Source organism: Amblyomma maculatum, chromosome 6 (genome assembly GCF_055883805.1).
Source record: "Amblyomma maculatum isolate TAMU_Amacu chromosome 6, ASM5588380v1, whole genome shotgun sequence".
Lineage (NCBI taxonomy): Eukaryota > Metazoa > Arthropoda > Arachnida > Ixodida > Ixodidae > Amblyomma > Amblyomma maculatum.
Genome location: NC_139349.1, coordinates 182,479,481 through 182,541,487, shown reverse-complemented (window position 1 = coordinate 182,541,487; position 62,007 = coordinate 182,479,481). Strand labels below are relative to the sequence as shown.

The 62,007-nt window shown below is 44.7% G+C and overlaps 2 protein-coding genes, 1 long non-coding RNA gene, 1 other non-coding gene and 1 pseudogene across 16 annotated transcripts; 2 read left to right on the top strand and 3 right to left on the bottom strand.

Annotated features, from left to right (window-relative positions):
• The first annotated feature begins 2,855 nt into the window (after nt 1-2,855).
• Nucleotides 2,856-41,569, top strand: LOC146187520 (uncharacterized). Of its 13 annotated transcripts, XM_084607729.1 has the most exons (6): nt 2,856-3,178; nt 8,639-8,770; nt 9,330-9,349; nt 37,872-37,976; nt 40,227-40,297; nt 40,758-41,566. In XM_084607729.1, coding segments are annotated over exons 1-6 (366 nt in total). In that variant the 5' UTR covers nt 2,856-3,142; the 3' UTR covers nt 40,760-41,566. The 13 variants fall into 13 exon arrangements, 3 of the variants coding, with proteins under 3 accessions (XP_084463855.1, XP_084463856.1, XP_084463857.1); XM_084607730.1 differs by lacking the exon at nt 40,227-40,297 and having other exon boundaries at nt 2,868-3,178; nt 40,758-41,563; XR_014708249.1 differs by lacking the exons at nt 37,872-37,976; nt 40,227-40,297 and having other exon boundaries at nt 2,867-3,178; nt 9,330-9,489; nt 40,758-41,569.
• Nucleotides 8,639-14,071, bottom strand: LOC146187522 (uncharacterized). Its single transcript, XM_084607728.1, has 2 exons — nt 10,526-14,071; nt 8,639-8,740 (listed from the first exon to the last, which is right to left on the bottom strand). Exon 1 carries the CDS (start codon nt 14,069-14,071, stop codon nt 10,817-10,819), a length of 3,255 nt encoding a protein of 1,084 aa, XP_084463854.1. The 3' UTR covers nt 8,639-8,740; nt 10,526-10,816.
• LOC146187521 (uncharacterized) lies at nt 14,302-15,900 on the bottom strand (annotated as a pseudogene).
• A 16,981-nt stretch (nt 41,570-58,550) lies between the features above and the next one.
• On the bottom strand, nt 58,551-60,263 carry LOC146187519 (uncharacterized). Its single transcript, XR_014708248.1, has 2 exons — nt 59,905-60,263; nt 58,551-58,685 (listed from the first exon to the last, which is right to left on the bottom strand). It is a non-coding gene; the product is annotated as an uncharacterized LOC146187519 (long non-coding RNA).
• Nucleotides 60,264-61,915: 1,652 nt separating this feature from the next.
• TRNAM-CAU (transfer RNA methionine (anticodon CAU)) lies at nt 61,916-61,987 on the top strand. Its single transcript has one exon. It is a non-coding gene; the product is annotated as a tRNA-Met (tRNA).
• The last annotated feature ends 20 nt before the right edge of the window (nt 61,988-62,007 follow it).

Genomic DNA, 62,007 nt, shown 5'->3' with positions numbered 1-62,007 from the left:
CACTCTTTACTATCTTTCCAATCCCTGTCATATGACAGTCACACATAAAGTTTTGTGTTCAATATGTTTCTAGAGTGACCTGTTTTTCTATTTTATTGTGCAATATGATACCTAATTCATTCAACCTAAAAATGGGACTTTTTTGTGCATTTTTCTATATTATTGTACATATAGTAATGTTGCATATTGTCAGTACTTTGGTTCATTTTTCATTTATATGCATGCAAAGCTGAATGTCTTTGCTAGAAACTTCTTTGAACAATTCTGTTGCTTCCTTGACCTCGTCCTTAAGCTGTCTCTACAGCTTTCTGTCAGAGAGTCTGTAAATGAAATGTTGAGAATAAACATGAATTGCTTTCAATTGATTTGAATTGCCTAGTGAAAAAATAATAAAAAAGAGCCCCATTTACAGCTGGACTGTTGAACTGAAGATCACTTCTTTCCAGCTGGAAACCATATATATTTCTTCCAGAATGACATATTTTTCGAGCTGAATTATATATTGCACTGGAAAACCTGTTGATCAGGAATGTTTTTACTTCCTGATGGAAAATTGACATTTCCAGTCAAACAGCTAGAAAATTTGCAGCTAGAGTGCAACAACAGTCATAGTGACATATGAACTGCACAACACTAAACAACATGCAACTCGATGCATCGTCCATATGGATACCATATGCATAGAGCCAAGCATACAACATACCATGCCATCATTAAGAGCCTTTACTTGTGATGTTAAACGTATGTCATCAGACCAGGTGGTTCATATAAGATTTGGTGAAAATGAGTACAGAAGCCTTCTCCTTGATTGTTCATGTAAACAGAAAAAAGAGGGGTGGTATAGTAAGCAAACCTTTATAACAAAATTATATATATATTTGTGCATGCGCTCTGTTTCAGGCAGAATTTAAGAGATTTAGGTGCAAATTATACTTTTATTTAAAAATGTATTTGCGGTAATAAAGAAAGCGGCAAAATTCTGCAACCTGTACTGCTTGAAGTATATTTTTATTATGTTGTTTTATAGTTATTATTGAAACCGTATAATGTGGAGTACACTATATATCAAAGCAATTTTTCTTTGTAATGTTAAATTCATGTTTATAATACAGCATAACAATATTATTTGTCAACTTATAACAGCATATTATAACATTGAAAAGATCAGCTATTACTTATGTAACACAAGCATTAATACAACTGACATACCAGTTTTGTTATTCTAATGTTGCTACCTATAGTTGAAGAATTCTTTGACAATTTTAGCAGATTGATGCGCTCCACTGCTGATTTGCTTCTTGTTCATTGTTTGACATAGATGAAGCATGTGTGTATGAGCGGAGGTCTTGTCATCACCTTTGCATGCGGTTCACTAATCGGGCAAGCACTTTACATTAAAATAACCAATATGTGCAGCAATCTCGTCCTTTGCACTAAATTGCAGAATATAGTCACAAAATTTCCAGTTAGGAATTTTCACTGTTGATCGTTTTTATCATATATCACATTAACCGATCACTACCGCTGCTTTGCCGGATTTTGCACACGTAATATACATGCAGCACGACAGCCAGTGAAGAGGATATATCAAGCACATAAAAAAAAAAATCATAAGGGGTGGGCTTTACAGTAACATAAGTCGACATGCAGAGAAGCCCCCTGTTTGTCCGTTTGCATACTGAAAACATCCCTACATCATTCTGCAGTTTTTTTTTTCTTAAAAAAAAAAGTGTATCTGGGAAATCAAATTGGAACGAGGCAGTACGTAAATATTTTCCAGTGCTGAATGGGGCAGATGTGCCGGGTGTGGTTCAACCAGCATGAATTAACGAAAGATTTTAGCTCTTTATTATTATTTTGCATAATAACCACGGCTCATTTCGTGATATATTCCACCCGCTATTATGCCCAAGCATCCTGTTCTTCCTGTAGTATATGTGTCACTGTGTGTATGTGCTCTAATGATTCGGCGCGCACGTATACGTACACCGCGCGCACTGCCGCGACCCTCCGTAGTAATACAGCGCGTTGCACAATTAGAGGCGCGATGTAGAATGCTTCTCCCAGCTAAACTGTGGAATCCTCGCAGTTAAAATTTTGCACAAAAAGGGCATTTTGTCGCTAGTATTTTTTAATATGAAATTTGTTTGGGGTGCTTGCCTGATTCGATTAAAAGAAGTCAGTTGTTCCCATCTTATGCGGCGGCAATGACCGCTGCCCCAGCAATGGTACTGGTGGCGCCACCTCATGCTGCTACAACAACTCTGTAGCAGGAAAAGAGGGGGCGAACGTTTCTGGCAGAAGGTTTGAGTTGTTGTAAGCAGCATGAGGTAGCGCCACCAGTGCCATCGCTGGGGTAGCGGCTCGTCTGCCGTCGTCGCCGCCGCTTAAGATGAGAACATCTGACTTCTTTTGATCGAATCAGGCATGTACCCCAAACAGATTTGGTATTAAAATATACTAGCAACAAAATACCATTTCTGTGCAAAATTTGAACTGCAAGGATGCCGCGGTTTGGCTGGGAGAGGTACATCGCGCCTCTAATTGTGCAACACGCTAAACTTGCGAGCGGGCTAGTTCTATAGGACTCCGACGACCTCTGGCGCTGCATGGTTATACACAAACACAACACTTGTTTAATTCTCTTGTGTGTGTGTTGTGTTTGTGTATAACCATACAGCGCCAGAGGTCGTCGGGGACGCGACCCTCCAGTCTTACTCGCATTTCATATAACCCAGAGCTGCTTACACTAAAGCTTTACGGATAATATATAGCTACGCTTCGGCGTCGTTTGGTCGGATGTTCTGCTCACTGCAATTCCCTGAGACATCGAAATTGTATACTATCTCGTGTCTCCTGAGGCCGCGTCGTCTGCCATCTCAGTGTCATAGCTGCCATGCCATGAACAGTGGATGGCGCAACCGACGAAAACTAAAACAGACTATATATGCACACCTTTAAAGCCTTCAATTTAATTTTTAAAGTACAATATTAACATTTGCAGTTGCCCTCTTTTTATTTTTTTAGTTAACAAAATGCTGCACTGCTGCAAGCTACGTTCACTGCGGGATGCATTACAAATGGCGGCGGAGATGTTTGCATTTGCTGTCATCTTGCGGGGCCATACACCATATTACTACTGATGACATCGAAAACGCTTCCCGCATTGAATGTATTGGTAAGATTCTCTTAGTATTACTGAAGGTTATAAAAAAAATATTCACAATGGCTTTATTGCATCAGTCATTCATCGCAAAATTTGCGCATAGCTGTAAACTTTCCTTGTGCCCCTCGAAACTAGGAGGTATGGTTTGTTCACGTCGTTTGTATACAAGCGGGGCAGTGTGTGTACTTGTGAGGTTTGTGTGCTTGCGAGTTTCTTATATCAGCCCCTTCGGTCAAGTCTTCTCAGGTGTGCAGTTCTGTACTTGCAGTAGTATGTATGTACAGTTTGGCTCAGTATGCATATGGCTGCAAATCAAAGCCGTTCAGTTTTTTCAGAAACTTGGTGCTTTAAAATTTCGTCATTATCCGGGGTTTGAAACCGGGATCACCACCTGTCCCCGGCAGTCGGTCTACCAACTGAAATGTGCAGCAGATTAGATGCTAGGCGAGAGCGAATTGATGAACAGCTCGAAATGGGAATAGCTGCTGCAGTATACCGCGAATGGCTGCACCCTTTTGCGACTTGACTTGAAAAATTACGCAGGAATCTGCCTTCAAAGTAGATGACTCAACATTTTACGGGAGCTCCGCTGAGTGTTTCGGGCTGTTTACAAACATGAACACTCCATGATGCCTGAAATTTATGTTTATAACTGGTTATAAGTGAGAGAAACCAAGTACAGTTTTAAAAAGCTGTTGATGCAATGTTGGATCGCAGTATGTAGTCCATGAAACGACGTGACATGATTTGGGTAATCAACAGGGAAGATGGGATTTTGTTATTTGCAACCTTGCCTTTTTCGTTGCTGTAATCTGCAACTTTCATCTTCTCTCTCTTTTTAGTAGTTTGTGACTTTCTAGACTATGGTTTCTTTCAATTGGCCGATTTGGGCTACTTGTTAAAACTGGCTGTTTTCAACTGGGCTATTTGTTAAAATGTGGATAAGATAGAGTAGGTGTGTTCAAGCCCACCTGTGTGCACACAGCACACATAGACTGCACTGCAGGTGAGTCCCCATACTTTTGTATGGTCATCAACACACCTTTCTAGAGCGCTGAAACGCCACCATGTCGCGTAAATAAAGGGAAATATGAGGTGTGACAAAATAAACGAGACAAGTGTGTAGCTTGAAAAAAGAGTTGAGTTGGCAACAACTGCTTTGCTGACATCATCCCACACACCTCCCCTATTCATGCACTAAAAATACTTAAATTAGCAAAGAAAAGTCACAGTTTTGGAGTGATGGATGGCTGTTGCAATAGGACAATGCACCCGCTCACATGACCATATCTGTCAAGCAGTTTCTGACCAGCAAAAACATTGCTGTGATGGAGCATCCTACTTATTTACCAGATTTGGCTCCATGTGACTTTTTTTATTTCCTAAAGTTAAATCTTGCTTAAAGGGAACCAATTTTGTCTTATTTGTAGAGGTTCAGGCAAAAACAGAGAATCTCCTGAAGGGCCTTCCAAAAACCTCGTTCCAGAACTGTTACCAGCAATGGCAGAAGTGCAGAAGTGTGTGAATGCTGAGGTGACTACTTTGAAGGTGATAATGTCACAGAGAACTGATTCTAAAAGTGCAGTAATTTATTGGACCAGTCTCGTTTTTTTTGTGTCACACCTCGTATTTTTATCAGGTGCTCGGGTCAGGTGGGGTATGGGGTGAGACCTAAGGTGCATAGGCGTACTCTTTGCCTTGGCAACTGCGTTGTGCCAGTTCCAGAGTATCTGAGCCAAGATAACACTTTCTTAGCACCACTGCATACTGCTGCAGCACTCTAGCCTGGCGTGCTGATTACAGTACTATAATTAGTTAAATGTCAAGAATGCTGTGCCAAATACCCCTGTAAGAAGGCCCTCCTGCCAGTAGAATCAATTTTTTCAGTGTCACCATAGGCTGGGCAAGTTCTTCCTTTCATTTGTTCAAGGCACTGAACACTATCGTCAAAACAACACCCCTTGTCACCTGCTGGCATGAGAAGAGAAAAAACTCGGTTACTGGAAGGTTCCTCTCAGTTGATGTCATTGGTCGAAGGGCTTCCTTTGAAGAATTTTGCCGCTGCATTCTTGACCCGTAACCGACTGTTGTTCACATTGAAAGCCCCTTTTGTGTGCCCCTGCCGATTCCCATGGTGGGATCTTTTTATCACTGTAGCTCGGGGTGGAAAAATTAGGTGCGCTATTGCAGTATTTCCTGCACAAACCTGAGACAAAGAGATGGCGCTCTTCATACCACACTCTCTGTAGATCACAGTAAATCCACTTGCAGTAATGCTCACAGCATCCAGCATTTGCATGTAAAAAATCGAGATCATCTAGTTTCTGTCAATTCCATGTCTAAAAAAAAAATGCTCTCCACAATGCACATTGCAAATGCTGTTTATTCCATCACAGCAACTGGGTTCACTACTGTGATGTGTGTGCCAAATCTGGTCACATCAGATGGTTATGAGAATAGGAGGTGCCAATTTTACCAAACATATTGCGTGTGCATATAACAATAGCACACAGATTACAAAAACGTTTCCTGCATACTTGAACAAAGCTGCTTCCAAGAAGTAAATTTCCATTGCATGCAGAGGTGAATCTTTGCTGTAGCACTGTAATATTTGTGAATGTAAAAGTCCTCCCTTGCCATCCAAGCCAACTCGTTTGTTCTGCGCATTGCATACTTTCTCTAGTCAGGCTTCATATCCTCATTTTAATGTGCATAGCTAAATGTGCCGGTGCTTTTGTTTTTTTCTTAATAATAAAGGATTGGTTGTGAGGAAAAGGGAGGGATTGTTAAATGAATGAAAAAAGATTGGCCAATCTATTGAAGTCGAGGAGGGAGTGCTGATATGGTTCCTGTTTCCAAGCAGGATACGAAGACATCATTGCACAATGATGGATCTGACCAAAAGGAGATTTCAGTGCATTATGTGGAGGCTATATGGAAAAAATACTTCAGCGGAACACTTCATAAAGGGCATGTCATGCTTATTTTGGCAGCCACTTTTACTATCATTGCAACAGTACAGCTAGCAGTGCTGACAAAAGGTTTTTCACTCTTGCCAATTTCTGGGAATTGCAAGTTTTTTTGCAAGGGATCACCTTATGCCACACTATTTGCACTGAACTTGCAGAATAGCCTCTCGGGCAGAATGTCAGGCCTTCTGAAGTTTCGTTGATCACTGTAATGCCCCACACTCTTTCATCCTTTGTGTCGCAGTTCTCAGAAAACTAAGTGCTGGAGCGTAACCATGTTTCTTTAAGGACAGCTACTTCTATGTCCTTTGTAAGAAGTGTAAACTCAAGCCGGAGTTTTCTTCATGACGGCCCTGCTGTTAATGTTTATAACTATCGCCATCTCTGTGTTTAATTTTTGCTGCTATTATTTCTAAGAGTCTTCATAGTGTTCTACCCATGCATGTGCAATTTTCTGGGTTTTACTTTTTGTGTATCTAGCTTGGTGTTAATGTCGTCATTTCTTCCATACGTGGAGCTGTGCTAATGCTTTTATTCCTTTTCAGCAAAACAAATCTTTGCTTCGTTTGCTTTCATGCATCAGTTTCCTTCTTGTAGTCTTGCAGTTTAATGAATACCTTTTTGCAAGCTTTCTTCCTTTGGCAGTTACCGGTTTAAAGCAATAGATGACCAGGCTGAAGACCGCCAAGGCAGGGAATGCAGGGAATGGCACAGAGGCATGTTGAAAAGGAAAAACACAAAATTGCATTTATTGACCTGCAGTCAAAAGGAATTTGGAGAACAGTGGGAAAATGCAGCGAATGACGCAGAGGCATGTGAAACAGTAAAACACAAACATGGCATTTATTGGCTAGCAAGTAAAAAGGAATTTAGGGGACATCAACACTGCCTGTAAAAATGTGACTCAACGTCACTAATCGTTCCTCTCTATGGCTCGGTTTGCAGTTTGCGCACAGGCACTTTGCTACTTGCTTAATTTCACTTAATTTTGTGCCTCTGCTATCTCACACATACTCATTAATTAGCATGCAGCCGTAAGCATCATGTGAAAGGTCACTCGGCACAGATATAAAGCCCGCTTCGACCAAAACATACAAACATCGTTGTAAGGCCTAGGGGTAGCACATCTGACTTGGCATCCAACAGTTCCAGGTTTGATTCCTGTCCTTCCCTTCGTAAAGCTACTACCAACCTGGCTATGTCATGTGGTCTCAAGACATCATACAACCCACAGGCTGATCAATGCTTGGCTATGCCATCTCCCATTTAACATGTACCAGATGCATGTCTATGATTTTTTGTCTACAGTACTGACAGATTTTCTGCAGAGCGGGACCATTAACACTGTCACATTGATACACAAGTACTTACAGGAGTAGAATGACCATAACACAAGATATTTGGTACTCATAGCAAAGAACCCAACAATTACACACTCATTTAAGTTTTTGGGAATAGGCAGGAAGTTGGGATGGAGCAGATTAAAATTTTTAAGGGTATGGGGAGCCTCAGTCTGCTAGCCAGCGTTTCGACAAGAAGGATTGTCATCATCTAGGCAATGCATTCATCACTGGCAAAAAAAAATTAAAAAAAAAGAATCGAAGAATGGGAAAGGCACAGTAACTGTCTCACGTTTCTGTGGACACCTGAACTATGCTCTGAGGGAAGGGATGGAGGAGGGAATGAAAGACTGAAGACAAAAGAACAATGAGGCATCCACTTAAATTTTGCCTAGAAGGGTACAATAATGACAGCATTAACAGGTCCCGTTTGCAGCTTCTCTTGCGAACTTACATTCCTACTTATGCACTTTACAACACCCTTAATCAGTAATTTCTTAATTTCCTCTTCTGCTATCTCATACATACTCTTTGTATAGTAATAAGCTACTATATTATGTGAAAGACTACCTAGCATAGATATAAAGCCTCGCTTAACAAAAACATACAGACATGTTTGCGTGGCCTTGAGTCGGGATGTCCCACTCTGAATGCAAAGTTCCTCAGAAGGAAATAGGCTTGGGTAGGTTGGTAAATCATCTTAACTCAGGAAGCATAGCGCAGGAAGACTGGAAAACGAGGACAACACAGGACTAGCGCTAGCCCTGTGTTGTCCTCGTTCTCCGTTCTTCCCGCGCTGTGCTTCCCGAGCAAAGTTCCTGGAGGGTTGGATTGCCTTCGTCCTGCTATATGAAATGACAAGCCTGAAGCTTCTGTCAAATCGGCCATATCACATGGTCGCATGATGTCGCAGAACCCTGCAATTGATCAGTGTCCGACCATGTCCGCTGCCAGCCATGCCCGTGATTTTTAGCTCAATTCAGATGCTGGAGTTTTCTAGAAAATGGGACTTTTAGCCTTATTGCATTGAAAGGTGCGGTAGCAGAGGGCTCCGAATTATTTTAAGGTACTGTGGTAAGTGACAACCTTGTGCTGTACAGCCTTTTACATGTCATGTGCATTACAGTATCATTGACAGCAGTTAAATGGGCCTCCACTTTCAGGAGGAAGACTGCCGAGGAAGTGGACAGGGCAGTAAGATGGCAAACTTGAACTTGAAAGAAGTGCTGTCCAGGCATGAGGCATGTGTGTCCAAGCATGAGGAACTGCGACAAATGACGCAAAGAGGAAATCAGGTTGAAGTTGAGCCCTACAGTACTCAACTTTAGGGCCTTTGCATGAATGCTTTGTATATATTTTTTAATATACTTACAAACTTTCAAGACAACAGCACAATGTCAATGTAAACATTGCTGGAGAGAGTGGGAGCTAGTTGCACCATCAAGTTCAACAGAAAGTCGAGCTAGTTATTACTATGTGATACTTTAGCATAAGCAGTGCAAATACAAAGGACAGGAACTCAAAGACAGAGCAGTGCCAGTCCTCCTCTAGTTCAGTCTTTTGTTATTAAAAGACAGTCTTGAGATACTTACCAGCATGAGCAATTTGTCTGCAACAGGTGCTTTAAGAGTTGAAAAGGTTATGTGCATGCTTTTAGAAGTACTCATACCCATCAGCCGTTAACAACACCATAAAGATAACTCATAAAGGTCTTCTTGAGTATCTTCCCAATCTAGTGCACTGGGGTGAGCTTGAGGCTTTTCTCTCCTTGATGCAGAGTGATAATGTGCCAGTTGCTTATGTGCTTTTCCTGACCTTAGTTAACATCTCACTGTCCCTTTAATCTGCCTGCAGGAGGAGCATTCAGAGGACAGGTACAAAATCTTTCGCTGTTGCAAATTTGAGGTGGTCTAAGGAACTATAATACATACCTACATAGAGCTTAGTAGAACATTAAGAATATGCTCACTGCATCATGCCTGTGCTAATTGTGAGCCTACGTAAAGCCTACAAGGTATATAAGTTTTTTGTCCTAATATATACATATATATATTTTTTGTCTTGCAACATGCACCATATTTTATTCACTGTTTCAGCTACAACTGTCAGTGAATGTCAAAAATACATTCTTTAGTTAGAAGAGCAATTTCTTCAGCATAGCATTGTCAGCTGTGGTCTGCATTAGACTACTGCTAAGCTGTGTTAACTAGCTAACTGGCAGTGGCACAGGTAGAAATATTTTTTTGGGGATGTTGTGTGCCACCGGGAAAAAAAAAAAAAATGGGCTAAGCAAAAAAAGGAGAAAGAAGGAGGATAGCTGCGCTCTGGCTGGCTGGTTGACAAATATTAATTAGCTAGCCTTTTAACTATTACTGCTAAACTCTCTGTTGTGGCCCAGTGCAAATAATATACATACAAATTTTTTAATTTGTGAAAATGCCATTCCTGTGTTGCAGTGCGAGGACTTTCGGGCCACACTCGACAGAAGTGAAACTGAGTGGATGCAGACAGTTCTAGCCACACAAACAAATGTGTGTTGCACAATGGCACAGCTATCCCGTGGTCTCTTTTTTAAGGCACCCGGTAGGGAGCAGTGAGGGACTGAGCTTGTGACAGGTGTGCAACAAGTACTTGCAGGCTTGGCATGCACCCGAGTTTGGCTCGTAATTCCTGTTGGTGTTGTGATGAAGAGAATGGCATTTGCGAAAAACTAAAACTGATATGAATATTATTTCCAGTACACTATAAATCTCTCAAGAAATAAAGACCTGACCAGTAATGGGTAAAAGGATAACTGTTTAATATTAGTTCCTGGCAGCTAACCTGTCTCAGCTGTATTTAACTGTTGCCCATCACAGCTGACAATGTTATGCTGAATGAAGTGATCTTCCAGTTTGAAAATCCTATTTTGAATTATTGCCAACAGTGCAACACCTCTTATACTGCTTATTGCTGTCAAGGCTGATAGCCAGCATACATCAGTACAAAGCGCACTGTTGCAGATACCAAAGGTGTGATAATTAGCGGGACATTGCCAAGTGTGAGATTACCGTGGTAGGATGGGAAGGTGGTGTACTTGACCTTGAAAACTTCCACTTCAGGTAAAAAGGCAGCAAGCTTTGCGGAAGGAGTGCCATGTTAACCTGGAAAGAAATAACAGAAACAAGCAGCAAAACCAAAAAAGCAACGAAGAGATAGCAGAGCAAGCATAAACTCGGCAGCAAATTTTCTTTTTTTATTTGGAAGTGGGGAGGGGGGGGGGGGGGGTAATTTGCTTAGCTGTGAACTTAAACAAAGGAGAAAGAGAGAAACATTTGGGCTAAAAAGAGTAATCCAGCAATTCATGAGTTCATAATTTGGAGTTTTTCCTTAGCGCTAGCTGAACATGACTGTGAGCAGAAGAATACCTTGCCATCTAAATTTCCTTTTAATTTTTGAATGCAGTCCCTGTGAAAAGATTTAAGGCATAGACCACATTTAATATTTCCAATCGTTGGGCCATTCAGTGGCTGCCTGCAGACACAGTGTAAGTTATACACAAATATTCTTGGCCGCACATGAACAGTTAAAGAAATAGTTTCTGGGAAGTCATCTATGGTGCCTTTCTTTATACACTCTAGTAAATGGCTCCGTAGCATACCCTGATTAAGATTCATTACTGATGGATCTCTGTCAGATGCTATGTAATACATATTAGCAATTGCAAACAAGCCACAGTCCAAAGTGGTACCCTGATTTTGAGCGGGTTTGATGCTGATCGTTAATGTTGAAAATGGCATTTTTAATATGTGACATATCTGTTTAACGGCATCAGGGGGTATATCTTCATCAATGGAATCATACACATATACTGTATTTGGGGGCGCACATGCATTAGTGACAGTAAGCCAGTGATCTGGGTTGCGAGTATGCAAGATCTGAACAAATGGGCCCTTCACTTGAGAAAAACGTAGCCTTTGTCCCAATAGAACATCTTGAAACCCTCCCATATAAGAAAATTTTTGACGAATCAAGTACTGGGCAACATTAATGACACTGTCTGACAGTGAACTATGTCTAGCAATAGCCTCTAGATCTCTGTCACATAATGAATAGAGCTTATAAATTTGCAACGTCTCGGCTTTAACAGAAGCAAGGTCTATTGTATTTTGCTTTGTCGAGCTCACCTCAGTGCCATTCACTTTAATGGGACGCACTGTGCTGGCCTTAACTGCAGGTACTACAGGCTTATTAGTGCTTCCATAACTATTTCCTGTATTTATGGGACTTGGTTGGTGAACTAGTGGGCTTGTCCTGTTTTGCTGTACTGAAAACAATCGCTTAGTAGCTTTCACTTTTTTTGGACGACCTCTTCTGGCCTTAACTACAGGTATTACAAGCTTAATATTCCCAAAGCTACTTCCTGTATTTAAGGTGCTCGTTTGTTGAACTGCTGGGCTTGTTTGAATTGTTAAACCTTGTAAATTTTGCCCAGCCTGACTTTGCTGTGCATATGCTGCTGTGAGCTGTCTTCCAAATGCCTTAATAGCCAAAACATTTTCTCGCGCCTCTTTTTCACTTCCCATGGATGCAATATTTGCGACACTCTTGGCCATAATCTCAAGCTCCTTGTACACCCAGCAGAATATCTTTTGCGGTGTGTTTAGCTTAAGAGGTGAAGATACCTGAATGCTACTTGTTACTACTGGCTTTGTGGGCGTAGCTGTAGGGCTTTCACTTAAAAAATGCTCCTTTTGCCATCTGCTAGGAATGCATGCTGTATCGAGTACTCTTTCCTGTGCAAATGAGCGGACTGCCATTATATGCGAACAAGGCAAGCCGTACTGGTTGAAAAAAGTACATGTACAGCTGTCCAGATTTTGACTGACACAATAGTCTTTACTTCCTAAAGCCACATTAAATGAGTTGAGAAGTGAACTGACTTGATAATTAGCAGTCTTAAATTTTTCATATTGTTCGAGCAGTTTATCTTTAGCTTCTGATGTGCAGCAACGGGACAGTTCTAATTGAAATTCATCTATACAATTTACATTTACATTAATCTTCATTTCCTTCAGCTTTGCAAACTGTAGAGAGGCGGCGTCATTGTCAACATACTCTATCAATCCTCCTACAGCCTCCACTAAATGCATACCAGGACGAAGGAAACTTTTAAGCTTTTGATTGTGGCTTTCAATTCGGTTATTTGTATTATTTCCTAGGGTTACAAGGCTTTTCCTGTAAGCATGCACCCACATCTCTCTACACGAGTCCCACTGCTGCATATAATAGGAAAAGAATCCAGCAGGAGCTACATTACGCAATTGATCTAACATGTCAGAGTACTCTTGATGAGTTTGAGAATAGACTAATGCTTTTACAAGTGGAAGGAGTAATTTTCGTTGCCCTCTTGCTTTATCATTAATATTTCTATGGAGGCAATTCAGCACGTGCCATGTGCACAGTAAAATTGTGCTGTTCGGAAGAAGAGAACTGAGGATACGCATTTCGTTCATGTCTTTATCTATCATTACCACCTTACATCCTGATACAACAAATGGATTAAATTGTATAAATTTTTCAAACATGGCCCTTATAATTTCAGCGGTTTCATTTTGTACGAATGCGTAGCAGACGCACCGCCCACGCCCACGGCCATCTTCGATGAGAACAGAGTACAAAACATAACCTTCAATATTAACTTTATATGTCCCATCTACAAATATAACATCAGGATATTTTTCCAGCATCTCACGCATCTCACTTGTTTGGAACAAGATAAACTGCAACTCATGTTGATTGTCTTTTTCGTAATGAATGACCCAGTTTGGATTTCTTTCAATTAAAGTTTCTACCTGCTGAACTAGCATTTGCCCGTGAGTCTCCTTATTTCGAACTGGTACAGAGTAAATTTGTTTTAAATTGTTTACATCTTTCGTAGTTAAAGTTTTACCCGTCTTTTGTTGAACAAGTTTCTTGAACTCTTTCGAAGCAACGTTACATTTCACCAGATCACATAGTTGATTTTTTTCATTACTGTTCAGAAGTCTTTGGTTTGTGTATAAATTGTAATGACTAAGGTCGTGATTGTGCACAGTTTTCAGCTGAATTATTTTGTAGTGCAGAGATGGAGACTTGTGAAGAGCCAGTGAAACAAGCATTTCACAACCAATGCTGTTGTAAGACTGGTTTGGACGTTTTCCAGTACTGCGTATCCTAGCATTACCGCTATGAATACAGCGATAAGTAATTCTCAAAAATTCATAATCTTTAGATCCTGACTCTAAGGGGTTTTTGTTTGACCTAGCGACATGAACGACATGCTTCCCCTCCTTACACCACTCATCAAAACATTCCTTAAAAGAAACAAAACTATCAAATGTGCCATTCAGGCAAATTTTGCTCCCTCCCCCTCCAGATATTGTGTTAGAAGCCTTAGTTGCATGAACATGGGCAAGGGTTACATCTTCACAAAGCTCACTATGGCAGCCTGGTGCTAAAGGCAGGAGATGCTCAGATGGGGTATCAATTAGCCAAGTGTCACCAAGGCCACCAGTTGCTCTCTCCCTTTCCTGTTTAAGAGATTCTATTTTTTGGATAGCTTGACTGTCTGGCATATCACATAAGTTAGATTTTCTGCACAAAGCAGATGCTACCAGACAGCGTCTGCGTCGCTTGGCAGCACTGGGCTGTGCACTGCTCACTGTGCCACCCTCATGCGCAGACTTTTGCACCTTAGAGTGAGCCTGGTCATTGAAATTGCCAACTTCTCCATAAGGTACTGAAGCAGCCAAACGACGCCGTCGCCGCTTAGCAGCACCGGACTTTGCTTTGATTAGGCTAGTATTCACGACACATTTGCATGCACTCTGGCCTTCTTTAGATGGTGATCGTGCACGGCTTTTGCAGCCAGTAACCTCTACGACAACACCGCACAAAACAGCTGCAAAGTCTGCCAGCTCACAATTTTTTTGGTGGTGGCTGGCCACACAGCTGTCACAGGCAATGCTACGCAGGTCACTAGCTTGCCCTTCACCGTCCACACAGCATGCTGCAGTAGAAGGAGGCGCACAGGCATTTCTGTAAAAGTGTGCCTGCACTGTCCTCACTACTGCAGAATAAGGTGTGGCACGCTGCAAGGGCTTGGCACCTGTTTTGGCAAGTACTCTGGTGTCTCTGCCTGTGGCAGAGCTTGAACCTTTTCCTTGCCGAAACAGTGCCGCAGCCTTCCGCTTCTTCTTTGATACAAGTACCCACTCACTGTTGCCATGGTTGCAGACAGCCTTTGGTACAGTTGCTTTAGGAGCACTGACTGTACCTTCCTCTATGGAAGAGCACACAGCAGGGCTGCTTTTGTGCGACACCTGTGAGGCTCCACCATTCACCTTGGCACAGGTGGTGCTTGCACCTTGGCTGAGAGTCATAGGCTTGGTAAAAGGCACACAGCCTTCAAGCCTCTTCTCAGCCTTTCCCCATCCGGGTACACCTGAGCCATGGGACACAGAGGAAGGCAGGCTGTCCCAGGTAGTCCAAACTTTACAACCTTTTTGCCGGACACGAACACCTCCAACAAGCACAAAGCCAGCTCCCCAAAGGGTAGCTGGAAGCTGGTCAGTGCCGCCCCGTTGCAAAGGAGTATTGTTTGTTCCCTGGACAGGAGCAGGAGTTGCAGGTTGCTTGCTTACTACTCCTAAAGTACAAATAGATGAATATAGAGGAGGAAAGTCTGCCTCACAAATCATGGCCTCCCTGGCTGGCTTGGCCCAGCCAGTCCAACTTGTGGATACCCGACTCTCCTGGTACCTCTGTTGAATGGACCGCCTCTCAGCAACAGCAGCCAGGCTGCCTCCTGGTAGAGATACTCCGCCAGCACCTGGTTTCCTTGCCGGCTCGGGTGCACACCATCGCGGCTCAGGTAGCTGCTCCAGCATCCAACCAAGCCGCCCAGGAAGCGGAAACCCCGGCATAGCTCCTGTAATGCAGCGTTTACCTGCCTGTACTGCTCGTTCGTGCGGTGCAGCTGAGTTTCGCTTTCAGCAACCCTATACTCGTTCTGCCCTCGTGGGAGAACGGCGGAGAAAGCTACTTGCATCGAAGATTTGCTCTTGACAATGCCGCTAGCCAACCGACGGTACTTCTCAATGCACATGCTAACACTCTCAAGAGCCAACATGAATAATGAGAACGTCGATGTCGAATAGCTACCGCCGAGAGCAAATTTTCTATCCCTCTGTGTGCACTCACATCAACAGCCAGACCGATGGAAAATTAACATATTTCACCATTGAATCACCGGCCACCAAAACCCGATTCATGTTGATCTGTGCAGCGCAGATTAACAGAGGTAGAGAAGTTTAAAACCTGTTTAAAACACGCAATTCAACACACGACTGACGTCAATCGCAACAGTTAACAGAAAGCGAGGATTAACAAAAATGCGAACTGACTTGAATCGCAACACAGCGAAGATTAACAAACAAAAAAAAAAAAATAATAAAAAACGAAAAGCAACTGTACACGCAAATTAACGTGCAAATTAGGACAATCGGCACAAACGCCTAGCGTTATATCGAATTCTAGAAAAACTTATCGCAGGAGAAAATGCTTGTTGGGGCGTCTTGAACAGGCCAAGGACGATGCAGCCGATGGATGAGAATCCTAGGCAAAGTCTGAGCGTGGATTTGAGCAGAGACCTGATCCAGACACCCGCCTGCCTGAGTGCCTCCTTGCTGCTTTCTCTCTCGACTAGAACTTTCGCACTTCAGCCTCGCTGGGAGAGGGATTAGAACGGCCCATGCATGTTTCGAGACTTCAGCAGTTGCGCGCCGCGCGCCGATTGGTTGGCAAGGCTCCGCGATTGCTTCCGCACAGCGCGCTGGTTGGTTGGTAAACTTATGACACTTGGGTAGCCAGGTGAGGGTGGGGAAGGGGCGTGAGCAGGGCAGCGACACGCACTTGGCCTGCTCTACCTTCAAAGCCCAGCCTACAATGCGAAGCTGTAGCTGTGCATTGTAGCCCCCAAAATTGTCTTTTTCTTTCTTTTTTCTTTCTTTTTTCTTTTTTTTCTTTTTTTTTTTTTTTGCAAGTGCGGTAATTGTTTGCCAGCTTTGACAATTTGTCCCCTTTATATATCAGTGAGAGCAGGCAAGGAAATGGCATGTGGCGGTCAAGGAATGGAAAGGGGGGGGGGGGGGGGGGGGGGGGAATCGAACTGCGGAACGAGAGCAGGCCGTCCACTGATCAGAGCGGTCACCCGCACCTGGGGCGCTGACAAAGTGTCGGCAGAAATTGCATCGCAGTGTCATAGGATCAGGCAGACGGCAACGCTAAATAAAAGTCTGTACATATCTTTCACATAAAATCGCGACATCCTGCAAAAAATGCCCCGAAACTCTGAAGGGATTCTCAATGGGTGCGTAAGTGACGGTTTGTTTCGATAGTAATTACAGGAAAAAATGGAACTTGGCACAATTGGACAAGCGTGAGTCCCCTGGTGGCTAGCTTTAGCCCCTGTTTTTGCCGTGTGTGCACACTGCCCGAAATTGGGCAATTGGCATCGTGCGTGAAAAACAGCACGCCTTTCGGTTGTATATTGCACAGCAGCGTTAAACTGCAAATTTACTCCTTGGCTATTTGATTATCTCGGCTACCGAAACCCGACACCGCATATCTTCCGCTCACGCTATAACCTCGAACATATACATGAGTGTAAATTCCATGCACGAGACATTTAACCAGAAACGAAGCTACATGCAGATGAGCACTTAATTGGCCAGTCCTTTCCTAAACGCCTAAAGAACATCGCTGTTCGTACGGAAGCGGATCATACGCATAGCGTAAACCTACCAGTGCCCCCAAAATAAAACGGAGCACACGAACGAACAAAATTTTGTTTCGCGGCGTGCTCTGCAAGTGCACGGCCGGATGTTCTGTTTTGACACCCTTGATGTCCATGTCTTCAGCACGCGGGACGAATTAGGAGAGCACTTTTTGTGCGAGCCCGTGCTTCGTTTTTTTAAGGTGTATTAGGACGTCGGAGGTCGGTGCAGGATCGAAGACAGCGCAGATGCTAGGAGTAGCTCGGTTAGGTTACGAGCAAATCGAGGTGGCAATTTAATAATTTAATTGTAGAAACGAGAACTGTCCGATCGTGAATGGACATACATGCGTATTGCTGGAGTACGTCGCGTCGCCTGCCGCCTGCAACCTGTGCGCGTGACAAGCGGTGCTCGCCGCACACAACTTTGAGTGAATACAATGATCTGCGTCATTGTGGGAATACGACGTAAGAATTGCCGAGACCTTCTTAGCACCTCCTAGAGCGTCACGAAAGCTGAGCTTCATGCACGCGTAGCAAACGGAATGCGGACGTACCTGCACAGAGAATTGAATGGATACGTCGGATGTATATATCTTTAGACACTTGGTTTGTAATATAGGTGTAAAGTTGGGTTAGTTGAATCTGACTCACGATGAAGTTAGCGCAAAAAACGAGGGCCCAGGAAGCGCTCATGTTGAGTCTTCTTCCATAGTCCTAGTTTTCTGCGCTAACTTCATGTTCTTTGTCTTGTTACCCAGGCACGCTCAATATATGATTACGTTGAGATGTTAATATTTCAGGCAACCAGTTCACAATGATCTTTAAAAGGCTGAAGAGCACTTTAAGAAAAGGCACGAATACATTGGATGAAGAGAAGGCATTGTGGGACACGGGGACAGCTTTCATCTTGATATGCCTCAGCTGAGGACTAGACCTACGCTCATGCGGCCCGTCGCGCATGCATTTCATTTGAAGCGAAAGCTTCACTACGCTATAGGTAGACCCGCGCTTCACGTCATAGTTTAACTTTCAAGCAAACTTCCTTTCGTATAAGCCAATGCATGGATGGATGGATGGGAAAACATTTATTTCATCGGCTTTAAGTGGTTTAGTTTGCTTGCTGGCCGCGCCAGATGGCCGCCAGTTGCGTCGGCGATCTCTTCGGCCCACTCAGTGACCCGAGCCTGGATGGCCGGGTCCGAGCAGCGCAGCACGGCCTCCCACTCCCCCAGAGATGGAGCTGGCAGCAAATCGGCGGGTGGCGGATAGGCCGCGCACCCCCATGTAATGTGGTCTAAAGTAGCGTCGACGCCGCACTCTTTGCATTCAGGGTCAACCTGCTCTTTGAATATATGTGAATAAACTTTGGGGCAGGGGAAGTCGCGGGTTTGTAGCTGGCGCCAGAGTATCTCCTGGGCCTTGCTTAATGACTTGTGTGGTGGAGGGAAGATGCGCCTTCCCAGGCTAAAATGGCGAGTTATATCATGGAACGAGAGCAGGCCCTCCCTCGCGCCGCGGGAAACGAGGTGCTCACCGCCCGGCCGACGAAACCTCGGGCATAGCCAATGCATAATTTACGAGAGAGAGAAAACCTTTATTACACGTAGGAATTCGGGGCGCGCAAGAAAAAATACAGACGGTTTAATTGAGTTGATCATGGAATATCGTGCAGCAGCAGGGCGTTTTGACAGATTGTGTGTGTTGTGTCTAAATTATTATACGTTATTAAGGCAAAAACCTTTCTAGGCTCATGAAGCGAAATCCCGTGCGCGAGATTTGTCAACGTCTGGCCAGCAGGTCAAGCCTGTTGCGACCTCATAGGCTCGCTTGAGGATCCGGTCTTGTATGCCCAGGTCCGAACTGCGCAGCGATTCCGCGAGATGTGTTCTTGTCTAGCGTTCCTGCCATCTGCAATCCCTCACTTAAATGCGCGCCAAGGAACGCCACGCGACAGAAGCGATCGTGCACCGTCTAAACACACTCGGCAGTTATATGTAGCACTGCAATGAACGCCGATAAGAGGATAGGAGAGGAAGGGTAGGCTTTCGCCATTCTCCTCTTAGACATCTGAGAGACTAGTTTTTTTTTTTTTGTTTTTTTTTGTTTTTAATCAGGCGGTCATGCTTCCAAACAAGACTATGTGCTGCAACACTAAAATTTCCGAGAGCACTGCAGAATCTGCAGTGGAGAAATGCGAAAGCTTTAGCGTTCTTGCTGCACAGGTACATCGCGCGCCCCTTGTCGAACACAACCAGCGTTCCCGTGAACGCATCAGAGTTCACCGGAGTTATAATTTGCTCACAAGAAGGGAAAGGCGCAGTATCTGTCACGCTTATTTCTGTGGACACCAGAACCGCACCCTAAGGGAATGGCGGAGGTATTGAAAGTGGAAAATAGAGCCCCGCCGGGTTGGCGCAGTGGTAAGACGCCCGACTACTGTGCCGGAGTTCCCGGGTTCGAACCCGACCTCGGCGGCTGCGTTTCGATGGAGGCGAAACGAAGTGGCGTCCGTGTGCTGTGCGATGTCAGCGCACGTTAAATATCCCCAGGTGGTCGAAATTACTCCGTAGCCCTCCACTACGGCTCCTTTTTCTCTCTCTCCGCTTTCACTCCCACCTTCCTCCCTTCCCTTACGGCGCGGTTCAGGTGTCCACAGAGCAAGTGTAACAGATACTGCGCCTTTCGCTTCCTGTGAACCAATCAAAAGAAGAGAAAGAGTAGCCGTAGTGGAAGGCTACGGAGTAATTTGGACCACCTGGGGATCTTTAACGTGCGCTGACATCGCACAGCACACGGACGCCTCTTCGTTTCGCCTCCATCGAAACGCAGCCGCCGTGGTCGGGTTCGAACCCGCGTACTTCGGCCCGGAGTACCCGGGTTCGATCCCGATTAGAGCACTGCACGGGCTCAGGCCTGAAATTTGCCGTTTTTCCGGGCCCGGGCCGGGCTCGGGCCTGAATTTGCGGGCTTGGGCCGGGTAAGGGCTTGAAGGGGTGGCTTGGGCGGGCTTTGGCTGGCTGTGCAGTGCTTCTTCGGGAATGAAGAAATCCCGCCGCTAAAGTCATGAAAGTGGTTTACGAATAAACCACTAATAGTACATTTTTTAATGTCGAATGAGAGAAAGCTAATTTATAGACCGAGTTTAATCAGCTGCACTTAGTGGTTTGCCGAAGTAACTTAGGTGCGCACGTCACTCGGCACTCAACACAAGCGAAAAACAAAAAAAAAAAAGAAAAAGAAAATGTGGGCAAAACAACTCGGCTAGCTTGGGATTTTTCAGCCATCAGTAAGCACACTTCGTCGTATCACTGGAGAAGCGCCTTTAATTGCCTGTCGGCAGGCAGCCGTCTTCGTCCCCCCCGCTTATTTTCAAAAAATCTCTACGCTACGAGAAACGTAATTGAATAAGAACGTATTTCATTAGGAATCTTCGGTTGTTCAAACACATATTTATGCAAAATAAACAGGCGTCTTTTTCCGCCTCCATAAAGATGCGGAGAGCGGCGATGAGTTATTCAATACAATATTGTTGCACAAGATCCTGTGGATTTTTTTTTTCCTGCCCTTTATGAGACAGGTTCTTGTGGCGTAGTTGCCAGGGGCAGTCTCTTTGTGTGTGATTAAGCAAATAACTTCCCTCAAGAGCTAATTGATAATACAGAGCCATATTTAAAATCTTTGTAATCCATAGCTCTTGAGTGGTGTTAGAAATTTCTTGTCCAGGCATTTGCTTCTGCCAGTACTTTAAAATGACCTCTTCAGCTCAGAAGAATATTTTGTGACATTTTTCTCACATCTTAATTTTTACTATATGTACCATTTAAGCAGCATTATTTAATTTAACAGTACTATCAGTTCTATGCAGGGCTAAGACAGGAGCTTTGCTCAGATCAAAAGTACACTCATAGTAGTAAATTACAAAAAATGCATTACACATGAAATACAGTCATCACCAAAGAAAAAAAAAAAAAAAGTGAACGACATACCTGCCATCGCTAATCCAGCAATTGAAACAACAGAGAGAATTACTCATGACTCTTAGCATATACGATATTATTGGTAAGTTTATTACAATCTCGCTTCTGACATAGTGGCTAGCACACGTGGAAGACGCATACAGAAGGTAGGTGAACAGTTCCTCGTGCGATAGCCACTACATCCAATCCTAGCAGCCAACAAGTTCTTGGTCGTGTAGTCTCGCGCACTTTCGATAAAAAAACGAATACTTCATGCACTCTTGAAAATCCTTTCCATTCGATGTGCTTGGAATTTTCGTTCCACGTTATTAGGGATGTGCACTCTGTTATATAACGTTGGCATGTCAATCAGGAATAGGTCATTTATGATGGAATAAACAAGCGTTAAGCGTTTTCTTTTTTCGCCTCGACTGCATTTTTAAGGTGTCCGCGCAGACTGAGTGCCGGGCCTAGGCCGGATCGAATCTTTATGGCGCGGGCCCGGTTCGAGCCTGCTTTACGTCAGCTCGGGCCCGGGCCAACGCCTCCTATAACTTAGGAGGCGTTGGCCGGGCCCGGGCTAGGCTCGGGCTTCAAACTATGGGCACGGGCCGCAAAATCAGGCCGTGCAGTGCTCTAACTTCGGCACAGTAATCGGGCGTCTTACCACTGCACCACCGCTGCGGGGCGAATTCAGTGGTGCAGTAGTAAGACTACTGTGCCGGAGGGAAAGGAAAGGCACAGTCACACTTGTTTGTGTGGACACCTGAAGTCCCTCGGGAAAAGTCGAATCGGCGTCAACATCGGGCCCCGCCGGGGTGGTACAATGATAAGATGCCCGGCTGGCTACTGTGTCGGAGTACCCGTCCCAACCGCGGCGGCTGCGTTTCGATGGAGGCGAAGCGAAGATGCGTCCGTGTGCTGTGCGATGTCAGCGCACGTTAAAGATCCCCAGGTAGTCGAAATTACACCGTAGCCCTCCACTACGGCTCCTCTTTCTCTCTTTCCACTTTAACTCCCACCTTCCTCCCTTCCCTTACGGCGCGGGTCAGGTGTCCACAGAAACAAGGGTGACAGATACTGCGCCTTTCCCTACCTGTGAACCAGTTATTATAATCATTCAACATCGGGCTTTTGCGAGAATGTGAGTAGATAGTGCTGAAGCACTGAAAAAGTGTAAAAAAAATACGGCGACACAATGGGCTCTAACGTCATTAGCATAATTACCAGCTGTGCATAGCTTGCCTGGTTCGTTCGGATCGTTCTCGACCAATGATCAGCTAACCGATGAAATCACTCGTGAAACGCGTTCTGAATTAAACAAAATGAAGTCTATATAGAGCCACCGCAAAAGAGCACGCCGACGACAAAAAAAAAAAAAAAAAAAAAAAAAAAAAAAAAAAGTGATTAACCAGATGAACTGTCATAGCCAAAATAATTATTTACGAGGAAAAACCCGAAACTGCTCAGTATTATCTGCACGTCCAAAAGCTTATTCAGTATTGCAAGTACACAGGCAACTCGTGTCCACTGAGATACAATGAGCAACTCGTGCCGATTTCCCAATCGCTCACAATCATTATTGTTCAACACCTGACCAAGCATTCATTGATTTCATAGGAACTTACTAAGTCGGACTAACCACGAGTCATGAACTGAATGTGAATCCAGACTCGCATAGACTCAGATTTGAACATGAATAAACTCACAATTGAACGTGAGTCCGGACTCACGACTCAGATCACGATTTGAATGTGAGCCTAAATGAGACCGACGACCTATGAAAACAGTACGTGGTTTGGTCCTCTGCTGCCCTAATTAGTTTTTCGGCGCAAGAATTTTTGTTGCGAGGAGTACGCAGCATCTCTCCGGGTATTAAGTGGATCTCAATGGATAACCTTGAGCAAAAACTCGAGCTTTTTTTTTTTTTTTTGCTGCCTATTTCATAATTTCATAACGATAGTATTTTAAGTGTTAATTTAACCTTATTATTACATGTTTTATATTTACAGTCTTACTTACTGCACTCTCTGAATTTGCCGCGTAGCGCGATATGCGCAGATATCTGGCTTGCGCACTGCCGGTTCGCGGTAGCGGTGACGGTGTTCGTATATGTTGAAGTCCATTCGATCGAAAAGCAGCCCCATTGCCGTCGCCGTAACCCTGAATTGAGACATGCCGGTAAAAATTATCCACGACATTTAATTTCAAAGCTGAAGCAACCGTTCTTGTGCATCATTCCGGTCAGTGAAGTTGAAGGCTAGATTGTATTCTGTTGTAAGTGTAGAAGAGAGGCAATGTGAAAAGAGGCATACCTTGATTTGTTTTCCCCTCAAAGCCATCTCAAAACAACAGCATCCAAAAATATTTCATTACAAAAGAGTTCGCGGAATGAAAAGGCTATGTGAATGGCTATTTCGCGTGTACTCGTAATGCGAAACTTGAGTCTAAATATTGTCGTCTCTCATACTCGTACAATAGTAATCAGATTATTCTCTCAATATTGCAAACATTCAGCAAGTTCTAAGCGTTCAAAAGATTGTTTACTTGCTTTCAGATTTTTTAAACTATGAAAAGTGGTTTGGTGCATGGCAGGCGCTCCCAATTGGTTTACCGAGGCTCTCGTTGAAGTAAAGACATTTGAAATAAAACCAAAAGATGACTTTTAATAACAAACACAGGCGGTGAAAGATCGTCTTACTCATACCCGTAAGTGTGGTGCCCTTGCCTCTGGGCCTCAGCTTTTGTACCCCGACATTTTATCGCTCTGGCAGAATAATTAAGGCGTATTGATAATCAAAACGTACATGAATTACATAGAGCATCACCTTCCTTGCCCTGATATGTTCGGGAAAGGGGCCGAAGGCTTCACCGTTGGGCGATGAGGTAGGCGGACGACGCTCAACAGCTTTTAGATGTTGCATATTTGCAATGGTTGAGAAAGGGCTTACGAGCAAATAGTTAACAAGGAAACGAAGTCAAAAATTTTAAGCGTTCTCAAACCCGCCAGTTTGCGATTTATCAGTGGTACGGAGGAATTATGTAGCTGGCTAGGGATCCCAACCGCTTGACAACCCTGTCCTTTCTTGCCATAACTGCCCTCTGTACTTCCTCTCGCCCCTTCCGGCCTATCCCCTTTTCTTTCCCGCCGGCCCCATCTCGGATGTTTCAGATTTTAGATCGCAGTTGCCGCGACCGGCAACACTCTTTTTTTTTCCTTTTTGATTATTCAATAAACCATTACCACCACCACCAATTGGCCACTAGCGTCTTCATTGGCTCCACCCCCGCCACATGTTACCATGCAGCCACATGAATGCACGCAAAGGAGGAATCTTCGCGCTTTGCAGTCGTGGGCTGTTTTTGTTTAGTAATGATGGAGTAAAAAAAAAAAAAAGGGGGGGGGGGGTCCAATTGGGCGTTGTAGTCCGTTTGGGTTGCCTAGCTCAAGCTAGGCATTCAAATGGGTTCTACCTTAATTAACTCTCTGGTTCCACCATAATAAGCTTACAGTTGTATGGCCGATTCGACCGCTTATTGGACCGATTTGGACTAGCTTCAGTTTTTTAGAACCCAGAAAACCACTTGAAACTACCCATTGGTTCGATTTTGTTTAAGGGTATTAAGGGAGCATTCCCGATTGGAATGCCAAGTGTGGATGATATCCTTGACTGAGATTTGCACTTATACATCTGATATACTAGTTGGGTTCTTGTAAAGAAAGGTGCTAGGAGCTTAATCATAATTAATTTCGCCATGTTTACTTGTTTCCATATGTTTCTCTCGCTTGATTTCTGTAAAAGCTTCTAGTCCTGTTAATCTCAATTCCTTTCTAGAAATGTTGGTTCATGCTCTCTTGTGAATAAAGCTCCAACTGGAAATCCTTTAAGCTCCCTAGTCGCAGTACACGTTTACAACTGATTTCACCACTCTGAGCCCTAATGAGCTTAACCGGAGCCAAGTTACCCAACTAAGTGAGATACTGCACCGGCGGCTGCGTTCCGGTGGAGGCGAAACTGTCCACAAACGACTGCGCGTGAGCGGCCGCCGCGATTAGCCTTTAGTTTCCTGTAAACCAATCATTAAACACACACACACGCGTGCGCACGCGCGCGTCTGCTCTCGTACACACTGCGCTTGGCATTGCGCGTGGCATTGCGGCATTGCGGCATTCTCTCCTTGGAGGACAGTGCAAAGATTTCGCAGTGGCGCGCCGCGTGTGAAGGCGAAGCTTGAGCGCCCTCCTAATTCAAACCGTTTACAACCTGGCTAAACCATGCAAGATCATGCTTGCATGGTCTTCTTCTTTCCTTCCGTCTACGCAGTTCAAACCATTTGGTCCTAGTTGGTGTATCATTTGAGGTCTTTTGGTTTTGATGGACGGCCATTTATTTCCAATTGAGGTTGAATGGTGTAGCTTAATGGGTGGTGAAAACACAGCTGAATTTCGATCGATTGTTTTAGTTGGAAAATTTCCAATTTGGTCAAACCACTGAGTGTCCAGGCCGAAGGTTTGTGCACATCGCGGCTAACACTGCTGTGGGAAACAAAGGGTCTGACTCTCTTCTCAGAAAGGAGATATGTTCCCCGGCTTCGTCCAGGCGCAAGCGGCCGGCGTCTTCGCTTGCCAGCCATCACCGCCGCCGCTCGGGTGACTCACTGGAACCATTCCCGGGGCATGATTGTCTCATTCGACATCACAGAAGTAAGGAAATATCTGCATTTGCAGGCACCGTCATCGGAAGCCGCCACCACGCCGGCGCCTCTTGTCTTCCCCGGTGCGGTCGAGTCAATATGGACGTGTGGAATGCCTTGACGATTTCTCGGCAAGAAAACTACAGCGCATTTCTAGGGCATCTCGTTTACCGACTGACTTACGACAAGGTATATCTTAAAATGTGGCTAACGCAAGCCTACAATGAACACCGTGGTTCCCGCCAAGGGGCTGCCGGCGATCGGCGGTCATCGGAGGCGCCGCGGCGGCGGCAGCGAAGGCGAGGGTTCCATTCACTGCGGTCAGCCACCTCGCCGGAATGGAAGGTAGCGACCCATTCATGTCTTCCTGCCTGGCGCCAGCAGCGGTGACAAGGAATATCCTTCCCTTTTTGGCGGAAGGCAAAGGCGCGCCGCCGAGTTGTCTTAATGGTGTGCATAGGGGCAGAAGTTCCCCAGAGCTAAAGTCAAGGCAGGTGTGTGACCTTGAATTCCGGGAAGTTCAGTCGGGGAAACGAGCTCCCCAGGCGACTGACTTCTTGTGCTGTTTCGGCTTGGTACTGCCCTTGCCCCAACTGCGGTCCCTGGAAATACTTTCTAGGTTGTCTGCCGCCTCCCCGCTCGGCACAGCCCAGAGTCGGAGCAAGCGCGGTCGGCTCCCCATCGTCGCGTTCCTCCTTGAAATCCTGCGATTTGTCGTCGTCGCCGGTTTATTGTGTGTTTTCTTTTTCTTGCCGTGACGGGAAAGCTTTCAACCATACTTACTATAATTCTTTTAAACTGCGAATGCCCTTTCCAAAGCCAGCCTAACAGAAAAAAAAAAAAAAAAAAAAAAAAACTCTTGTTCGTTCACGTACAAACAGCGCCGACTGCAGCGCGTTGTCTGCTCTGAACGATAAATAGATGCTTTGGGAAATTAAAACCACACTTGACGACGTACGCGAACAGCGAACGACGCGGCGTGAAGCAGAAGGGATGTATATGGCTAAAACGGCCGCGGCGCATTTATGTGGCGGCGAAAACAGGGATACTTGACATCAAAGGCGCGGCAGACAGAGGCGAGGCACTGTCCTCGTCTCTGTCTGCCGCGCCCTTGATGTCAAGTACGTCTGACCAACTCGCCCAAACGTTCACGGTTCTTGAAAACAGGGAGGCTGAACGGCTGAACAAGTGGAAGGGGACCGGAAAAGAAACTTGTCGCCATGTAGAAAGGAAACAAGGGAACAAGAAATGGGGGGAGGGGGGGGGGGGGGGTCGAGAGCTGTCGACCTTTAGAAAAAGTGCCGCAAACGTGAACTAAAGGGTACACAGATGAGAATAAGGAGATAAAATACAAAAAAAAAAAAAAAAAGCTAGAGAGAGGATGGCCTGCTGGTTGAGAAAAGAACTGGGACTAACGCAGAGCTACAATTAAAGCGCGTACAGCGTAAAAAAAGAAAAAGCTGCAGCCAGCTAAGGGAGGGGGGTGGCAAAACTTTTGTTGCGCCAAACTACTTCGCGGTTATGTCTGAAATTGATACTCCTTTTTCTTTTTCTTTTTTCTGCGTGCTGTCGAGACATTTCATTTGTACATCCATCGTTTATTTATTTATTTATTTATTTATTTATTTATTTATTTTTTAATATTAGGTTTTACAGTTTAGCCGTAAGTCGAGTGAACTTTATTCATAGGAATTACGCTTGCAAGGACTGCTAGAATGATTTCCCGCTGAAAAAAAAAAAAAATCATTGCCTAAATTTCTCACAATTTTATAAGCTTATAAAACCGACCGGTAACATAAGAGAGTGTGCGGTATTTGAATTCTACTTGATCTTCTTGAATTAACTGTTTCCGCGAATATGGGGGACCTGGAAGCACGTAATCTGCTTGCTCTGTCTCTGTAATCAGTCTTACATCGACTTCTCAGCTTTTTTAGAGTTGGATGGCACCAGGTATTTACTAAGGATAATTCTCATTATATAGCTTCCGAACGATGGCATCAGAAATTAACGAAATTCTTTCTTGAGAAAGGTATGCACCTCTAGTAAGTATAGTGTGGATTTAAAGAATCAGTTGGTGGTGGTAGTGGTTTATTATTAAGAGAGGGAGCGTCGTTGGGCGAGTCGGTCAATCATGATAAATTAAAAAAAAAATGTGTGTGTGGGGGTGGGGGGGGGGGGGGGGTACTGCGGACAAATATGCAAGGACAAGAAGTTACCCCACAAGCGCAGACTCGCGACTGATCTTATTTGGAAAAAAAAAAAAAAAAAAAAAAAAAAAAAAACTTTATATAACTTCAACCTGTCAAGTCGCACACTAAGCGCAGTGTAAAAATATTGCCTTCATTCTGATACAATATCTGATTGATGGGTCACTTACGCAAACTTATTTTTCTTCTTTATACAGAACGCAGAGGGCACAATGAGGCCAACTTGCACGGGACTGAAAAAAACCGCCGGCACACCGTAGGCAAGTTGGCCTCATTGTGCCTTAAGATTATGTCCGAAGGGAGGAGTAAGGCGGACTGCATCAAGCATATCATGCCATTCGTTTCGTCAGATGCCTGATGGGTGTTGTCTGTGAGGTCCATCTCACCTGTGACAGGGTTTACATCGGACAGACAGGCCTTTGTTTTAATGATCGCCGAAAAGAAAACCAGCTTTGGATGAAATCGGGTACTGGGTCAGATTTACCCCTCCACTATGGCGCATGCCCAGACGCTACACGCGATAACGCATGCCTGCATTTATTGGCAGATATTGTTTTGAAGAGGAGCCGTAACCAGGTGGTACGTGACTTGGCCGAGGCGTTCTGTACAAAGAAGGAAGGTGAAGTTTGCGTAAGTGGCCCATTTGGCACAGTTAAAACTGCTTTCATTGCAGTAAAAAACGGCGTCATACGCCGTTTAGACCTCACCTTGCAGACATGCCGCGTGGAGCATCACTCAGCGGTCACGCAATAACTCCAGAACTGGATCGGGGAAGTGTGTGTGTGTGTGTGGGGGGGGGGGGGGGGGGGGCGCTCTCTAAACAAATTGTGTACATACTGAGGGGCCAACGCCCCCCCCCCCCCCACACACACACACACATACACTTTCACCCTTTCCTACTATTCGCATTAAAGTCTGAATTTGACGATATGTAGCATGCTGTAAATGAGCCAGTTGTGATCGCAGCCACTTTTGTAGTAGACCTTTTTCATTGCATAAACTAAAGTAACGCTCCCAGAAATCGTGCGGCCCTAATGAAATACCGATGAAATTCCTTAAACGGTGTGATGAGTGATTGTCCTATTACTTGCAAATTTTATTTGAAAAGTGATCATTCTTTACCTAATGACTGGCGCAGCGCTATAGTAGCTCCGGTTTTTAAAGGCTACGGTAATCGACTTCTTGTAAAGAACTTTAGACCGGTTTCACTCACTTCCGTATGTTGCAAGGTTTTTGAACGCATCCTTCATTTTTTGTAAATGAACGACCTTTTGTGTCCGTTCCAGCATGGTTTTCGGACTGGCCTTTCGATGCAGTTGATTGAAGCAGTGAACGATTTTTGCAAGGTTATAGACGAAAGTCAGCAGGTAGATGTGGTCTGTGTGGATTTCGCGAAGGCTTTCGATAAAGTTCCGCATCATAAACTTCTTTTTAAACTGCGCAGATAAGGAATCAGTGAAAATATAGTACTATGGATTCAGGCGTATCTAGGTAACCACTGTCAAGTTGTCAAGGTAGAAAGCACACTATTAGATAAGCGTGAAGTTCTGTCGGGGGTGCCACAGGGCTCCGTTTTAGGTCCGCTTTTGTTTTTGTTATATATAAATGATATTTCTCCTATCATTCAATCACCTGTCAAAATGAAACTTTTTGCTGATGACTGTTTAATTTACTCTCCTGTGGCTTCCCCGGAAGATCAGATGAATTTAAATAGGTGCCTTCAGTCAAACTCGTGCTGCCTGAAATGGGGCATAAATAAATTACCAAAAGTCTACTCAAATGCATGTAACAAGGAAGCAGAATGTTATGCCGTTTCAATATAATATCGGTGAAAATTCTTTAGATGAGGTAAAGCGTTTTAGATACTTGGGAGTGACACTAACACATAATCTGTGTTGGCGCACCCATATTGAAAATATCTATTTAAAAGCCTATCAGAAGCTTTGTTTCCAGCGGAGGAAGTTGCCGAATGCGACTAGAGAAATTAAATTGATTACGTACAAGACATTCGTGCGGCCAATCATAGAGTGCGCAAGTGCAGTGTGACGTCCACTTCAAAAGGGTTTAAAATGAAAACTGGAAAGATTGCAAAGGATTTCAGCACGTTTTATATGTTCTGAATACCGGCGCACTGACTCAGTCACAGAAATGTTAAACCAGTGTCAGTTAGAATCACTAGAAATGAGAAGAACAAAGCAGAAATTGAAACTTTTTTTTTTCTGATAATGAATGATAAAGTAAAAGTTAATAAACAACACTATGTTACACGTCCTCTGAGGCGTTGCCCACGAAAAAAATAACAGTAAGGTATAGCATCCTATTATTACACGTAGTGATGTATATCGCTACTCCTTTTTTCCCTATGCAGTAGAAATCTGGAACTGCCAAGCGAAGTTCTATACCAAACAGAAGTAGAAAAATTTGAGATAGGTGTTAAGTCGTTCTTGGAGCATTACAGTGCAAATTTGTAATTCTGTTCTATAGAGTGTATTTTAGCGAAGAGAATTGTATGTGTTTCCCTCCCTGTAATGACCCTCATATAGAGGGTTAACCGTATGAATAAAAAAAAAATAATAAAAAGTCTCTGACTGTCCATAGTTCATGAGCACGATCAGTGCGATTGAAATACGCCTTACTCGAACTTTCTTAACCTAAGTGTACATCGTTCGCGTGGAACTGCTTTTTTAGACTTATTCTTTGTTCTATATTTCATATCCATTAAAAAGGCATTTTAAACGTTTAATTTCCATGCCCAAATTTCATTCAGTGGTCATTAGTGTAGTTGAATATATTGTGCGAGATTTTACCCTCTGCTTAGTAAATTGGACAGCGCATATATTTGTAGAATAATCTATTTTATATTACTAAGTTTGGTTTTATAATTTCCTTGTTCCTTTAATGTAACCTTCATAGCAGAAAGGGCGTAAATAACAACCAGAACGAACAACAATAACAGTAGCATCCGCTTTTATATATTTTTTATTATGTTGTATGCATATTTTGTTTTAAGCACATTTTAGATATGCCTGCTCGAAAGGGAATGGGTCTAGTAATACGGTGGGATTTTCTTGAAGAGAAATCATATGTCAAGTGTGATGATCATCTAGAGGACCTGCCATCGGCCACAATATACTGAATACGCCGGTTCTCGTCCGCTCTCTCTCTAGAGGACCAGGCAAAACAGACAAATTATCAACGAAAGAAAAGACGAACGGGGTGCCCTTTCTCACTCGTTGGTCCTAATTGTTTTTCGCTGGTGGGGGAGATGTGTTCTTACATCTCGTACAGTACAGCGTACTCTTAAATAGTGATGACCACTGGCGAACCACTGTAAACTGCAACCCGGTGGGTTTGCGGGAACTTCATATTTTTAACTTTCATTTTTAGTGGTGGTGGTGGTGGTGGTGGTAGTGGTTTATTGAATGATCAAAAAGGATGGAAGTGTGCTGCCGGCCGCGGCAACTGCTATCTAAAATCTGAAGCACCCGAGCTGTGCCCGGAAGGAAAGAAAAGGGGACATTGACAGTACAGCGAGGGGAAGTACAGAGGGGAGCAATATAAAAAAAGGACAGGGGGAGCTTTGTACATTATTTACAAAATACGAAAACAAGGACAGCGAGGTGTTTTTTTTTTTTTTTTGTCTCTTGGGAGCTCGCACGTATTCTTTAAACTGCTGCAAAGGTGCAAAAGAAGGGTTCAAGCTTGCTACTTCTGACGACTGCCCTTCTTCGTCTGCCTATACTGCAGGAAAGTCGTCGGTCTCTTTTCCAGTCAAATCAGGACAAAGCCTCTCCTTTTGCCGAAAAACGAAAGGTCTGGGAATAAAAGCTGAGACCTAGAGGTAGGATACGACAGTTATGGGTGCAATTAATGTGAGGCGATCTTTCGAAGTACGCGTTTGTGTTCCGTGCGTAAAAGTAATTATTTAGTTTTATTAGGAATTTCAATATGCGTTTACTTCAACAAGAGCCTTGGAAAACCAGTAGCATCTGCCACGCACCAATTACCTGTTCTTTCGACTGTCGACTTGAAGAAAGAAAAAGTGTTGGCACCGCATGTCAGCACTCAGAAATCTTGGACAACCTTCATAGCACGCACTGCGGAGTCCGCAACTTTAACTACTCCAAAGAATTCTTGCAAAATCGCCAAGTACATATCAGAGTGGGCGATACGAGATCAAACCCAATCCTCATGTGCACGAGAGGCACGCCACAAAGAGCGGTACTCTACCCTTTTGCGTGTAGTGTTTTCAGAAGTAAAACTGGTGACATGACGCACCGCGCTGTGCAGGTAATCTACTTCTGCACCGGTAGGCTTTGAAGTTCTCGCCCTTCAAATGGCTTGCACCGCCCTCATGCATGTCGTTGCAGGCCATTCCAGCAGTCTTATCACCGTAAAGAGGTCACGAAGCGATTCGAGCACAGATGGAAAGGGAAATAAAGAGAGTGAGAAAGAAAGCAGCTGGTAGCCTGCTTCGCTCTTCCTCTTCTTGGGTTAACAATTAGCGAAGGAATGTGAAAACCACTGACAAAAGTAAAAAATTGCAGCCTGCTTTGTTTTCGTGCAGCCCTTATACAATCGAGCACGGAAAGTGGGGTCTCAGCTGGTCCTAGTGCTGGTAAGGTTCTAGTGCTAAAATGCTGGTAAGGGGGTCTCTACCCCCCGAGGCCTCCCTGACTTTAAGCACTGACCAGAGTAGGTTCACTGCAAATTTTCAGAGTATAACATTCGTTTCCCGTTCGCTTCCCGCCTACTGGCTGATGGAGTCACTTGACAATTCATATATCTTCGAAGCGCGCGCACGGCATACGCGTCTGCGTGTCTTGTGCGGTAGGTTCCTTTTTTTTTTTTTTTTTTTTTTTTTCGATTGTCCACCGAAGCCACGCGGGAAATTCTCCGCGTGGACACTTCGGCGTGTCCGACCCCCGTTGAAATGGAAGACGCCTTTGGATTGGGCCGACAAGCGGTAGCAAATATTTCCCGTCTTGACGCTATAAATAGTTCTCTTCTGCCCGCAAACGCCTTGTTTTAAGTCAACGGCGGACATAAAGGCCCCGCACGAACGTTCGCTTGAGTCTGTCTGCGCATGCGTGACGCGCCGATTAGATAGATATATGTCCCATGTCAGATATTTCCGCGGCGCTTGCTGCGCGCTCGCGCTGGCGCAGAGGTGGCTCGCCGGTCATTAGTTGACGTGCACCAATCAGAGGATGCCTTTCGCGCTGTCTCTGTGATCTAACTCTGTCTTTTCTTTTCTTTTCTTTCTTTTTTTTTTTTTTTTTTTTTTTTTTTTTTTTTTTTTTTACATTGGTGCTGCGCTGCGTAGAGTTATGCATACAGTCAGTCGATCGACAACGAAAGGTTCATCGCCGGAGTGTAGCGACGGCACTCGCTGTGGCTGAAGGGCTTCAGCTGTGGCTCGCCAGCCACAAACAGCATAAAAATAAATAAGTTAGAGAAGCTATGTGCGGAGAGGTGGCGTCTGAGGTGCTGCCTCTATTGCTTCCTGGAGCACCGCGCGCAGGTCAGCGCATTGTTTACGGCAAGCATTGAATAAGTGAAATGTGCTTAAAAATCCTCGTGTTGCTATCACACAAACAGCATCGAGGCGATGGAAGTCGCTCCGGGACAAACTTAAAGTAGCAGTCGAACTGTTTCGGTCATTTTCAGCCTACGAAGTCTTGCAACAACACAGGAGCGAGTACGCCAGCTAGCCACTGTAGCCAGAGACGCTCCATGGAGATGCGTACTTTTTACAGTGTTGTCAGGGCGCGGCACTCGGCGCGTAGGCGCCTCGCTTGTGCTAAAGCCCCTCGTGCGCCCCGTGGAGGCCACGCTTAACAGTGATGACAAGGAAGCAGAACTGATCCAGCTAAGATACGCCCGTGCAACACCATGCCTACGCTTGCGCTTCCTGGACGGATATCGGAAATAACTGTTTTTCGTCGGCATCAAGGAAGAGCGCCCAGAAGAGAATCCACGCTCACTCTTTGCGGGAAGGAGACCGTCCGCGCCAGTGGCGCAGCGAGAAATTTTGTTCGAAGGGGGCTGACGTGCTGTGCGTCCTCTGTTTATAATTTGTCGAGGTATCAAATACATAAATAATAACGGCGATGTCATTGCATATTAGATGCTGCAAACGAATTCTTGAGCCCCAAACAATATTTTGAAAATCGCGGAATGAATTAATAGTCGCGTAGCACTTTGTGTAGGTGTCCATCGAAAAGTGATATAGATTGGCGCCTTATCCCCCAAAATCTGCTTAAACGAGCAAAAAAAAAAAAGATTTTAAAATGGCTGGGATAATTAACCAGAGCAAACATAGTTTACAGAATGGAAGCTCGATTAAGCATAACCTGACACGGTTTGCTGCGGTTTATCACATTCATGGCTGTCTGCGAACCTCGATCAAGGATACCACAGAGCATTTTGAAGGGGGAGGTCCTAGGAGGCGAGCCCAATTGGCAGCGGTGGCCGGAAAGGGTAGATGGAGGCTGCGGTCATTCTGTCAGGCAACGTATATTTCTGGAGATATCCGGTACGAATAAAGTTTGGCAGGTGTGTGAGGAAGCAGCAGCAGATGTGAGAAATAAAAGATTGCGAGCGCCGCTAGTGTTCCTGTAGGAACACTAGGCGCCGCTGGCTCCATGCGCCACACTGAGGCAAATCCCGGCGTCAGATGACCTTCACGAGTGGCAGAATTAGAGCTAAAGCTCTGAAAATTCGCGCAATGGATTTGCGTTGTTACAGGCGCTATCACGATGCTCTTAACATGAAGCTTGGGAGGTTCAGTTCAAACCGTGTACATCTTGCTAAACCATGCTTAACAGAGATTTCGCTCGTGTACGAACCCATACATTCCCGCCCATTTTTTCAAAGTTTCGGGGAATCGAAAGCGGCTACATGGCACCCACCCGTCTACTAGACGTTTCTGTACATCTCGCAGCCATCTAGCTTACTATAATGCGCACACAGTTACAAGACGACTTGTGGAGATATAGAAGGATTGTATGCGCATACGAAAACCTTTTCCATTGATAACCTGTCTACTCGAAGGCTATAATTAAGACATACCTCGCCAAGATACACCGCCCCTATATATAGTGCTCAACACATAGACACTGCTTAAAGTTTGGCTCCATCGAAGGGCGATCCGAGCACTGGTGGAAAGGGAAATCAAGAGGGAAAGAGAGAAAGCGGCTGTTTGCCTGCTTGCAAATCGTTTTATTCGAAGGGGAGAAAGCATTATTATTTTTCTCCATTTCTCGTTCTCGAAAACGTGTTAGAGGCTCATAATACTCACTGTGGAACTGTCGAAACGCCAGAGAAGAAATCTTCCGATTATACCACTGACAAGGATAAAAATAATTGCCTGCTTTGTATTCATTCATAAGGTCCTTATACATTCAAGCTCGGGGGGTCTCGGACCCCTCTTAAATTTTACTAGGAGTGTCAGACCCCTCCCCCCCCCCCCGAGACCCCCCTGACATTAAGCCCTGCACATAAACTACCGCAGCGAAGCACTCACTGCATGCGCGATTCTATGTCCACTAGGAAAACCTCCGATAATCGAACATATCAATCACACACGCGTCCTCACAATGATTTTTTTTTTTTTGCCGTGACAGCTTCCAGACGACTTAACATATTTGTTGAAGATATTATCGATGTCTTTTCTGGTGATCAATTAAGATCTCAAGGTGTCCACAGGACATTTTGTGCTCACGAGGCGTTGTCTTTGTTCGTGTACATCCGGAGCCGTAGGCGTGCTCGGGGTTCATTATAGTGTGCGACGATCATCGCGCAGCGCCTCCCCCTCTCACCAAAGTACCTACGGCCAAATAGCAGTGCAAATTATGATGAGGATTTGTTTACCAAACATTTGTTTGACGTGATGCCATTGAAGCGTAAAAAGGAATAGTGTGGGCTTAAAAATTTAACAAGCTTCGCGCCTACCGACGACGCGTTCTCACAACGAGTTCTTTGAGTCCTCGGCTTATGCAAACGTGGCAAGTGAGAAGTTCTTGTAATGCAATTGCATCACGGGTACTCAGCCGCCAGTATCATAAACAAAAAAAAAGAAAACCTGCATGACCATAAACTAATTGACTTGGCGCCCCGCTGAGATTACCCCCCCCCCCCCCCTTATTTTTCTTTTTCTTTTTTTTTCCCTGTGCGCATGCCTATAATATACCTATGCCAGCCACACTGTCAATGCCTGTCTCGCGCATTCGCCAAATCTCTGCACAATTGAAAAGGGCACCAAAAAATAGCTTTGAGGCGTCCGCGCAAGACTATACCTTAAATTATAATGCTAGTCCCTATATACTGACTGCAAATAACATATAGGCTTTAATTCAAACACTAACACACGTAGATCGTTGCATGGCTATTCTAGGAAGATTGCGATTGCAACACATATATATGCTTTCTGACATCTAATTCTGCTGAGCCATTCGCATATACGCTGTGTCCCACTACCCGAACAAATCGAAAGGACGGTCACGGACCGCGGCTGCAGCCGCGATTTACGCCACTAGTGATATCAGGGGCGTAGCCAAGAGGAGGGCTTATGAGGCTTCTGTCGAAGTGGTCTGCTGGGAGTCCTCGTCTGTTCGTAACAGTATAGTATGCAGATGTATTTAACTGATGTATTTATAGGAAGGGAAAGGCACGGTAACTGTCTCACTTGTTTTCTGTGGACACCGCAACCACGCCGTAAGGGAAGGGGGGAAGGTGGGAGTGAAAGTGGAAAGAGAGAAAGAGGAGCCGTAGTGGAGGGCTACGGAGTAATTTCGACCACCTGGGGATCTTTAACGTGCGCTGACATCGCACAGCACACGGACGCCTCCTCGTTTCGCCTCCATCGAAACGCAGCCGCCGAGGTCGGGTTCGAACCCGGGTACTCCGGCACAGTAGTCGGGCGTCTTACCACTGCACCACCCCGGCGGGGCATAGTATGCAGATACTGCATTATAATCAAAGTTATATAAGCACACTGGAGAGAGTGCAGACAACCATTTCATCTGCGGGTCCGTTAGGAACACTACGTATTAGAACTAACCTTAATTGTATGGCTGGAAAACTGGCTACGATGAATTTTCAGTTCTGCATTCGATAAATTGAATAATCTTCGTCTGAAACAATAAATGCTCAGCATACTCGATGGAATGGAAGCCCCGGAGGGTACCACCATTCTTCCGTGCAATTTTGCATCCCGGCATGCAGAATTTATGGCTCAGTTGAGAGGTGACAAATTTGTGAAAGGCATCTCGATACGGAGGAGGCTGAGCAGCAACGTCAGCCTCCCTCGAAAAAACTTTCTGGCTATGCCACTGACCCTGGGTGATATACCTATATACGACATTAAAGTGCACGCTCGTGAACAATCGGCGATGAGCCGGCGCCTACGTCTCCATCAGATCTTTCAGTTCAGTTATATTTGGGAAATGAAGCTGTCATGCGGCTGTGATCATTTATATGCCGACCCTTCCAAAATTTTACCACCCTTCGGAGTAAATAACTGCGATAATTGCAGCTCGGCTCCCTTTCAGCGCTAAAGGCGCGCCGCATTCATTGCCTGTTGCCGTTGTCAAATAGGAGAAAGACGTTTTTTGCACGCTTTTTTTTTGGGGTTCTTTTTGTGTGTGTCTGTGTGTGCAGGGGCGGGGGAGACATGCTGCGAAAGTTGCTCCTTGTCCCGTCTGGTCTTGCTGATAGTCCCACTGCGTAATTCCAGGGGCTTTACAACTGCGGAGTTGGTCGCGTCGCCTAGTGGATTCGGCCAACACTACGTTCGCAAACCTCGCCCGTACTACCCCAGGTGGCGCAGGCGCTTTAACCAGTAGGTGATGTACGCTCGCCGGTATGCGCATCTGTACGCGCACCGCTTAACCCTTCCAACTCGCGGCACAATTTCTCGCGTTCTTCTTGAGCTAGCAACGCAATTTCGCTTCATAGAAAGTGCGGCAATATTTGCTTCCTTATAGTGAAACTAAATGTATATGGTGCAACTTCTATGAACACGAAGTTAATTTGTGACAAGCAAATTAAAAATGCTTCATTACACCGAGGATTTCGATATATCGACGCTTGTTACATCGAGGATTTAAAAGTACTGCTCTTCCCTCCTGTGAATACATGGAGTATGCGTTTAGTAGCTGTTGACTTCTTGAGAATAAACGTGCGCAAACTGTCAACTTCGAACAACAAATATGTCTTGAAGTGGTATTAAACAAAATATAAAGAAAATCGCACTGATTCATTGCAGTTCAAGCATATTTGTGTTATGACAATAATTGGAAGGAGCTTAAAAGTAATTTTCTTGGTGTTGTTTGGTTACTTTCCATGTGTCGTAATTGATCACTGTGCGTAATAATTTCAGATATAGTGTATAATTGCAATCAGTTGTTTATTTTCTGTAATGTATACAATATTGGTATGAATTAAGGGAAATTAATTGCACTGCATGTATTAATATGGTCAATGATTATCTGAATAATTAATTCACGTCTTCTCTTCCCATATTAATTGTTATTTTAAAAATAGTGGTTGCTTTTTTAATTGCCGTGGAATTTACATAGCAAAGTTAGAGCCAAGGTTGACATTGTACGAAACAGTCTTATCGCAAAGACATCTGCAAAAGCCACTATGGTGGCTGACCCTGGAATATCCTTTTGTATATTTGTTGATCTTGAGGATTTTGTAGCTTATATACCAAGAAATCCTTGTAGGTTGTGAGGTCCAATTCACACACACACACACACACACACACACACACACACACACACACACACACACACACACACACACACACACACACACACACACACACACACACACACACACACACACACACACACACACACACACACACACACACACACACACACACACACACACACACACACACACACACACACACACACACACACACACACACACACACACACACACACACACACACACACACACACACACACACACACACACACACACACACACACACACACACACACACACACACACACACACACACACACACACACACACACACACACACACACACACACACACACACACACACACACACACACACACACACACACACACACACACACACACACACACACACACACACACACACACACACACACACACACACACACACACACACACACACACACACACACACACACACACACACACACACACACACACACACACACACACACACACACACACACAGAGACACACAGACACACACACACACACACACACACACACACACACACACACACACACACACACACACACACACACACACACACACACACACACACACACACATATATAATTTATTATAACTATAAATGATATATAAATAAATTTATATTATCTGGGTGATGCATCTTTCCTATATATAGTCCTATATATACGATAGATGCATCACCCAGATAATTTGATATACCTACTGCATGTATACAATTTCAGCCTCTTTCAAAATTGACAGTTCATTCTAACCAATTTGGAGTGCCAAATTGGAAAAACTATTCCGACTGAAATTAAACGTTTTTCATTTTAGTCTGTTTATTTAGAGCCAGGAAAGCCGGTACCTACAAACGTGTTTAGTGAGCAGATAAACAATATCTTACAGGCTATCTACAAAATAACATGTTAGTACGTACGATATATGACACGTACCAAACAAAGATAGTGAAACGAGCCCGCGCTGTTCGTCACAATTAAATACGTTTGAGTTAAGGAAGCCAATGAATGGTCATATTTATGACCAAAGAAATATTAGGCGCGTGTTTATTTTCAATACTGTGGAAAAATGTAGTTTAACATTGTGGTTTCGCTGATATAGCAGGCAGTTCGGTAAATTACTTGTGAATTTTGAACAGTCCATTCAAAAGCCTTTCACATTACCAGCTGCACTTTCAAGGCAGTTGCTGAACTTCTCTACAGAATAAAAATATAAAAAAGAAGGTTGACCCGTTCAGAATTAAGGATTTGACATATTTATTACCTGAATACTGATCTATATCGGCAATTAGGTCGTGATGAGTTTGCTTTGCTCTTTGCACTGCAGAAAAGCCGCCGTCGTGTCTGAATGTTACAGCATTTTTTTTATGTTGCTTACCCGAGAACCGGCCTTCATATGTAAGTGTATCAATGTTGCTCTCAGCTGATTTGCCTCATTTTGCCCTTAGGCGCAGCCTGCTTGTAGGCTTGTGTGTGTGTGTGGGTGTGTGTGTGTGTGTGTGTGTGTGTGTGTGTGTGTGTGTGTGTGTGTGTGTGTGTGTGTGTGTGTGTGTGTGTGTGTGTGTGTGTGTGTGTGTGTGTGTGTGTGTGTGTGTGTGTGTGTGTGTGTGTGTGTGTGTGTGTGTGTGTGCGCGTGTGCGCGCGCGCGCGTGCGCTGCGCCCCTTGACACCTATGTACTGCAGAGAAGCCACCAGAGCAGATGTTCATTTTAGTTCATGTCATGGGCCGCCGGGACTTCATGTTCTGCCTTCTGGCACATGCTTACGCTCACGTAATCTGTTAATTGTAAAAATAGAAAAATAAAAACCGAGGTCAAGTTTTCTCACAGAGCTGTAAATACTCTTTCACACTTTCCAGAATGGAACGTTGTTGGGATGTCAGGATGACACCAGCATATATTGATGTTGGGACTTGATTCACAGGTGCCAACTCTGTAGCTAAAAAAGGCCCCGAATTCAACTGGCAAGAGTATTCTTACGCATCCATTGACCGTGGACCAGTGCACTTGTGCTATCGCTCGAAAACGTGAAAAATAAAGCAGGACGACTGTATAATACCCAGAAATGTGGCGCAATAAACACAAAAACATGCATGTGTTTGTGTTTGTTGCGCCACATTTCTGGGTATTATGCAGCACCAATTAACTAGCCCCTCAAGCTGTTATTTTCAGGATGACTGTGCTGTGTGTTTGGTTACTGGACAGTAGATATTTTCACAAGAGTCCATATAAGTAGAACCCCGCATAGTAAACTCTGATATAGTAAAGTGAAACCGAAGTCCCTGTTTATCTTCCATAGACAACTGTACAGTCGTGAGCGAAAGTGGTATACAATACTCAGCCAGTGACAGAGCTCGGGAAAACTGCGTAAAAATGCCACCTATACGACAGCGCAAGAGACAGCGACAGTGACACATGCATGTGGATAAAATGGGGCACTGCCACTATTGTTCCGATCACAGATAGCTGTTGCTAGATAAAGTAATTGGCATGCAGTTTTCGCGCGCTTCGCCACTGGCTGAGTGTTGTATACCACTTTTGCTCACGACTGTACATTTCTCCCCCTTTATAGTAAAGACATTTTTGGCAGACATCCGTTATAGTAACGTGCACCTGGTCGCGGCGACGACTCTCGCTCCCGCGCACTACCTAGAATCGCGTGGCAAATATATATTTTTTATTTGAAAACAAAAAAAAAATGTCTTTTTTTTAAGTGGCTTTACCACCAGGCTAAGCAGATTCAGGAGAAGCCTACTTTACGGAAGCTTTGAAGCCATGAGGGAAAGCACGCAGGGCGTAGAAAAAAAAAAGTAAAGCTGTCTACAAACATGAAAAAGAGGCGGTGCGGTCCGTTCAGAAAGCAAAGGATAGTAAAAGTGCGGCAAGAAAAAGGGAAGGGGAGGAATTGGGCGAACATTCACAGCACAGTGCAGCACAAAGCATGAGGCAGCGGAGGTAAGAAGAAGAGGTGCAGCATGTGCGTTCTTGCAGCACTTGACTGCCACGCGCATTTATCATTTATTGCCTTTTAAAGGACAGGAACAGCAAAAAGTGACACCGTGTTCATGTAAAGCTTTGGTTTTCACATTAAGCCATACTTGGTTGTATTTGTAGCTACACTGTCCTCATGCTTAAAAAGTACTTCCACAAGATGTAAAAAATTTTTATAACTGAAAAAAGTTGCATGAAGAGATAAGGGAGAGATGGAAGGTATTTCAGTGTTTTTTTTTATTAAGCAACAAGACGTGTTTAGTAAGTGCCCATTTAACTACCAGGCAGCATCTTCAGAACCATGTCATCACCAACAACTGATATAGTAAAGATTTTTGCTGGTCCCAGTGACTTTACTGTAAAGGGGTCTACTTAAAGCAGGATGGCTGTGCTGTGTGTATAAATGTTTGGTTGCTGGACAGTAGATGCAGCAATTTCACAAGAGTCCATATAAGTAGAATCCTGCTATAGTAAACTTTGATATAGTAAAAACTCTGACATATAGTTAAGTGACTAGGGTACCTTGTCGCAAGAATGCACACAAAGACATATATACATTACTTTGGTTGTTTTTATTCTAAAAGTCACGCGAATTTGAAAAATTCCTTGATGCCAACAAAAACATGTTGCTGTAATCTGTGCAAGTTCAAAGTGTTGTAATGGTGCCTGCTGGCCACAAGGTCAAAAGGCAAGCACATGTTTAGTCGAAACTTTATGCAGTGACTAAGAAAATAATATACAGCTCAGAAGTATGCTTTTCTGTCGGCTAGCAGTATGTGCTCACATGCATGTCTCTTTAAGAACCCATTGGCAGTAAATTTACTGCCAGTAGATTACTATACCTGCAGCTGTATGCACTCACATATTGCATTTTGATAGGGTACACATTTCTGAATTTTGTACTTGGGGCAGAATTTTCTTGGATGGCAGTTTAATTAGACAGACTTGATTTTGGATTTCAGTTTTTCTTTTTTGGAACATATTATTTTCAATGATAGTTAACTTTCTTATCAGCAGTATAACATGCTACTCCTGTGTTGGTAAAGAAAGATCACTTGGGGTTTACTAGTTTAGTTTAACTTATGGGTTTAACATCCCAAAGCAACTCAGGCTATGAGACTTCATAGTGGAGTCCTCCGGAAATTTCAACCACCCGGCGTTTTATAACATGCACTGACATCGCTCAACACAAAGGTGCCCTGGTTTACCCATCGAAAAGAGGTCGCTGTGGCCTGGTACTTGGGGTTTACCTTAGCCTTTTTGCAGGAACAAGTATTCAATGTAAGGCTAGTTAATGCAAAAACAATCATACTTAGATCTGTACTCTAAAAAAAGAAATGCTGACCTTTTGCTGTTAAATATGTTTGAAAAAAATTATAAGTTTAATGTGCCTAAATCTAATAGAGCAATGAAAAACACTGGTTTGGCATAGTTTATCTTGATAGACGTTATATGTAGATGACGCCTGTATCTTTTTGCCTGCTGTTCCTTGCATCACTTAGCGCATGCTTCTCGGCATTTGACAACTGCCACAAAGGACCAGGCCTGCTATCTTGAAGCAAATTGAAGATCAGGACAGTTTACATGGTTAAACCACATGAGAACATATGTCGCTGCTGACGTCACACGCACATTTAATGCGAGCAAACACAAAGGCAGGTAAATTTAAGACAGATGATGTCACTGAAACAGCCGAAAAGTGGCCAGCCATGCCACCTGCCAGAGACACGGTGTGAAGTGGACCGTGATGTATGTTGTTCAAGCTGCCAGGAGTGACATAAATATAAAGACCAGCTTTAACCAAGCTGAATGAATGTGCTTGTGTGACCTAGGGTAGCATGTCTAGCCTGGGACCCAAGAGTCCTAGAAGGCTGGATTCTGATCTCACCCTCCCATCTCAATGGCGAAGCTAAATTTAGCAGCACTTGCCACTTCAACAATGACACGCGGTCTTGTGACATCACAGGAGTCACCTGTTCATGTCACCTGCCAACTGCAAGAGACATCCTCAGATGGTTGAAGACAAAGGCCACGGCATCAGACATACCTCACGTCTTTTTTATTTACCCCATGCTGTATAGCTTTTGCAGTAAATTTGAATTTGGCATATTTTTTTGCTTTTTCTTGGTTATTGAAAAGTCATTGTTAAAAAATGAAGGTGCCATTTAAAAGCACTTTATGAAGCAGAATGTGTATAATAGGTCACAATCTTCTGGCTCTTTTATGAGGCACAAAGAGCCCAAAGCTCAAAATGTATGTAAGGTGAGAATGGGTCTTGTCTGCTTCCCTGAGAAAATTTTTCAGCTTCACAAGTTCCCCATTGTGCAGCTTGACTGCACACCCCAAGGCATGGGGTCTTTTGACCAACCATGCAAATAACCTGCATGCAACAAGTGTGCTACGAAAGCTTTAGTAAAAGTTCATGAGGAATCTGTGCTTGGCTTAATGAATGATCAGTTGGCCTTGGTGACCCTGGCCCAGGACATTCTTGACACTTAGTAATGCGTTGAATAAAGTTGTTTCCTTCTCCGCCTGACTTACTGACTACTGCTGTCAAGCCTTATGGGCCACAATGTCATGCAAAAGGTGCTGTCACAGATACCAAAGCCAAGGGAGTAGACTGGGCATTGCCGCAAAAGCAAGCATTTTTGAAGAGTAACAGAATCATAGAAAGTTCCAGGCAACTCTACTCTTGCAGAAAATCAGGGATGCCATGGCACTCTCGGTGGGGTGGCACAAAAAAAAAAATAGGGGAGGGTACTGCTCCTCATAACCATAATTCAAAAAAAAAAAAAAAAAAAAGAACAATTGTAACAATGAGAGCTTCACATGCTTACCAGGAAGGAGGCATTATATGAAAGTGTTCTTCCTGTTAGGGCCCGAAAGGGGCTATCGAATAGCTTTGTAGATGGTGCCCGCATGCCACCGTCTGTCGCCTTCCTTTGCCATAGTCATTGCATACAGTGCTTTAGGAGTGTGCAGTAACTGTTTAAGCTTTGCAACCTGGCCCCAAAGTTGCAAGATCACGTGATTGGGTGGCAGCAGTGCCCTGAGCACTGCATGGGCTAGAGATGGCCTTAGAGCTTGGGTTTAAAGTTGCGGGCCCATACACAGAGTTTCAATGTCTAATTATATGGGGTTTTATGGCGCATAAGCAGCTGTGGCTATCATGCACCAAACACAAATGTCTGGGCTTTTGATTCATTATTGTTAAGTTAAGTACATGTACTTAGGGTGTTACAGCAGAGACATGGATGAAATAAACTATGGTGTGTGCCAAGAAAAAAGTCAAGTTTTATTCACCTATTTTTTTACTTATACCCTACCGCAGTGGCTCGGTGGTTAAGATGCTCAACCACTGAACCAGGGTACCGTGGTTTGACCGTAGGCGTGGCAGCCATGTTTGGATTGATGCAGAAAGCATAGCACCCATGTACTGTGCAGTCAATGCCTTTTGAAGTTAAAGGTGATCGAAATGATCCAGAACCCTCCCCTACAGTGTCCCTCATAGCCAAAGTTGGTCTAGAATGTATACAGCTGTTGTGCTTTTTGTCCGGTTTGATCATGAATTCAACCCATAAAACTCTTGATTAAAAAATTTAGTTCCACTGGCTGCGAGGATGTTTTAATATTTAGACATAGTAGGTCAAAAAATATGACTGAATAAATATGTTTAGTAAATGCTAAGTAATTTAATTGCATGTGTATGCAACCTTCTCCATTTAGGCTCTTAGAACATCCGATCACTGTTAAAAAGGGAGCAGATCAGTGTCACGCCTTAACAAAGGAGCACTATTTAATTATGTTTCATGGAAACCTGAAGTAAAAGCAGATAACCCTGTTGGTGGAAAGTCGTCCTAATAAATGGCCTCGCTGGTCAGCTCCAGTCCAGAATGAGGAGGCTCGACTATTCCTCCAGTAGGTGCACTGAACGGAGCACCTCTGCAACTTCAGCCAAGGAACAGGCCTACTGGTAAAGTTTACCAGATATGGTTCCCTCACCACTTTGGATGCACAATGTAGTGCCTGCCTATAACGGTCGTTTCTGTGTAGCAGCCGAGTGGTCTGGTTTACACTAGCTGTGTACATGTTCTGGTCTCACAGGAGAATGGCGAAGAAAGCGATTTACGCCAAAGGCTTGCTCTCGACAACACCATAAGCTAACTGGTCAAGTGAGTTGGTAAACAAGAACATAGATGTCATTTGCCCTGTGCAAACATCTTTAGCTATTTCCATCTGCTCGTACAAAATCGTGACTGCATGATGAAAAATATTGGTCAATGTAATTCACTGTCCTAGTCACCATGCAGCCACCACACAACGCACTATTTGAAGGTGAGCAAAAGTAAGGAACATCCCTTTAAACTGAACCGCTCAGAAATGTTCACGTCACTAAAGCCCGACTCTCGCATGTGACGATATGCACAAAAGGCCAGAAGGGCTATGTAATACTATATGCAAAAGACTGGCTCATTCCTACCAAATGCCTACACCTCAATTGCGCAATACTTTACATAACCAACTACTGTTCTGGAGCACCTGGGTTCGAGCCAAAGAAACATAAGGCAACTTGTAGCGTAGACAAGACAGCAACGCAGCAATTGACTGCTCCCCAGCCGTTCTGTATTTCACTTCCTCGTTTTCTTCCATGCACATGTGCAACAACACTTCGTCTTTATCACATTTCCACCGCACTTAAAAAAAAAAAAAAGCTTGCTAGCAAATGGCTAAATATCCTTTAATACATCACAGTCTTTTAAACCTTGCGGGAAGCTTCTTTTGACAAATGCTTCTGCAGGGAGAAGGAAGAGGAGTAGTAGTTGCTGCTGTTGAGGCACACTTGGGTTCAGGGAGGGTCTGTCGGTTCTGTGTCAGGCAAAGCCAGGAATGAGGAAGTTCCCAGGCTAACATCAGCGTTATTGGGGCTACGCGAGGTTGGACTCTGGTCTGCGTTTCTGGTACGTGGACTGGTCGACACTCGGGTGCAGTCAGTGGGCAACAAAATGTTAGCGAGGAGAGCCATCAGAGCTGAAGGCGGAGGTTGGCACTGAACTGCTTTCCTAACAGCTCATAATTTGGACGAGTGCCACACTCGCCCATCATCCAGCAGGTATGAGACTGGTCCAATTTGCTCCACAACTCTTCAAGGCTCCGAAACCGAGCAGCCAGCTTGCCTCGCACAATCGGCTTACGAACTCACACATAGTTGCCAATCTGAAAGTCGCAGTGCTTGGTTACACTTCGCTGGTCTGCATAAAGCTTATATTTGGCTTACTTCTGCTCTAGCCACTGGCATTAGAGCTTCAGCGCTCTTGTGCGATCAGTCGAGAAGCACTGATCTGGCAGGCACGCAACGTTAAGTCTTATGCGAGGCATCTGGCCATGAACTAGGATGGCTGGAGCGATTCCTGTCGTGGCATGTGGCGCACAGCGATAGACACAGAGTTCAATAATAGCTGTACGTAGGTTACGTCGCTCGCAAAGAGCCATCTGAACATATGCCCTGAAAACCTTATTAAACTGTCCTACAAGTCCATTGGCTTGGGGGTCATAAACTGAGGAGTAGCAGTTACGTATACCCCGAGGATGAGAATTGTGATCCGTGATCCAACACAATCTTTTCAGGGTAACCCTTGTGAACAAATGTACCTAGAAGCAATTCTTGAACTGTGGCAGTTGTGAAAGAAGCCTCCGGCCATTTACTGTAATAGTCAACGAGTGTTATAGCAAAGCGACAGTTACTAGGAGCTTGGTCGAAACGCCCCACGATGTCGATTGCAGGCTTATCCCAAAGCTTGTCTGGCAAAGCAACAGGTTGCAGAGGAACAGTGGAGACGTACAATAGCATCACTGCTGGAGGAATCATCTTCGACTTTCTGCACTTCACTGGAACGATCAGACGACTTGCAGATTCCAAATGGCCCACTTTGCCGCACCGACGACACTTCCGTTTGCGATTGGTTGGTTGCACAACTTTTTATTTCCATCGGAAATGGGCGTCCTCTTCCCCGCCCCCGGCACGCGTGCCGGGGAAGACGGAGAGTCGTGCGCCCGCGGATTAGAGGCTGGCTATTCTACTTGCGAGCTTGCCACGTGGAGTCGTTCGCCAGGTGGGTAGGAGAACCGCAGCGATAGCACGAGCGCTCCGGAAGTGCAGATGAAGATTTACATACGTGGCAACTGCATTTGATGCAAGGGACCTGAGGGACCCGTTATGATGTGCACTCGCATCTCACGCGCTGTACTGGAGCCACCTCTCCCGACAGCTCATTTGCTTCATGGCAAGCTTGCTGGCACTGTCTAGCAAAGGCCAGGGCGCGCGAGAAAGTCAAGAAGGAGATGGCGTTCACCGAAATGGTGACTAATGGTCTTCTTCACCAGCTGGTTCCTGATTTTGTAGTCTGCGAAGCTCCCAAAAAAACCGCAGTCGCCGACAAGGCTGCGAAGGGCAGCGATGTGTACTCATATGCCATCTCTCCGGCAGTTTGTACTCAGCGTTGAAAACGGTGGCGTGCGGCGATCACATTTATGGAAGATTTGTAGTGCGTCGCCAGTAAAAAGATAGCATCGTCACCGGAGTGTGAGGCAGCAGCGGTAGGCGCTGAAGGGGACGACGGCGACAATGTGTAGAAAATTCGCTGGCAGGATAGCCCTCTCCGGTTAGCAGAAGTGTGGAGGTATCTAGTGGAGGCACCAGACGCCAGCATGTAGTTGTGGAACGCCAGCCTCCATTACTCCCACGGAAGGGCGGAGGCGGCTGAAGACCCGAAAAGCTCATGATGGACGGTCAGCAGTCCACGCCGAAGTCCTGGTTTACGCTACCATCCTTGTCGCCAAAATATGTAGCATCTTTTTCTCGCTGTGCGCGTGCAACACTTCGTCTTTACCGCACAACTCACAAAACAAATGAACTCATGCGTACCAATAGCAATAATTAATACCGCCGCAACAAAATTAACGGCTTTAAAGCTATGACAACGAACAAATTTCACACAGATGAAACGCCACTCGGCTAAGGAGGCAATGCTAGGAATTGCACGCCTTGCAACGCGCCATTTTAAACGGAAGCGCACAACCACTGACGTCATCATGCACGGGTCACGTGAGTGTGACGTATTTCCGTGCGTGGCAGCAGGAGAAACGTGTGTGGGGTTGGCTGCTGCCACGGGCGTGGCTCTAGCCTCGGCCGAAATTTTATTGGACGCAACATAAAATTTGTGTTTTCATTTTAGGACCACCTTTTTTTTTTTGTTTCTTTGTTAAGTCGCTTTAGAGACACGTTCGTGGCAGCAGCCGATCCCACACACATTTCGCATGCTGGCTGACACGCTCAAGTTGCTCAAGTGACCATTGCAGCCCAGTGCATGATGACGTCAGTGGTTGCGCGCTTCCGTTTAAAATGGCGCGCGAGCCGAGTGACGTTTCATCTCTGTGAAATTTGCTCGTTGCCATAGCTTTAAAGTTATTCCGTGTCGTGATTTGTGCGGTAAAGATGGTGTTGCACGCGCACAGCGAGAAAACGAACTGAATACCTGCAACAACAGTCGATTGCTGCGTTCCTGCCTTGTGTACGTTACAGCATATTTTGGCGACGAGGATGTTAGCTTAAACCACCTCGACGTGGACTGCTGACCGTCCATCATGAGCTTTTCGCGTCTTCAGCCGCCTCCGCGCTTCCTGGCGAACCCGGTCGTCCTGTTCTCCGTGAGAGCAATCGGAGCTGGCGTTCCACAACTACATGCTGGCGTCTGGTGCCTCCGGCCAGCGAATTTTCTACACATTGTCGCCGTCGTCCCCTTCAGCGCCTACCGCTGCTGCCTTACACTCCGGTGACGATTCGATCGTTATACAGTGTTCTGCAACTTTATCGGAGCCGTCTTGGAAAAATTTCCCGCCTCGACCGGTTCCGATAAAGTTGCAGAACACTGTACTGGCGACGCACTACAAATCTTACGTAAATGTGATCGCCGCACGCCACCGTTTTCGCCGCCGAGTGCAAACTGCCGGAAAGATAACTGATGAGTACATCGCTGCCCTTCGCAGTCTTGTCGGCGACTGCGGTTTTGGGAGCTTCGCGGACTACATCATCAGGGACCAGCTGGTGAAGACCATTAGCCACCATTTCAGTGAACGCCATCTCGTCCTTGACTCTGTCGCGCCGCCTTTGTTAGACAATGCCAGCAAGCTTCCTGTGACGCAAAGGAGCTGTCAGAAGTCGCTCCAGTACAGCGCGTGGGATGCGAGCGCACATCAGAACAGGTCCCTCAGGTCCCTTGTATCAAATGCAGTTACTACGTATGTAAATCTTCATCTACACTTTCGGAGCGCTCGTGCTATCACTGCGGTTCTCCTACCCACCTGGGAGGCAATGACCTGGCGAACGACTCCGCATGACGAGCTCGCAAACGGAAGGGTAGTTGGTGCGGCAAAGTGGGCCATTTGGAATCTGTCTGCAAATCGTCTGATCGCTCCAGTGAAGTGCAGAAAGCCGAAGACGATTCCTCCAGCAGTGCTGCTATTCTACAGGTCTCTACTGTTCCTCTGCAACCTGTTGCTTTCCTAGACGAGCTTTGGGATAAGCCCACAATGGACATAGTGGGGCGTTTTGACCAAGCTCCTAGTAACTGTCGCTTTGCGATAACACTCATTGACTATTACAGTAAATGGCCAGAGGCTTTTTTCACAACTGCCAGAACTGCTTCTAGGTACATTTGCTCACAAGGGTTACCCTGAAAAGATTGTATCGGATCACGGACCACAATTCTCATCCTCGGATATGCAAACGTTCCTTCATGAATGGGGAATACGCAATAACTGCTACTCCTCAGTTTATGACCCCTAAGCCAATGGACTTGTAGGATGATTTAATAGGGTTTTCAGGGAATATGTTTAGATGGCTCTTTGCGAGTGACATGACCTACATACAGCTATTATTGAACGCTGTGTCTATCGCTGTGCGCCACATGACACGACAGGAATCGCACCAGCCGTCCTAGTCCATGGCCAGATGCCTCGCATAAGACTTAACGTCGTGTGCCTGCCAGATCAGTGCTTCTCGACTGATCATACAAGAGGGCTGAAGCTCTTATGCCAGTGGCTAGAGCAGAAGCAAGCTAAATATAAGCTTTATGTAGACTAGCGGAGGGGAACCAAACATTGTGACTTTCAGATTGGCGACTATGTGTGAGCTCGCAAGCCAATTGTGCGAGGTAAGCTGGCTGCTTGGTTTCGAAGAGCTTTGGAGCGAATTGGACCAGCCTCTTACCTGCTGGATGATGGGCGAGTGTGGCACTCATCCAAATTTTGAGCTGTTAGGAAAGCAGTTGCTCATCGCCAACCTTCGTCCTCGGCTCTGATGGCTCTCTTTGCTGACATTTTGTTGCCCACTGACTGCATCCGAGTATCGACCAGTCAACGTACCGGAAACACAAACCAGAGTCCAACCTCGCATAACCTCAATAACGCTGATGTTAGCCCGGGAACTTCCTCATTCCTGGCTTTTGCCCGACACAGAACCGGCAGCCCCCCCTCAACCAAAGTGTGCCTCAACAGCAGCAACTACTACTTCTCTTCCTTCTCCCCGCAGAAGCATATATGAAAAGAAGCTTCCCGCAATGTTTAAAAGACAATGTGATGTATTAGAGGATATTTAACCATTTTCCAGCATTCTTTTTTTTTTAAGTGCGGTGGAAATGTGATAAAGAAGAAGTGCTGTTGCACATGTGCACGCTAGAAAACGAGGAAGGGAATTACAGAACGGCTGGAGAGCGGTCAATTGCCGCGTTGTTGTCTTGTCATGCGACAAGTTGCCTTCTGTTTCTTTGCTTCGTACCCAGGTGCACCAGAACAGTAGTTATGTAAAGTATTGCTCAATTTAGGTATAGGCATTTGGTAAGAATGAGCCAGTCTGTTGCATATATTACATAGCCCTTCTGGCTTTTTTTGCATATCGGCGCGCGCGAGAGTTGGGCTTTAGTGACGGGAACATTTCTGAGCGGTTCAGTTTAAAGGGATGTTCCTTACTTTTGCTCACCTTCAAATAGTGCGTTGAGTGGTGGCTGCATGGTGACTAGGACAGTGAATTACGTTGACCAATATTTTTCATGTCACAGTCACGATTTTGTACGAGTGAACAGAAATGGCTAAAGATGTTCCCAGATGTGTTTAGTAAGACGCTGCCCTACCACGCATACATATCGAAATGAAGGAGGGCGCACAAGCGAGGTTCCTTAAATGTCATAGCTTTCCGTTTGCCATGAGAGATGAAGTCGTGACAGAGCTAAGTTTGCACAGGGCAAATGACATCTATTTCTCGTTTACCTACTCACTTGACCAGTTAGCTTATGGCACTGTCGAGAGCAAGCCTTTGACATAAATCGCTTTCTCCGCCATTCTCCTGTGAGACCAGAACAAGTACACAGTTTGTGTAAGCCAGACCACTCGGCTGCTATACGCAAACGACCATTATAGGCAGGCATTGCATTGTGTATCCAAGGTGGTGAGGGAACCGTATCTGGTAGGCTCTACCAGTAGGCCTGTTCTTTGGCTGAAGTTGCAGAGGCGATCCATTCAGCGCAACTACTGGAGGAATAGTCGAGTCTCCCCATTCTGGGCTGGAGCTGACCAGCGAGGCCATTTATTAGGACGACTTTCCACCTACAAGGTTGTCTGCTTCTACTTCAGGCGCAGTCAGCAAGCCGCCTGCAGCGCCTACGCCTTTCCATGAAACAAATAAGTAGGGCTCCTTTGTTAAGGTGTGACACTGATCGGCTGCCTTTTTAACAGTGGTCGGACGTTCCAAGAGCCTAAATGGAGAAGGTTGCATACACACGCAATTAAATTACTTAGCATTTACTAAATCTGTTTGTTCAGTCATATTTCTTGACCTACTAGGTCTAAATATTAAAATATCCTCGCAGCCAGTGGAATTACATTTTTTAATCAAGAGTTTCGTGGGTTGAATTCATGATAAACTGGTCGCCTGTGAACGAAGATGAAAAGCAAAACAGCTGTATAAATTCCAGATCAACTTGGGCTATGAGCGACACTGTAGGGGAGGGCCCTGGATCATTTCGATCACCTTTAACTTTAACAGGCACTGACTGTGCACAGTACACGGGTGCTATGTTTTCTGCATCAATCCAAACATGCCTGCCACGGCCGCCATCAAACCACGGTACCCCGGTTCAGTGGTTGAGCATCTTAACCACCAAGCCACTGCAGCGGGGTAAAAGTAAAAAAACTGGTCAATAAGCCTTGACTTTTTTCTCAGCACACACCATAGCTTTATTTCATCCATGTCTCTACCGTAACACCCTAAGTGTACTTCATTTGCTAATAATGAAGCCCAGACATTTGTGTTTGGTGCATGATAGCCACAGTTGCTTATGCGCCATAAAAGCCCATATAACTAAATAGACATTGAACCTCTTTGTACGGGCCCGAAACTTTAAACCTAGCCTCAGCCCAGGCTCTGAGGCTGTCTGTAGCCCATACAGTGCTCAGGGCACTCCAGCCACCCAGTCAAGTGATCTGGCAACTTTGATGCCAAGTTGCAAAGCTTAAACACTTACTGTGCACTCCTAGTGCATTGTATGCAATGACTACGGCAAAGGAAGGTGGCAGGCGGGCACCACCTACGAAGCTCTCCGATAGCCCCCTTCAGTCCCTGAGAGAAGGAACACTTTCATATAATGCCCCCTTTCTGGTAAGCATGTGAAGTTTTACAGTTTTTTTTTTTTTGTTTTTTTCGTTATGAGGAGCAGTACCCTCCCCATTTTTTTATTGCGATAGCAATACTGCGCCAGGTTTTGAGTCATCGCGTAGCTCACAGCCGGTCAACACGGTTAACCTTGAACAGCTATGAAGAAGGAGAAGGTAAAGAAGAACGCTCGGTCACTGGCAGCTAATGCTTTTTCTCTACATTCGGTTCAAGAGCATTGAACCCTTCTCATTTATATGTGGGCTGGTAGCTTACACTCTCGCGTCATACTCTTAAAGGATGAGCTTAAGTGTCCCCAATAATGTAGCACCTTACACTAATGGAGCGTGATAGGGGAATAATGTAGCAGGCAAAAGATGCTTCTGCCGTTGCTATCGCAATTCAACTAGGGTTAACCAGAGTTAAACCACAACTATTTCTTTGTGCCACCACACTGAGAGTATCATAATGGCATCCCTGATTCTCTGCAAGGGCAGAGAGTAGGCTTGCCTGGCACTTCTTACGATTTTGTTACTTTTCAAAAATGCCTGCTTTTGTTGCAATGCCCAGTCTACTCGCTTGGCTTGGGTATCTGTGACAGCACCTTTTGCATGGTATTGTGGCCCATAAGGCTTGACAGCAGTAGTCAGTAAGCCAAGCACAGACTCCTCTTGGACTTTGGCCAAAGCTTTTGTAACACACCTGTTGCACGTAGGTTATATGCATGGTTTGCACTCAAGCTGCACAATGGGGAACTTAAGAGTGTTTACTTGTGAAACTGCTAAATCACAGGGAAGCAAGTGAGACCTTTGCTCGCCCCCAATACATCTTGATCTTTGGTCTGTGACCCATAAAGAGTCAAAAGATTGTGCGTATTATATACATTCTGCTTCATCAAGAGCTTTTAAATGGCACCTTCTTTTCTTAACAAAGGTAGGAATTTTCAATAACCAAGAAAAAGCAACAAAATTATGCCGAATTCAAGTTTACTGCAAAAGATATACAGCAGGGAGTAAATGAAAATGATGTGAGGTATGTCTGAGGCCGTGGCCTATGACTTCAACCTTTTGAGGACGCGGCAGGTGACATGAACAGGCGCAGCTCCTATGATGTCACAAAACTGTGTGTCGTGGCTGAATCGGCAAGTGCTGCTAACTTTAGCTTTGCCATTGAGATGAGAGGGTGAGATCAGAATCCAGCCTTCCAGACCTCTTGGGTCCTAGGCTAGACATGCTTGTGTGCTTGTGTGCTTGTGCTTGTGTGGCCCTAGGCCACACAAGCACATTCATACGGCTTGGTTAAAGCTGGGCTTTATATCCATGTTACTCCTGGCAGCTTGAGCAGCATACATTACGGTCCACCTTACAGCATTCCTCTAGCAGGTGGCATGGCCGGCCACTTTTCGTCTGTTTCTGTGACGTCATTTGTCTTAAAATTACCTGTCTTTGTGTTTGCTTGCATTAAATATGTGTGTGATGTCAGCAGTGGTGTATGTTGTATGGTTTACCCATATAAACTGTCTTGATCTTGAGCCTGCTTCAAGATAGCAGGCCTGGTCCTTTGTGACAGTTGTCAAACACTGAGATATACATGTGCCAAGTGATGCAAGTAGCAGCAGGCAATAAGATACAGACAAAGTCATCTACATATACCGTATATCATGCATATCAAAATAAACTACGCCAAACTAGTGTTTTTGCTTGCTTTATTATATTTCCCATATTAAACCTTTAATATTTTTCAAATGTATACAACAGCAAAAGGGCAGCATCTCTTTGTTAAAGTACAGATCTTACTATGACCATTTTTGCATTAACTACGCTTACATTGAATACTTGGGCTCACAAAAAGGCTGAGGTAGACGTAGACCCCAAGTTCCATGCAGCGGTGACCCCTTTTGTGATGGGTGAACCAAGGTGCCCTTTTGCTGTGCGATGTCAGTGCACATTGTAAAACCCGAAGTGGTTGAAATTTCTGGACTACTCTACTATGGCATCTCTCATAGTCTGAGTTGCTTTGAGACGTTAAACCCATACCCTTAAGTAGTAAACCCCAAGTGATCTTTCTTTACCCACACAGGAAGTTATACTGCTGAAAAGAAAGTTAACTGAATCACTGAAAATAATATGTTCCAAAAAAGAAAAAAATCCAAAATCAAATCTGTCTAATTAAAACTGCAATCCAAAAAAAGTATGTCCCAAATACAGAATTCAGAAATGTGGCCCCTATCAGAATTAAAGCAATATGTGAGTGCATACAGCTGGAGGTATATAATAATCTACTGGCAGTAAATTTACTGCTAGCTGGTTCTTAAAAGGACATGCATATGTGTGCGCACACTGCTACGAAGCACATCTCTGAGCAGTATATAATTTTTATTTAGTCAGTGCCTAAAGCTTTGAATAAACATGTGCATGTCTTTTGACCTTGTGGCCAGCAGGCACCACCACAACACTTTGAGCTCGCACGGAGAACATGTTTTTGTCAGCATGAAAATTTTTCAACCTCACAAGACATTTAGAATAAAGACAACCAAAGTAATATATATGTCTCTTTGTGTGCATTCTTGTGAGAAGGTACCAGGCACATGGACTCTTGCGAAATTGCTGTACCTACTGTCCAGCAACCAAACATTTAAACACTCAGCATAGCGATCCTGTTCTGATCTGTATTTTTTCATGTTTTCGAAATAGCACAAGTGCACTGGTCCACTGTCAATAGATGTGTAAGAATGCCCTTGCCGGTTGATGTCATGACACGGCCCCAAGGCAGACCTCATTTCTAGAAGAGTCAGTATTTTCGTCTACATGGGAATGCCCACTACGAGCAGATGAATATGTTTTCAAAATGCTCAAATATTGCAGACAAGAAAAGGTTTGCTTTGTGGGGTTTAACGTCCCAAAGCGACTCAGGCTATGAGAGACGCCATAGTGGAGGACTGCGGAAATTTCGACCACCTGGTGTTCTTCAACGTGCACTGACATCGCACAGCACACGGGAGCCTTGCTTTTGCCTCCATCGAAAAGCGGCCACCAAGAGGGATTCGATTTCGCGTCCTTGGGAACAGTAAATTGAGTGCTGTAACCACTGTACCACCCCGGCGGGGCGCAGACAAGAAAAGCATACTCTACAAAGTCTGCATTAACCATGTCCATGACATGGATGAGCAGGGTCATGTGTTCTATAGTGAAAGTAGAGAAGGTCAGTTAAGCTCGGCTCAGTTACTACTTTCCTTTCTTTAAGTACCGTGGAAGGTGGAGAGGTTCTGGATGAAAACAGAACATATATGAGGCAACACAAGCAGAAGTGCTTTTAAACTGATGAAGAAAGTATATTGAAGTTCTTTTGGACAGCAATAGAAAAGGAATCGACTGGTTCTGTTCAGAATTTGTGGTAGTAGCACAGCACAAAAAGGTAGACAATTGGGTCACTATATTTCTGGCGTCATCCTGACATCCCAACAATTCATCTGGCATCCTGGACAGTATAACGAAATATTTCTCATGCTATATGAGAAAAGTTAATCTTTGTTTATATTTTCTGAATTAACAGTTAACTAAAGTGTAAGCCTGTACAAGAAGGAAGAGCATGAAGTCCCGGCAGCCCACGACAGGAACTAAAATACAGTGATGGTCATCTGCCCTGGTGGTTTCTCTGCAGTGCACAGATACAGAGGGCCGAAGCACACACAACAAATGGTGTGCTAGCATGCAGGCAGGCTGTGCCTAAGGGCAAAGAAGGGGGGGGGGGGGGGCAAAACAGCTGAAATCAACAATGATGCACTTACATATGAGGGCCAATTCTCAGGAAAGCAACATAAAAAAAGAAAGCTGCAACAGGGTAACTATACGGGTAGCTACCGTACCAAATCAACATGTACTATGTACTACTGTAAGTACAGAACTGCACACTTGGAGAAGACGTGACCAAAGGGGCTGTAAGCAACTCGCACTGCACACAAGCCTCACAAGTACACACACTGTCCCGCTTGTATCCCAACGATGTGAAGAAACCGTACCTCTTAAAAACCGTAGGAGCAATAAACTACAAGGGACTTTAGCGACTAAATTAAGTAGTGAAAGGCAAAAGCCTGAGTGCCGCATTCTCCTCCGCAACTGACACTAATTAGTAATTAATAAGTTGATTAACTAATTAGTAATAAAGCATGTAGTTATTTGAATGCGTAAGCAGTTAATTAATCAGCAATTAGATAACTAATGAATTACTTAATTAGTCATTATTTTAATTCAATAATTCGTAATCTACGATTGATTTACATATGGCCATATAAGGCACACATTCGCGCATACTGTGGTGGTGCTCTGTGATTGGCCGAGACCACTACGACATCACGCCGCCTCGGCTAATTAGAACGCCGCAAAAGCGGGACACATTCTGTCCACGACAGCATGAGCCATTAAAGGCTTTCGCCTTAAAGATGAGGGAAGTATCTATTCGCAAACTTTGCGATAAATGACTGATGCAATAAATCCACTGTGAATTCTTTTTATATAACCTTCAGTAATGCTAAGAGAGCCTTACCAAAACAGTCAATTCGGGAAGTGTTCTCAATGTAGTAGTAATATGTTCACACGACTATTCTGCTGGTTTCCTGCTGGGATCCTGCTGGTTCCAGCAGTGCTGGTTTATTAGCACATTCCCAGCAGCTGCTGGAACCAGCAGCTGCTGGGACCAGCAGCTGCTGGGACCAGTAGTTGCTGGGACCAGTAGTTGCTGGGACCAGTAGTTGCTGGAACCAGTAGCTACTGGGACCAGTAGGACCAGTAGCTGCTGGGACCAGCGGGTATTGGAACCATTGGCTGCTAGGTTTCAACCGAGGGCTGCGTATAGTCAGAATTTGGTGGATTGGTTCTCTGGGGGCTTGTCAGCCTACGAGAACTTGGTGCAGTGACTGCCTTGGACTGCACAAAGAAAATAAAGGCAACAGCAGAGGTTTCAGTCATGACTCATAGTTTAATTTTATTTTCCATGCCCATATACATTCTGCAATCTGCATGGACACATTTTCCCTTCGAGACTGTGGTACTGCAGCAGGTGTGCTCCAGCTCCAACTCAGATGGTGCCATGAAGGTAGCTGCATGAAAAAAAAAGACCAGAAAAATATGCTACCAAAACCATGCTACTGCACATAAAATATGAATAATGGAAATTGAAAGCATCTACCCAAGAACCACATATTTGGTGCAAATCCACAAGAGAACTGGTCAAGTGTGATGCAAACCACGTTTAGAGAAAATTTTCAATGAACAGCGCTTCTACTAATGTGTGGGTGGCTAGCTTTTGCATGTGCCTGTGCAGACTGCACCAATGCCCGCACGCACCCATGGTGTTTCATTCATTCAACCATGAGAATGCCACTCCTAGGAAAGTGTCTGCATTGCTTTAGGCAGATGCCACGTAACAACTGGTGTGGTATTACCAGAAAGGTTAGATGAAATGAGGGGCTCGTTATGATACAATTTAAAGGAGCGAACAGTCTAGAAGTCCAAGGTAAATATTGGGGATAATTTTTCTTTTTAGGTTTGTTGTCGATGTTGACAAGAATGAGTGTTAAGATGATTTAGGGAGAAAGAATATTAAATGAAAAGTGGAAGGAAAAACAATGCCGCTTTTCATTTAATATTATTTCTCCCTAAATCATCATAAGACTCATTCTTGTCAATATCAACAACAAACCTAAAAAAAAAAATTATCCCAAAATTTACATTGGACTCGTAGACTGTTCGCTCCTTTAAATTAAATCAGAGAGGTTAGAAGTATACCCATTGCTAGACAGACATGACTGTTTAGCGGCATATTCTTTTAATCCTGTTTGGTATGCCACTCAAGTCATACACCCATACCCTGCAAATGGATTGACATGGAAAGATAGTCTAGTTAGTCTATTTGCAACGAACCGCATCGAATATGTGTTAACTTGCACAGTGTGTTAACTTGCGATTAGACGTTCTTTGAATCCTTGGCTGTTCACCATTGTTCGTACAAAGCGAAAAACAATCGGGCGACAAAGATATTTTACTTGCCGAAAATAGCACCAATGATACTTTGGCAAAATGATATGGCCTATTTTAAACTAGGGACGACAAAATTACCAGCTCACTTTGATAGTCACTCGACTAGTAAGCGGCTCTCATCACTGCCGAACTGCGCTGGCAGCGGTGCGCGCTTGAGTCACTGTTCTTTTCCTCCGTGCCTATAATAAGCTCTCGCAAATCCACTAGACGTTACACAACGCGAGGACTACAAAAAAAAAAAAAAAAAAAAAATGAAATGAGATGCACTTTTTTACTTACCAAACACACCCAGGTCCTAGGCCTTGCAGATGTCGCATCACATTTCTCAGTCTTGACAGAAGTTGTCACACCACCTTGACCGGTTCAAACTTACGTAGATGTTTCAGATAAAATGTCTTAAATAATTCATACTGACGACGACGTTTAAATATTGTAAAAAGCACAAAATACTACCGCATTCGCAAACACGAGCCAGCACAAAACAGCTCACTACGTAAATGTCTGAACTTCGGAACGGCTTCTTTTGGCTTGTTGAGCATTAACCGGAGACTGGTTACGATAGTGTCGTAAGCGCTGAAAATGCGCGTTTGTCAAACGTTACGAACAAATACTCCTGAAATATTTCAAATTGTGCTAATATTACTATTTGTATACCCTCTTACACGTAATTGCATTTGATCTGCTCTGATCTTTGCACCAGATCATTCGAAGGCGCGTCGTCTGCTACGCTAGCAGATGATGAAGGTGACAGCAGTAACAGCCTCGTGCATTACGCCGTGATAAACAAAATTGTAAAGATCAGATAACATTTTTTGCATCTTTGATGTTTGCAATAGCTCATAGCGGCATACCACTGCGGCTAACGGCCGAAAAAAAAAAAGCTTAGCTTCTTTAAAAAGGTGTCTTTCGCAGCTAGTACGGTGATATTTTGATCACGGAGCAGAAACATGGTGTAAAAACGGGTATATACTTTCCGTGCTGCGTTTTTGTAGAATGAATGAGCTCGCGATAGGGGAATGCAACAAGTTCTCACGTGCGTAAATGAACTTCATTACATGCGTTTGTAAACTTGGGTGGGTTACTTGCTGGTTCCAGTAGCATTCCAGGAGGGAACCAGCAAAATTCTAAAACCAGCAAAGAAAACCAGCAAGCACCCTGCTGGAACCAGCAAAGCCAGCAGGTTGCCTGCTGAGACCAGCAGACATACACTGCTGGAACCAGCACAGCCAGCAGGTCGCCTGCTGGGACCAGTGGAAAACCAGCAGGTCGCCTGCTGGGACCAGTGGAAAACCAGCAAGCACCCTGCTGGAACCAGTACAACCAGCAAAAATCCAGCAGGCTACCTGCTGGTTCCAGCACAAACCAGCAGGCTACCTGCTGGTTCCAGCACAAACCAGCAGCTTCCAGCAAGAAACCAGCAGAAAATTTTCACCTGGGCCGGGATTGGTCCGGGAGGTCCCCTGAGAACCCATCCGTGGAGCGGGATTCTTGAGCGGTGGAAAAGAGCTCGAGCGGTCTCGGAGCCGCCGCTGCTGGCTATCGGGGCGTTGCCGGTCCCATCGGCTATAGTGCGCTGGAGTGTGATCCGCTTGGCGGTCTCTTGGTCTTGAGTTTCTCTTCCTCAGATCAGCCACCCTGCTTCCGCTGACACTAATTATATCGCGCTTTTCTACTCACCACTTACACGGACATACTCCAGCACTACCGACTCCAAAGGTGCACATATCCTCCCGCACACCGCGATCTAACAAGACGCGAGGCCGTCCAATGGCACAATTATTACAAACTGGCGCCAGTTTGTAATAATTGTCAGTCGTCCAGCAGACGGGACTCTCCTCATCCTTTGCAGAAGGCATATGGAGCACCGTGTTTTGGAGCAATCCTCCGAGATCCGCAGTGTGTGCAAAATGAAGTACTATTTAAACCGCCAACAATATGGTTGTCGCTGCTCAAAATATTCCGCGTGTTACTAAATAATATTGCCGGTAAAAAAAAAAAAAAAAAAAAAAAAAAAAACGGTTTTGTGCTCGGATAATTCGAAAATTTACCCTGGTTTCTTAAAAGCCGAATTAACAAAATTTTACTGCATTCGCTCTAAATGAAACTGATTACCTCAACAATTTCCAAACAGTCAACTCATCCAGCAGAGTGGCGCAGTGCATGCTGGGCCCATAACCCAGAGGTCCGTGGATCGAAACCACGCATAACCACGCTCTGCTACAGTTTTATTTGTTCACAAAGTAGTTCCGCGCCTATTACACTGTTTATTATAAAACCTTGTTCATCGCCTAGCAGAGTGGCGCAGCGGAAGCGTGCTGGGCCCATAACCCAGAGGTCCGTGGATCGAAACCACGCTCTGCTACATTGTTTTATTTGTTCACA

Coding starts and splice junctions, on each gene's coding strand:
- LOC146187520 (XM_084607729.1), top strand. CDS start 3,143: ATGACATCGAAAACGCTTCCCGCATTGAATGTATTG. Junction 9,350..37,871: donor GAGGAGCATTCAGAGGACAG/GTACAAAATCTT, acceptor GCGTAATTCCAG/GGGCTTTACAACTGCGGAGT. Junction 37,977..40,226: donor TGGCGCAGGCGCTTTAACCA/GTAGGTGATGTA, acceptor TTTGCACTGCAG/AAAAGCCGCCGTCGTGTCTG.
- LOC146187522 (XM_084607728.1), bottom strand. CDS start 14,071: ATGCCAGACAGTCAAGCTATCCAAAAAATAGAATCTCTTAAACAGGAA.